A 72089-nucleotide genomic window follows, 5' to 3' on the forward strand; every position below is an offset into this window, starting at 1 on the left:
ACAGGGGGAGTGCAACTCTGTTGATCCCGCTTGATATATGTGGCATTTGATACAGTTGACAATGGTATTCTTTTGGATCATCTCTGTGTGTTGAGAATTGGAGTCACTGCACTATGGTGGTTCTCGTACTTGCGGGGATGGTTTCAGAAAGTAGCATTGGGGGGGACTGTACCTTGGCTCCCTGCTAATTATGCTATGGGGTGCTGCAGGGTGCCATATTGTCTCCCATGCTATTGAACATCTATATGAAGACACTGGGAGGCGGGGGCAGTCATTGGAGATTTGGGGCAACATCTGAATCTGGAGAGACCATGAATGTTCTGAACTAGTGCCTGGAAGCTTTCTTTGATTTAAGCTGTCATATTGATGTACCCAAACATCAGTTAGTGTGAGTCCTAGTCAATATTACACTGATTCTCATTATAGTTTTGATGTCCTGCACACCAAGCTGTTAATGACTTCATCACTCAGAAAACAGCTGAGCTAATACAGCTGCAAAAGCTGCAGCTCTCTTACAAGTTCCCTAGGCTGAACAACTGTGCTCCCCCATCACAGATCGCCTTTCCCTCAGTGGTCTGAAACGCCTTCAGCAAGCTGACTCAGACGTAGAAAAATCTTTCTGGACCATCCAGCACTGCTAACCATGTTCTGATGGGATTTGGTGACACCAGGACAGTCGCCTGGTGACACTCCACTCACTCCTCCCTATTCTTATACACTTGACCCACCAGATAGGGCCATGCATCCAAAGGGGGGATGGCAGCCATTTTATCTAAGCAATGGTTTGGACAAGGGATCTAAGCCTTATGTGAACACTTTGCAAACTCATGTCCCCAGTGTTTGGCACACAACCCACCAACCACCGTGGGGGTGTTTTGTAAAATTGCAGTTTGATTTTATTCAAATGCAGAAATGCTGTAATTTTCATTATGTACTTCTAATTGTTGATATGATTTCTAAATGGGTTGAAGCCGATCCTTGTGTTAAGGCCTTATACAATACTGTGGCTAAGAAATTGTTAAAGGAACTGATTCCCAGATTTGGGATTCCCCCACTAGATTAACACTGGTGGGGGAACCCACTTCTCTGGACAAAGCATGGCCCAGGTTGCAAAGGCCTTGGGAATCAAGCAGAATTTTCACTGCCCCTACCATCCTCAGTCAGCTGGGGCAGTGGAACGGCAAAATGGAATTTAAGGGAAAAACAACCCAAGATTTGAGTTGCAGGAGACCTGAAGTGGGGAAATGCATTCCCTATTGCCTTCATGAGCATGCACAGCACACCAAACTGAGAGACTGGCCTCAGCCCCCATGAAGTTTTCATAGGACACCCATGAATTCAGCCGGTTGAACTGCAGGCTGAACCAGCAGATTAACTGCTGTCTAACCATTGCAAGAGCCTAACGAAGCGTGTTCAAGCTTTTCATTCAAAGGTAGCCAAAGGACTGCCTCAACCCCCAGCGAAAGGCAGAAGCAGCCATTCCCTCCAGTCTGGAGATTGGATCAACGTCAAATAGTTTCAAAGGAAGAATGCCCTGCAACCAAGGTAGAAAGGTCCATATCAGGTGCTTCTTGAGAACAACAGTGCTGTTAAGTGTGAAGGCTACAACAGCTGGGTCCACGCCTCACACTACAAAGGAGTGGCTGCTGATGCCAGTCAAGAGATGACAATGAAAGACAGAGACGGTGATGCCCAATGAAGCAACCCAGGCTGCCCAGCCCAGAACAAGCTGACTGCAGGTGCAGACAGCTTTCCCAAGACTGCCAGATGGACTGCTGACCCTTTGGGAGACCTCAAAGTGAAGCTGAAGAGACTGAACTGACAGTGTCCATCCCCCAGCGAAAACTTTGTTTCAGAAACCAGTTACTCATCAGTTCGGCCACGCTGGCCCTATTTAGCGTGTTTGCTTTTCATAATCATTATTTTAGCTATAATAATACTGTTGATAGAATTCTCATCATGTGAGAAATCCCATGAGTTTCCGCTATTCAGGCAACACTTTTCTCTATCATGTAAAGAAGAGAGCCAAGACACAGAACAACACCCACTGCTGGGTCTGTTCTCAAGGGCCCAAAGATGTCAAAGGTGGCTTACCCATATTTTCAGTCGCGGTTAATCACGGGTGGGATAGAAGGAACATTTCCAAGATATGGGCCCTAAGCAACAAGACCCTGAAGAATCATGGCCGGACAATTAACTATTTTTACCCTCCAGCAACCACACCATGGGTAATGCATGCCACCTTGGTTGACAAATCCACCTTCTGTGAGAGCATGGAGATGCAACATCTCAGGAACAATAACATGGTTTGTAAATTTGCTGAAATGGGTAGATAAGCATGTAAGCAAACCCAGCAGCAGCATCTATGGGTTTGACCCTATCTATGGGTTTGACCCGCAAATATATCAGTCTGTTGTTACAAAAACTCTTCAGTGGCTGCCATAGGCGTGCGCAACACATTTCATTAGGGTGTGCACCCAGGGAATTTTATGTTTTTAAAGGTGAACATTTATTGAATACTCAATCATAAAGGATATTTATTTATGTATTGATTAAACACTGTAGGCACTGATGCCCAACTATGTGTTCGGCTTGCCTGACTGTGGGAGGGCTGTTGCAGGTGGGAGGATTGAAATGCTTATTGCTTGAGACATTAGGGTGTGCCTGGGCACACCCCTATGGTGGCTGCACTAATAGGACCCAGTGTACCTCACAAAATCTAAGCAGGGGATGAGATGTATACACATATAGATACTAACCCTGAATGCCTCCAATGAGGGAGGGCCCACCACTCCTCTAGATTGGTTCCACCATCCAACTGCTCTATCAAGGTGTTTCTCCTAATGTCAAACCAAAATCAACCATTCTGTAACTTAAGCCCATTAGATCTGTGGGTTGTTGTTTTTTGCAGAGATTTGCTGATGGGAGGAGGACGAAGGTAGAGCTGGTGTTGAAGGTGGGTTCCATCTCATTTGAACATGTGGAACACTCTTATTCTGTTGGTGTTGACGATGGGGTTGCATCTCATATGAGCATGTGGAACACTCTTATTCTGACTCAGCCCACTGATATATTCTCAGTATTTCCATTCTGTTGGGCAGCAGCTCTGCTAGGTCTTTCTCAGTCCTGCTACCTGTGTGGTACAAGCCCCCAGCAAGCTGGGCTGCTCCGCTCCTCACAGCTGATCACCTCATGCAGGAAGCAATTCTGGTTTCAAATGGAATGCAACTAATAGACGCTTTCTGGCAAGCTATGTGTCCCCTTCAGAAAGCAGTGCCTACAGCCCCTGACAAATAGATTCCCAAACTAATAAGTGTTACACAAAAGGGAGGAACCCTCACTGCGGAAACGGGAACAAACAGGAGGACCCCAGGTGAGTAATGAATAGAACTGTGTACAAGCTGGTTTTTTGGGTGATTCTTAATCTGTATTATCTGGGATGTATGTATCCCCAAAAACTCAACATATGCCAAAAATCTTACACGTTATACATATACAAAAAATTGTACACGTTGTACAATATGTTATACAAACATTGATATAAATGGTCAACGTGCCACTAGAAAAAATAAAAAATGGTCCACTAGAAAAAATGGTCCACTAGAAAAAAATAAAATAAATCCAAGTTCTATTATGTCCAACCAAATGTCATAAAGTTGTGAGCAAGCTTTTGAGTTGTCCAGAACTATTCATCAGTCTGTATATTGCACAGAATAGGGAAGGGGGGGCATAAAAAGTGGAGCATGTAGGATAGTAGTCTTTGTTAATAACTCTTATATATAAACACTAAATATATATATATATATATATATCCAATGCCCAACCTGTGCCAACTCCAGGTTTTGAGGGCTCTTGGACAAGACATGTGCAATGGGCCTCCTCCCTCAGTGAGTCTACCTTCTCACCACCATTGTCACCAGCGGGTCTTGTCCCTGATGGTCTTTCTCATCGTTGCTACCACTTCCTTGCTTGACAGGCAGAGATCCAGGGAGCAAGGAGGCATTGGCATCTACTGCTGCTCCTTCTTCTCACCACCACCATTGTCTAGGCAGAACAAGAGGCAGGTCAACAAGCAGGATGCAAAGGTGAAGAAAAGGAGGGACTCCAGGAAGCTCTTGTCACTGGGCCTTTGCTGGGATGTAGGATCTTGGCAGGGACCCAACTATGCGTACTTTTGAAGCTGGCAGTGTGCCCCACTCTGACATTACTTCCCCTGATTAGTGACCAACAATTATTCTTCACCGAACTTTTATTTTTATACTATAGCCTCTCTCCCCCCCCCCCCAAAAAAAAATTAGTAACAAATCGCAGCATAAAACGTTATGGGATTATTAAAACGTCTGACCTAGATGTCATCCCATAAGCACCCAGTCCTGAGATGTACATAGATCTTCCCTTATTTTCCACAATGTGGTAAACTTGATGGATGATTTGAAGTTAGCACAATGCATTTTTGATTCATAAATCTAGAGTTTTTTGTGTCTCTCTGGTGAGAGGGATGATATTCGTGATCCAAGGAAAACATCAGATATGAGCTTCTTGAAGGTCTCTGTTGTATAAGCTGGTTGTGCCATCTGCTGGTTCAAGCAATGTTTCTTCAGACTTTAGAAAAAGCTGTTGACAGGGACCCAGCCAAAATAACACAAAATGCTACTAAGAGCAATAGATAGTTTTTCAGTCCCTGCATGGACATAGAAAGGGGCGTGGGGTGGGGAAGAAGGGAAGTAGCATTATTTTCTAAAAGTAAACAGTCATTTGCAGAACAGCTAATTCACAGTTCAACTATCTATCCATAGGATCACTTTGAGCCGGTTTACAAGATCACGGGTGGGTTGCCACAGAGGGTAGAAATACACCCCCCCCCCAAAAAAAAGGGCACCAGTTGAATAAGAAACTAAAAATGTATGCTAAGGAGCACACAACTGTACAATGAATGTATGAGTGACAAACCATTACATAGGAAAACATACAAAGTAAGCAGAAATAAGTGAATTGAACAAGTCTACACAACAAAAATACGTGCTAGAAAATCAGTATAACATGGAAGTGTAAATTGAACACAAAGCAAGGTTTTACAAGATAGGCAAAGGTGTTTTTTTACAGACACCCAGTTCAGTCCTGTTTCTCCATGTTTGGCTTCTTCAGAAAAGCAACATCCGTAAGAACTGAAAAACATACATAATACAAAGTGCTCAATTTACACTTTCATATTATACTGATTTTTTAGCACATATGTTTGTTGTGTAAACTTGTTCGACTCACTTATTTCTGCTTACTTTGTATGTTTTTCGATGTAATGGTTCGTCACTCATTATATATTTTATGTACAGTTGTGTGCTCCTTAGCATTCATTTTTCGTCGCCACAGAGGGTTTCAGTGTGTGTCAGCCGCCACTGTGAATTTTCCAAGCCATGGTGAGTGGTCATCCTAGCTTATGCCACCCTGGGCAGGATGGCTTGTTGCTGTGGGTTACAAGCCATCCAGAACCCACGGGGTGTAGTACGTCCTGGAGTGGATTGTTAACTGCGGCAACAAGCCATCCTGCCTGTGTTCGTACACCTGCCCCTTGCTCCCTACTTAGGGCCAGGCTGCCTCAGGGGAATGGAGTGGACAGACCCTTCTCTCAGGGAGCTTTAGGGATGCACCATGGCAGGGGCCTTGCCTAGGGGTGCCAGGAGGCATGGCTTCACTCAGACAGGGTGGGCACAATGTGTTCAACTATGATAGCTGCGTATGTTTCTGTGAAGGGTTTGAATATCAAACTATGGGCTATTCCAACCTGAGCAAAGACAGTGTTCTACAGCTGTCTCTCTCTCCTGGTATAAGGGAACCCTCTGCTCAAGGGAATGGAGTGTACAGACTCTCCCTTAGTGGTAATAGGGGTCCACCATGGGAGGGCTATATCTACAAGTGCGAGCAGGTGTGCCTTCACTCAGATGGGCTGGGCACAACACTTCTACGTTTTACAGGTACTTAGTTTGATATTTATTACAGAGCTGCCTTCGCATGGGCAGATCTAGCCCTTCACTCAGATGGGTCTGTTTGCTAGTAAATAAATAAAAACTAAATACATGGCTGAGTAGTGTACCGTAAGTGTTAGGAAAGTGAACTAGTTATCTGGATTACAGTACAGAAAGGAAGGGCAGAATTATGCATTTACACATGAATATACTGTATGTAGTGTTGTAGGAAAAGCAGCTTTGGAAAGGAGGGCAAAAGAGGACAATGATTAACTCTTCCCACATCCACTACTTTGCAAGTACAATCCCCAAAGCCCAGCTACATCCCTTCCTCTGTCCTGAAACCACAGACTTTCAGATTTACTCTTGCACCTGACACATAGCAGTAGGGTACCTACCTCAGAGTACCTATGAGGTAGGGGTGGGTGTGTGTCTAAGGTAAAAGTGTCTGGTAGGAGGAGGGTTTCCTCGTCACTTCTTTACTCCAAATTTCCTCTCCCTAAAATTGCTTTCCCCTACATGAAACAGCCATTGGGAAATTTGTTATGCGTGAAAGTCACAGCTCAACCCAAGCCTTTGGAAATCCAAAATATGGCTGGGTGAGCTCATCTGCGCCCCACCTCAGGGGATGTCCGCCCCGTTGCTGCTGCTGTCTGCCCCCGCTCGTCGGTCATGCGAGCCTCTTTGGAATGCTCCGTTTGCGTCTTTACCCTTGAGTTAACAGGGTCTTTACAGCCATCATTGATGGGGGCAGTGTGTAATTTTGTTGCAAGGGTGGGCAGCTGCCGAGCACTTTAGTGGCCTCGTGAGTGCTCAAGCAAGGTCCATGCTCATGCCAAGAGTGCCCGACTGGTCTGGGCAGAGGGGACGCCAGGAGGCCTGCCAGACTTCCACACCCCGTGATATCCCTAATCCAAAATAAAGTTGGGGAAGAGAAAGTAGAAGTCACGTCTGCTTCCTCGGTTTCTATTTGTTCAGAACATTCAAATCAGACCTCGCACATCTCCCCAGGGCAGAAGATACACAGGTTCACATTTTAAAGACTCATGAAAACAGTTAAGGGTGTACCTCACTTGCCCATTCCTTTCCTCCACTTATTTAAACTGGCCTGAGCATCGTTCCTTAGATGCAGACACGATGATAATGAGAAATATTTTCTGGACGTTACCCTCACCTTTATTTCCTTAAACACAAAGACTCCCCACATTGCAGCTATCAAGCCAGGACCCTAGAGAAGAAGGGTAACATACAATGAATATTAAGACTCTCACGTGATCATGAGGATTTTGCTAGGGCCCAATGGTCTAATTTAATTTTAACCTTGCATTAGTTGTTGTTCATGATCATAAATTGCTCCTCACCCCCAGATAATTCTAAACTGACAATTCCTCTACCATTACAATTAATTGGAATTGGAATTAATTGCAGTGGCTGTGGCCAGGTATGGGCGAAATGCCCAAAAAAGAGTAGCCACTACTCTTTTTTCATGGACCCATTCACATCTACACCCATGCAATTAAGCTTGGGGAGGGGACTTCTATTGCAGGGGTCCCCAACCACTGGGCCACGGACCGGTCCTGGTCCGTGGCCTATTAGGAACTAGGCCGCGCAGGTTAGCTGCTTTCACCCACCCACCCCTACCCCAGCGTACCTAGGCGTGGGGCGCCATCTCGCCTGCCCAGCTGAAGCGAAGCCAGGACACTGGGGTGGGTGGGGCGGCTTCGGAACGGTGTGCCCGGCTGGAAGCCACTCTGGGAGAGTGACTTCCGGGCACGCCATTCTGAAGCTGCCTGCCCGCCCCAGCATCCTGTCTTCGCTTCGGCTGGCCCACCCCGCCGAAGCGAAGCCAGGATGCTGGAGTGGGGGGCAGGCGTGGCAAAAAAAAACCCTGGTCCATGGAAAAATTGTCTTCCACAAAACCGGTCCCTGGTTCCAGGTGGGAGATTTTGGGGGGGGGGAATGTGCAACATGTGGTGAGTATTGGGTTAGCATAGTTGTGACACACACACCCTGAAAATTGTCCTGGGCATGGCAATTAAGCTAAAGGGGGGAAATCATCCCCTGGCACTCAAGGCTTTTGGGGGGAAATCCAGGGCTCTGCTAAATGGATTTGGAGCTGAAACGCCCCTGTCCATCCACATGAGCATGGTCAGACTTGAATTAAATTCAGTGCTTCAAGGAGGAAATCACAATTATCCTAAAAGAAAAGGCAAGTGAGAAGAACAGAACCTAACTTGTACAGTATGGTACAGACAGAACTTCTTTAGGAATCTCCACATTAACAGCAGGAAGGGTGTGAATGCCTAGTTTGGTACAGAAAAGAACACACCACTGATGAACAGATCAATGGGTACTTACTGCAGTGATGATTGGAAAGCTGACCACAGCACTGAGGTAATGATTAGCCAAGAACCAGCAGCAAGTGGCTATCGCCCACAATATACCAGAAACAAATCCTGACAACAAAGAAATATATAAATATGCATATAAATGATGCACTATATTCAACACAAGTGGCATCTGTACTATCGCAGCATGCAGAGTTCTTGTTCCAGGTTCCAGCCAGCCAACAAGTCATGCCCTCTCCCAGGATATTCCATTCTATTGCAATTCTCCCAATTCCTAAATGTGTTTTGAATTTCTGTAGAACTTGTGGTTTCCTGAGCCTCCAGATGCCTCCCTCTCGTGCCTGAATGGTGCCCTTCTATCTACATGAAGTTCTATACCAGGGAAAAGGTAAATGTTTTGGGCTCAGGGCCACATTTGAGGAACTGGATCCTGGAAACCGCCACAAAATGGGGCATGCTGTAGATTAAAGCAATGGTCTGCTACCTCCTTATCCTAAGAATGTCTCCGAGTCCCATGTGTGGCCAGCCCAGAGGGATTCATGGGGGGGGGGGGGAATGGAGCAGCTAGAGACACTCACTTCGCTTTGAAGTGATCCTGCAGCTGCCAGTAAGAAATTTCATTATTTAAAAAGACTTTTTTAAAAAAAGTAGGAGGGGTTAAGGCCCCCTGATGGCCATCAAGAAAGGCATCCGAGGGTGTACATTGTGTAGATCAGGAGTAGGCAAAGTATGAACCTGGTATTACTATCTAGAGATGATATGATTGATATATGCCAGCCACTTTATGGATTTCTCTAAGAACAGCAAAATAAAGTTATATTTGAGAAGGACTTGAATTATAACAACAGTGAACATCTGCATTTCAGATTTGTACCTGGGATTATGGCTTCAGGATAAATTTTAGGACTATTTTTCATTATTCCACAGTAGATCACAAAGTAGATGGTGCTTGTAAGGAAGATTCCACTGAAGTGTGCAAAGACGTAATCTAAATCTGTAAAAAATATTGAGGCATATGTGGTATACAAAATATATATTTAAGGAATTCACAAATGTGATTCACAGTTGTGATTACGTCAGGTAAAGCTATGCTTTTACCCTAATTACAAATTTATTGATACAGGACAGCCCTCCCCAACCTGATGCCTCCAAATTCCCATCATCCCCACCCAGTGGGGGCAGGTTGGGGAAGGTGGCTATAAACCCTCCTATGCTTTCCCTAGTTTTTGCGGAATTAGGTATTTTGTTCAGTTTACATGTATGAAGTAGACATGGCTGTAAGTACCATGCTAAAGGTGCAATCCTATATACGGCTGCCCGGGGAATTCTGGGAATTGTAAAACTTTTTTTTTCTGTCTAAATATACATAGAATTGCACCCTAGAAATGTCTCATTGATTTAGACTGGAATGATTTCAGTCTCATTGATTTAGACTGGAATGATTTAGACTGGAATGATTTCATTCTCATTGATTTAGACTTGGAATGATTTAGACTGGAATGATTTAGACTAGAATGGTTTCAGTCTCAATGATTTAGCCTGGAATGATTTAGCCTGGAATGATTTCCATAGGCTTTGCTATGTCCCCAGCTGGGTTCTTTTTCTTTCAACTAATAAATGTTTCCATATACTTTTTAAAAATACGCATGTGGCTTGCTCAATCTGGGGGATATACTCCCTGGGCCACAAATGCTTGCAGTGGTAGTGCCCAATGAGTCAATGGGGCTGTTTGCATGACATAGCAGCTTGCCATGGGTTATTTAACCAATGGTGAGACTGCAGTGTGTGTAGCTGCTATTTAGAATATGTAGTCCCCTCTGGGGAGTTGTCATCTCTATGTATTATTATTTATTACATTTTTATATTGCCCAATAGCCGAGGCTCTCTGGACAGTTCATAATTAACCTGGTAAACACATGTTATGTGATGGTTAACCAACCCTTGCATAACTCATGGTCTGTTTTAGGGCTATTTGAGGGTTGTTTAACCCTAGCATAACCCGCTATCTGGGTTTGCACACATGACAATCCCCCATGAGTCCCCAGCACAGCTTGCAGAGGGATCTGCCAGATATCCCACAATCACAAATGTGTTCTGCTCAAAAGAGATTGTGGCAGCACCTGCTACAGTCTTTTCATAGAATCATAGAATAGCAGAGTTGGAAGGGGCCTACAAGGCCATCGAGTCCAATCCCCTGCTCAATGCAGGAATCCACCCTAAAGCATCCCTGACAGATGGTTGTCCAGCTGCCTCTCCTTCAGAGACTGAAACTAATGGGCAATGGCTGGGGGTCAGGGGCGCTGTATTCCCCCCTCACTTAAAATGCACCCAGGACCACACCCGTCCCCCACCACTAAACTTGTAATGGTGGCAGCAAAAAGGTCCTGTTGGTCATTCCCAAATGCATGGAACGTTGCCATGAAACACCTTGATGGCTGGCCTTCTCTGTAGCGACACTCTACAGAAAAGAGTAAACCCTTCTTTGGAAACCCCTCCCCCATGCACTTCAGGAAACAGAAAATGTAACATCTTTAAAGCACCTCCTGAAAACACACCGTTTCACACAGGCTTTCCCTGGGCTGTAACTGCTGCTGGGTTTTATTTGGTTTGACGCGGTACTTTTAAACTTGTAAAGTTTTATATTGTGTCTTGTCATGTCGTATTTTATGGTTTAATTGTGAACTGCCCAGAGGGCCTCGGCTATTGGACAGTCTAAAAATATAATAAATACATAAATCTGTTGGATCCTGGAATGGATCCTGGATATGTTTCCAGGGATTTACTAATTGCTGAGGAGCTGGAGGAATCAGAAGACTCAGCAGAAAACTTAAAGGTCAACGTTGCACCTGGACATTGATGTCATGATTGAATAATTGGTGACTTGATTGTTTCAATTAAGGGATTGCAAGCAGTTGCATCACTGTACAGTTAGCCTATAAAAAGGATTGTATTCCCATGTACATGTATCAGTAATTATCAGAAATGATCAGGTATCAGAGCTGTATTGACTGACCGTATGTAAGTATTTGTATTTGTGATTGCCATAACTAAATTATATTTTTATATGCCAGTAAAGGTTTCTTTAAACCTACTGAAAGTCTCAGTCTTAATCTGTGTCTGTGCTGACTTTGCTGGAAACCGCTGCAAAACTCTGTTATAAGGTTATTGGCCAGAAGCCCAGTCTGGCAATAACTAAAATAAGGTTGTAAATATTAGACCATCATATCCCAACAAAATCAACTCTCCGCCATAATTTTGTAAGCAAACAAAGCATGCGGGGAATGTGTGCCTTGCTTATAAACAGCCTTGTGCAACCGGAAGGCTTCTAGGAAGGAGAGTCTGCCCCTAAACAAGGCGTGCACTCTCCGCATGCCTTGTTTTCTTGCAAAACGGTGTGTGTGGCCATATGTGGCCCTTGGGTTGCCTACTCCTGTAGTGACAGCATGAAGTACAGCAGAAGCGAAGGGAGACACGAGAAGGCTTTTCCCTCCCCTTCCATCTACCATGAATGACCACAGTTCTTCACGGGAATACATTGATTTCAGAAGTATTCATATGTCATTACCATACTGACTCGCTCCTGTATATATGGTTCCATTCCTTCTACCATGGTCTTTGATGTAAAGTACAGGCACAAAACTAGAACCGTAAAATATTCCAGCTATCACAGCCAGGGAGCAGCCTCTTACAGAAAAAGAAAGATATGGCAAATTCATAGTCATATACTGAGTTACAGCATTCATTGCAGGCATGCAATGCTGTTGCAGAAAACTTGGCACCCTATAAAAGCATTGCCAATAGTTCCCAGAAATGTCAATATGTTCACCAGTTATTTAACGTATGGACTGATTTATTGGTATCATTTATGAGTCACCCTATAGCCCGGAGGTGTGGAACCTCCGGCCTGCAGAGGCTCCTTGGGTTTCTCTATCCCCACCCTCAGGAGGAATCCCTGCTGTTACCTCTGAGCTCAGATCAGAGATCATAGAATAGTAGAGTTGGAAGGGGCCTATAAGGCCATCGAGTCCAACCCCCTGCACCATGAAGGAATCCACTTTAAAGCATCCCTGACAAATGGTTGTCCAGCTGCATCTTGAATACCTCTAGTGTGGGAGAGCCCATGGCCTCCCTAGGTAACTGGTTCCATTGTCGTACTGCTCTAACAGTCAGAGAGCTTCAGCTATTGGGCGGTATAAAAATGTAATAAATAAATAATAAGTTTTTCCTGATGTCCAACCGGAATCTGGCTTCCTGTAACTTGAGCCCGTTATTCCGTGTCCTGCACTCTGGGATGAATGAGAAGAGATCCTGGCCCTCCTCTGTGTGATGACCTTTCAAGTATTTGAAGAGTGCTATCATGTCTCCCCTCAATCTTCTCTTCTCCAGGCTAAACATGCCCAGTTCTTTCAGTCTCCCCTCATAGGGCTTTGTTTCCAGACCCCTGATCATCCTCGTTGCCCTCCTCTGAACACAATAGCAACAGGGATCCAAGTAGCAGGGAGTCAGCCAGCTCTGGGAGGCGCGGCTGGCTGGACTTGATTTCCCAGAACCAGCTGACTGGCTTCACACAGCACCCACTACTCCTACAGGGGTGACACATGTCGCATGAAGCCAAGGGGTTGGCCAGTGCCAGCCAAGTACCTTTCTCCACGCTGAGAAAGGCATGGAACTCTGTGCCTCTCTCAGCACGGGGAAAAGGGAAACCGGATGGAGTGGAGGATGACATCAGTTCACCCCAACCCAGAGCGAAATACATAACAAACGCAAACAGAATGATACCAATAACATCCCCGAAAAGCAGAAAATGAAAACCATCAGTAATAACTACATTTTAAAGGAAAAAAATAACTATCAAGGCAGCAGAGGGGAGGGGAATTTCAAAGCACAGATGTAAAATACACCCTGAGGAATGAAATAGGTAGCAGGCTTATTTTATTCTGGTTAGAGACGGTTCAAGTCTGCCATCTCTGCTGCCTTAGGGAACTAATCAGAGAATGCATGTTCCAGGAAGCAGCGTGGGTAAAAATCAATGGTTGCTTTTTTAAAAAAATTAAATCGGATTTCTTTTTTATTTAAATTGGATTTTTTTAATAAAATGCTTTTTGAGGAAAAATCTATCTAAAGATAGTTTTCTATTTAAGATACATTATAGTCCAAAGGTTATGCATCATGAAATAAGGATTAGTTTTTAATTATGTAGCATGAGGCTGTTTAAATTTTTTGGTAAATGAATTCCATTAATCTATTCTGCTCTTCCAGAGGTTTCTGTAAGATTATTTTTCTCCTTCCAATAAAGTACAGCAGAAAAGTTGTCCAAATATGAATGATTAACCTATTAAATTGGATATAGTTCACCTCGCAATAATTTCATAATTATTTATGATGTGTTTCTAATAGTATAACCAAATCAGTATTTTTTGATATAACTGTAAAACTAATCTGAAAAGTTATTCTAAAAATGAAACCTTCATCTGGTTGTAAATATTAAGATTATACCAGCAAGAATGAGTCTTTGGTAACTCTGAGTTGCGTAAATTATAGTGAGGAAGAGTGCATTTTGGAGGGGGGGGGAGTCACATGATTAATTCGAGTCTTTCTGAGTAGTGATTTAAATCGCGATTTAAATCATGATTTAAATCAAATCCACCCTGCCAGGAAGTATAGCGAGGTAGAGGAAATTCACCAGAATAATGCAGAGAACTTACATCACTCTCTTTCCAAATGGAGAAAGATTGTCCACCCATGATACATCGTTTCTGTTTTCAGGTCTATGTTCCGAAGTGTTGACTGACTGTTGGAGAGTCCAAGTTTTGTAAGAACATTGAATCTAAGATTCCTTAAAACATCCAAACCTGGATTCATTATATATGCTAGATGTGAGAATTCTCTTGGGAACTGGGGAAGAACTCTTACAGGAGAGAGCTTGGCACCTAAAGAATCCCCAACAGGTTTCTATGCCATTTTCATTGATGTTGTCCATGAAAAGAGATTATCCCAACTTCCCTGAGCAAACAATCTCATTGTTCAACTCATAACATAGTTTAGGAACTTTATCCTGAAGTTCCATCTAAGGCTGCAATCCTATGCACCAAGGCTAGGCAACCTTTTCAGGCAATGGGCATATTTGGCGACTTGAGAAACTGTCCTCAGCGCCACCACAAAATAGCTGCCATCAGAGTCATTGCAAGGAATAAGGAACCTGCCCAAAGGCCCTGGCTGTGCGGCTCTGAGGATATCATCATTAGCAGTGGAATTACCATGATTTTGTATGATGGTGTGACTTTCCTCTGCCCTCCCGCTATGCACTTAGGATCTTAAAGTCACTGCAGAATGGAAGTTGTTGCCGGAACAGGAGGATGTGAGTCTAAAAGAGTGCTTTTGTGTGGCTGTGTGATTTCCACACCACGTACTTTGGAAGTTCATGTGCCACAGTTTTCCTTTTCTGTGATAATGATAACTGAAAATTCAAAGACTGATCACCTCTCCTGACCCCCTTGGCTCCACCCCTGCTAACCCATCTTCTGCCATACCAGTCAGATCGGCCACCAGACTCCACTGAAAAGATGTTCATCCAATCACGTTTGCAAGTCAAAATGCACTGGCAGCTCCGGGAATGCCGCCTTTGGAACAGGCTGTATCCCAAGAATGCAGAATTGGCCACCCTCAGCTCTTTCCACTTCTCCTATGATAAGATCATAACGTTTTGAAGGCCAGTGCAGTGTGGTGACTAGCAGGTTGGACTACAATTGAGGTATCATAGAATAGTAGAGTTGGAAGGGGCCTATAAGGCCATTGCTCAATGCAGGAATCCACCCTAAAGCATACCTGACAGATGGTTGTCCAGCTGCCTCTTGAATGCCTCTACTGTGGGAGAGCCCACAACCTCCCTAGGTAACTGGTTCCATTGTCGTACTGCTCTAACAGTCAGGAAGTTTTTCCTGATGTCCAGCCGGAATCTGGCTTCCTGTAACTTCAGCTCGTTATTCCGTGTCCTGCACTCTCAGATGATCGAGGAAATGCAGGTTCATTTTGTGGTGGACCCACAGCAGTTCCTGTGCCCATGGGTCCAAGAGAGTTGGGCACTCCTGTTCTAATGCACTTGCTCCCCTTCTGCTGCCCATTCCATTCAAGTAAGCAGTGAAGATGGTAAACAGAACCAGTCCCAGAACTGACATCTGCAGAAACCCACTTGAATCAGAAGGAAAGGAAAGTTGGGGACCTCACACAGGGCTACTACAATGCACCAGAAATCCCCCAACATGTCAATCACTGTTTAAAAAACAATAACATAAGAAAAACTTACATGATCTCTTAATAACGGAGTGCTTTCTGATGATGCCGAAGAACTCTCAACATCACTTTTTATGAAAAGAAACAGGATAGTGCTGCAAAAGGAACGAAAGCAAATGCTAAACTCATGATATTGTGTTATTTTTTTCATATACACATTTATGCCAAGTGTTTTTTCCTATTATATTATCTTGCTTTTTTAACATTTGTAAGACATTTCTTTAATATCTAAAAACAAAATGCACTTGATTCCCAAACTTAAGACAGTGGAAGCCTATGCCTGTTTATTTGGAAGTAAATCCTACTGGGCCAATGGGACTTACTTCGCAATAAGTGTGTTTAGGACTGCAACCATCTATAGAGCATCAATCCTTTGCATCCTTAGAACAGAAAAGGTCCTATAATAACCAGCATTCCCCAACCAGATTTTTTTCTCTCTAACCATGCATAGGATTGTATTCTCAGCCTCAAATTCAAAAGAATAAAATATTCACTTTGGTTCACTTGTTTTTAAATCCACTTAAAAATACGTTTATTTTTTAAATTGAAATATCACAGTTGTTAAGGAAAACAAATACCTTAACACTGAAAGTCCAGCTCCAATGTAGTTTAAGACTGGTTTTGCAACTTCTTCTGGGTCTATTCCAAACCAACCAAACCTGTGAAATGAAAGGTTAAGTTCTCAAAATGAAACAGGCCTCAAGAAGGGTAAAGGAAATGTATATAGTTCATCACCAAAAAATATCTGGGACACTTGCATAAACGTATTGCATATGGCACTCACAACAAGTCAATGGAAACACTGGCTAAGTTCAGACAACATGCTAATCAATGGTAGTTTCCCATTCTGTTCCTATTACCCCACCCCCCAGCTGATTAGCATGTCATCCGAACTCAGCCACTGGCTCAGTTCACACAACACTTTTCTCTACTCAGCAGGAAATCTCCACTCAACAGTGGAGTTTGTAGGGGTGTACTCACCACACAACATGTTTCAACTCCACCGTTGTGTGGGTGTGGCTTCCTGTGGAGTGAAGTAAAGTAAAAGTCAACGCAGTGTTTGATTGACAGTTCCTCCTCCCTCCTCCCAGTCCTCCCAATGGTATCCCATCAGCCATTGCTGGAAAAAAAAATCCCAGCAGCTCTCCTAGAGCAGCACTCCCTCCTTTCGTCACTCTTGTCAGGGCACTCTATGGCCACTGGGAAACTCCACTCCACTCAACAGGAAACTCCACGGAGCCCTTCAGACAACATGGAACACAATGGTTGTGCAGGAGCTCTCCACACAGCGAGGAGATTCAGGGTGGAGTGTTGTTGTTTTTTAAAAAAACTCCACCATGGGGTGGGGTTTTCCTTCCAGACAACACTTTTCTCAACAGTGGTGTAACCATGGAGTTGTTACACCACCGTTGAGAAAAGTGTTGTGTGAACTGAGCCATTAGCTAGGAAAAGAACACATTATTTCCCCAGTCACCCAGTATTGCAGTTTGACTTATTCTGGCACATGCTGAAAGGCTGCATATTAAATACCTTAATAAATGCATTCCTGCCAGTAAAGATGTCTGGATCCCCGTGTATTATTAAAATAACTGTTGCCCACAAATAACCATCCTGAAAACACTTCCTTATTTGTGTTGGAGGCCAGTCTTAAACATTATGAAAATTATAACAAACCTTGAAAACACAACCATTATAAAGTGTGCCGTAATGGTGGATAAAAAACTAGCTTTTAATTCAACATATTAAGCATTCCCATATACACATTACTTTGGGGGGTCTGGAAATAAAGGACCCATAACCTCTCAGAGTTAATATATGAATATATAAATGTAGAACAATTACATCAGAAGGGGAGTTCACAATGTTTCTCAGATGATCCTGTGAGCAAGATCATATATTCCTGTTATGCCACTTGTTACATCTAAGCATGTTATGTTTTGCCAAGACTATGACATATTTGTAGCAGTTCTTTAATTAAATGTCTCGAATGCATAAATGACTACCCAGTAAAGGTTAAAATATGCAGCACACTTACCTTGAGCTTGCCCAGCCTGTTAGCAAGTTAAAAGAAGCCCAGATTAAGAGACCAAGGCCTAACCCAACAGTTTTAACAATGGGGACTACTGTTATATTACCTGCACAGTATGGAAAGAACAAAAGCAAAACCCAGTGATTATATGGTTACAGCATCATCATTATTATTATTATTATTATTATTATTATTATTATAATATAACTACCATGTTGAGTTTCCTTGATTGCAATGCATATAATGAACTGGAGGATAACAATGAATCTTTCTATCTATACACACACACATGTATTTATGAGTAGGGGATATACACAACTCAACATGTAAAGTGATTGTGCTGTGATGACTAGCCATATTCCCCATTGTGCTTGTCAGCCATGTTCCCAGCTGGCTGGTGCGTTCACATGACTGTGCAACTGGTGTGGGTCGTGGCTATATAGCACAGTCCTCTGACCCCCTGGTGTGTGTACTTTCAACAGAAAGGGGGTCGAATGAACCCCACCTAATATTATTTCAGCTACTGTCCCCTGCTTGGTCGAAATAAATTTAAAATACTTCCCATTTTTTTAATAAATTAAGGTCACGTTTGTCACTATTTTTTCACACAGCTCCACTTACATCCCATGTGCCCTTTATCTGTTAAGACTCGAGACCTCATTGAAGAACAAAGTATCGCACACTCAATACCCATAAAATGGAACTTAGAAAAGAAACAAAGTGAAAATCATAATATTGATATTGAAAGGGTCAAGATATATTATTGCACCACAGTCCCACAGTAACTTGTAGTATTCCAGTCATAAAATACTTTATCAAACTGAATGACACAGCAGTGGGGAAGAGAACATTCTGACCCAGTTTGCATTTAATGACTACTGCTGCCTTAAATATGCAACCTTCAATCAGCTCAATTGTAGGTTACTTTGAGACTATGGGCTATTCATCAGTTTAACCATCTAAAGCTAACCTACAATTAGCTCTTGGGGGGTTTAACCCACAAATAAACCTTACAGTCTGGGATCGCATGTACGAAGCAACCTACAATTGGGCCCATCGGAGACTGCATATTCAAATACAAAGTGGTGCGCAATAGCACACTACCCGGCAAATCGTCATTTAATTAACCCAAGAAATGCCACCAATACGTGCGAATGTGCCCAATATCTCCACGTTACAACTGTCTCGAGCTTAACAATTACATTTTCTCATGTTTCCCTGCAATTTGTGCAAAGATCCGCATACATTACATTCTGAAGATGTAGAATTATTTTTGCATTACCTGTAGCCCATAAAAAGCCTCCAACCATAGCAAGTGGCCAAAATCTAGGGCTGTTCTGAATAAGGTTAACAATTAAAGAAACTATCCAGATGGCAGCACAGAGAATCCACTGAAAGAACATTCCTAGAACACAAATAATGAATAGTTAAACACAATAGATAATTCTGTTTACTAATGGCTGTAATTTTATAGTGTAAAGTACTGAGAGAGTTTGTGGTGGTGTAGCCACTTGCAGTGATTGGCTGAGAAGCTGTGATATCATAGAATGTTTGCAAAGTGCTGGGGAAGCTGCGCTGTCATCAACAGAAGAGGAAAGTAAGGTTGGCTGCTGTTAAGGCCTCAGCCAGGCCTTAAGAAAAGAGGGACTATATGGAAAAAATATGGCTGCTAAAAGACAGGGAAAACGTGTAACAAGAGGTCCCTAAAAATGGGAAAGGCTGAAAGATGAAGGTAGAACAGGCAGTAGACTTGTGTCAAGAGAAACACGAACCTGAGAAGGGTAAGTAGACAGGAACTAATGAGAGAATAAAGTAAGATGAAGAGACAACACACTGGGAAGTTGTCTGAGGGCAACACTACCTATTATGACAAACATGATTTTTAAAAAGTGTGCTTAAGCTAGCCATTTTATTTTGAAGAAAAACCAGACGTTGAGCGCCCAAGCCCATCTGGATTAAGGCCCCATGCTAGTTTCTTGTTGAAAATCACCTCCCAACCCACCTTGTGTGCTATTTTCCTCCGAAGTTGCTGTTTGTAGTAACAGCTGATGGGGAGGAGGGTTTTTTGGCATAAAAACTGGTGCAGGTCCCCAATACAGATCAGGAGCACATTTTGGATCAGGGCCCATGGTAGCTTTTTATTCCTCCCTCCCCCCTGCAAAAGGCGTGTTTTGTGTAATATGTAGTTTAGCCTTTAGTAACTGAAAAACAACATTCCAGGAACATGTTGGGGACCATTCAATTGCTTGTGTTTACATGGACCCTTCATTCCATGTGATGTGTCTAAGAAATGTTGTCTATTCCACTTGTAGAAAGGGTTAGTCAAATCCTTCATCCCATTTATAATAATGTTCTTTAGGGTGCAAAATCCTATGCATACTTAGACAGAAAGAAGTCCAACAGCCCCCAGCATCACATCAATCTATTAGATTTGTTTTATGTGACAGTCGTCTTTATGTATGTGGAAATTATGCAGCAATGGATAGCAACAGCAATTTGGTTTCAGCACAAACATTTACCATCCCCAGTGTCAAATTTCTTAACTGGTACAAAGTTTGTTCCAAATAAGGTAACAGCTACGGCCGAGGAGATAAAACCAATAGTGAGATCTGTTGCATTACTGCTAACAGAGCTGTTACTTCCTTCCCAGCCAGCCATCTCTGTCCTTAGAGGTCGATTTGACTTCTTTAAAGAGCTACTTGGATTTCTTCCTGGCAACTCTGAAAGTAGAGAAATGAATTGAATGAATAACATCTCTAGGCAAAACTACATCTAATAGCTCACCATGATAATAAATCATCCTATTATTCTTTTGTGATTATGACTTCTAATCTGTTATTATGTATATTGTGCCATAAAGTTAATCCTAATATTTTTATAGTCTATAGAAGAGGTGTGTCTGTCTGTCTCTGCATGCCAAGGCTGTGAAACCGAGATACCAGAAACATGGCATGTATACTAAAGGGGCCCTGGGGTGTGCACGTCATGGTTATTATGTTTTTTCAATGCATTAATTTAAATTAATTTAAATGTGTCAATTTAAATTAATTCTGCGGGAACATCTTCAGCCACTAGGGGCAGACTTCCCTAATCAGCATATAGCTTTTTGGACCACACAGGTTGACATTCATAACGTGAGGAACAATTATACCCCTGCTACGAGACAGGCTCCACTTAGGAGAATGGATTGGACATATTCCCTTCCTCAGGGGGACTATAGTGGCTACACTCAGATGGAGTAGGCACAATGTGTCCAACTCTGACAGCTGTGTAAGGTTGTATGAAAGCTTTGCTACATTAAATTAAGGGCTATTCCAACCCAATCAAAGCTGGGTCCATGTGCTCATTCATAATAAGGATAGGATATTTTGTATAATTATGATCATTAACAATATTATTTATTTATTTATTTTTACAAAGACTGTCTTTTCAGGGCTGTATTCAAGTTCTACTCCACAAACAGCCAACATATGGAGGGGGAAGCGGGATCATGATTGCCAACCCTTCAGCTCCACCTCTGATCTTCATATGTTGAGCATCGTATTTGAGAAGGGTGCCCACTGATGTACAGCTATATGCACATCATGATTTCCAAATGTGCAGCATTCCCAGTTGTGTGTAGAGCCTATGCACATATAGCTCTGTAATAATAATAATAATAATAATAATAATAATAATAATAATAATAATATATTTCTTACCCACCTCTCCGATTGGATCGAGGCGGGGAACAAAGCAAGCACGAAATATAAAATACTGATTAAAAACATAGTATACACATCCTAAAAGCATCCTAAAATTCCACTGGATAGGCCTGCTGGAAGAGATCAGTCTTGATAGCTTTCTTGAATGCTACAAGACTGTCAAGTTGACGAGTCTCCTTCGGCAGGCTATTCCACAGTCTGGGAGCAGCAGAAGAGAAGGTCTTCTGGGTAATGGTTGTCAGCCTAATTTTGGCAGACTGAAGTAAATTCTTCCCAGAGGACCTGAGTGTGTGTGGCAGATTGTATAGGAGAAGATGTCCTGCAGGTAGCCTGGACCCAAACCATGTAGGGCTTTAAAGGTGATAACCAACACTTTATAATTCATCCGGAAACTAATTGGCAGCCAGTGAAGAGATTTTAAGACTGGAGACATGAAGGCAGGAGCCACACCAAGCAGGATATAATGGTATGAAAGTGGTATATAGTATGTGCCAATAGGCCCCAACAGTTGTCAGTGCACTTCAACACTGCTATAAAGCAGTAGTGTGGCTTCTGCCGAAGTCTCCTTTTTCAGATGCTGAATCAAATGCAACATTGGACAGAGCTGGGGAAATTGCAGCAGATCCTTTTCCCCAACATGCTTTCTACAGATTTGGAGGGGAATTTGTGAACATCACATTTAGGCTTTTTGATTGCTTTCTACACACCTTATAACAAACATGTAACAACATCAGAAGAGCCATGCTGGCTCAGCTCAAGAGTCCATCTAGTCCAGCATGCTGTTTACACAATAGCCAAACAGCTGCCCACGGGAAACCCACAAGCAGGACATCAGTGCAACGGTGCCCTCCCACCCATGTTCCCAGCAACTGGTGAACATAGACATTCTGTCTCTGATAATGGAGGTAACATATAGCCATCAGAACTAGCAGCCATTGATGGCATTCTCCTCCAGGGATTTGTCTAACCCTCCTTTTAAAGCCATCCAAATTGGTGGCCATCACTACGGGGCTGTCTATATGCGCTCAAAGCCCCCACGGTGGCTGCAAATCTGCACTGCATCAGATATATGATTCAGCCACAGATTCACAGCCACTGCGGAGCTTTTCCATGAAGCTGTGCAGTAAAAAGGTTGGTGACTTACCCCTACTTTTTCAGTGGGAGTGAGATCACCCCGGCTCTTTCGCCGTGGCCGATCTGAGGGGCGGTCCTAGCAGATGGTGAATGGTGATTGGTCATCGGGAGCCAGGAAGAGGGAGGGGGCAGCTCCAGTACTCAAATGACTGTGAGAAACCCTGCACTCCCTCATTGGCGTTGAGATTACCCTATGCCACACTGGGTAAATAAAACTGCAGGGTTTAGGCAGAATTCAGTGCCAACTCACACCCTGAAGACAGCCCCTAGGTCTTCTGGGAGTGAATTCCTTAAGTACTTCCCTTTATCTCTTTAGAATCTCCCACCAAACAGCTTCAGGGATGACCCTGAGTTCTAGAATTATGAGAGAATGAGAAAAATGTCTCCCTGTCCACATTCTCCAACACCATGAATAATTGTGTACATCTCTATCATATTTTCCCTTAATTGCCTTTTCTCCAAGCTAAAACAACCTTCCGTCAGAGTGTTGCTGCTCCAGCCCCTTCATCCTTTAGATGCTTTTTTCTACACTTTTTCCAGTGCTATTATCTTTTTGGAACTGTACACTGCATTCCAAGTGAAGTCAAACTATAGATTTGTATAAGGGCAGTATGATATTGGCAGTTTTATTCTCAACTCCTTTGCTACTTATGCGTGACACAGAGTTTGCCTTTTTTATAGATGGAGTAAGCCACCCAGTTAAGTCCACGATGGCACAGTGACAGAGGGGAACAACTAAGGGACACCATGCCTCCTCAAAGCTGGAGTGGGTCCTGGGAAGGGAGAAATCTACCACAATGCCAACATAGACATGTGCAAGGGGTGTGCCAGGTGTGCCCAGGAACACCCTAATGACTTCAAGCAATAAGTGCTGAACTGAGGGAATCATTGAGTAGGGATCCAGATGCAGCAGGAACAGCCCTACTGTTGCTCTGCTGTCGCGTCAAAGAACCACTGCACCCAGCAGCAGGAATAAAAAGGCCAGTGTCACAACAGAGACCCACCAATGCTGGGGCTTGAGGAGCATCTCCTCATTCCCCCCCCCCCCCCCACTCACCTACAGTGGCCCTCTGCAGTCAGGCAAGCTGAACGCGGAGTAAGGCATCAGTGTCTACAGTGTTTAATAAATAAATGAATAAAAACAATGTCCTTTATGACTGAGTATTCAATAAATGTTTGTCTTTAAAAAAAAATATCCCTGGGTGTACACCCTAATGAAATGTGCTGCGCAAACCTGTGAATGCCAACACACATTCATTTTAACTCCTGTAACATCTGAGAAGGGCCGGAACTCTTTTCATTCTGTGAGCACAGGAAATAAAAAAACGCATGCGTGCTATTCAGAGTCAAAAGGCATCCCTAGCATATACATCACCTCAAATACTGCTGTGCTAAAACAGTTTAGGGCACCATTCTATGCATGTTTACAGAAAAAAGTCCTACAACTCCCAGCATGCTCCAGAATCCGCCCCCATCTAAGCATGCATAGGATGTCACTTATTCTTTTTGAACAGAGGATTTATTTGATTCTGAATTTCATATTGCATTTGAGGATTCGCTTTTCTTTCCCACCACACAACTTGCTGACATCGCTAGCAGTCACTGAGTTGTTCCTCAGAATTACAACTTGCCTTTCCCTAAACCTGGTGCCTTCCAGAACGGTTGGACTACACATCTCAGAATCCCTGGCCTGCAGGAGGATTCTGGGACTTGTAGTCCAACACATCTGGAGGGCGCTGGGATTGGGGAAAAGCTGCCTCGGAGTATATAATTCACCGTTGTACAACACCAATTTCTAGACTGGATTCATAAGACTGGGACAGGCTATCGTGACCCCTTTTGTCTAATCAAACGCTGCCTCTAGTCTTTGGTTTCCAAATCGGCTTTCGGAATCAGCATGATCCACTTTCTTTGCTCTTTGCCAGTAGCGCCCCTGCTTCGGTTTGTCCTCCCTCCTTTGCTCTTTCTTTTGCTGGGTTCTCTGCTCGCCCCCTGGAAATGGAAACCTGTTTCCGTGTGTATACTGAATGTACTTACAAAACTCCCCGGCCGATCTTGCTTCCAGCTCTGATTTTAAGGGGGAGGAGAGCAAGAAACCCCGCCCTGTTCTCATGTGACCCCCCCCTCCCCTCCTGCTACGTATGTTCGAAGCCACGTTTCAACCAGCCGATCGCTTTGTTGTGTACGTGGAGAACGAAAGCGGCTGGGTGGAAACCGTAGGATTGCGCTGAATTGCGCGCGGCCACTGCTTTTCCATATTCACTGCAGCCCAGAGCATGCGCTGTCCTCCGATGCGATCACGGGGTTGGGGCAAAGGGGAAAAAGAGGAGGGCCAGTGGCTTTCTTTTAAGGTTGCCCCGCAGCACCGAGAGCGTCGATAAGGAGTCACGTTGACTGTTCGCCTTTTGAGGCTAGCTTTGGTCCACCAGCAGCACGCAAAGCAAGAAAACTGGAGTTGTGTAGGCTTCTTTGCAAAACGTATTTTAGAGATAGCGTAGTGTTCAAGAGTCAGAGGGCGGTATACAATGGTGTATACAATCCTTACCTAAGCAGTATTTGTAGCCTCCGCTCAGTATTAGGCCTGCTCAGGGTAACATAGGTTGCATACAGACATAAAAATTGCAATCACGTTTTTACTCCTTCCCTCTATTTGCTCTCTTTAAAATAATACATGTAGCTATTTTTTCCTTTTTCTTTTTTCAGTGAATATAGATTTCCTCTCCAATTTGTTCCCTCCTCCCATCCTTCTGGTGAATTTTCTGCTTTTTTATGTTTTTTAAAATATTATTTGTCTGATTTATCAGGAGGGTCAACAAGCTTTCCTTTCATTCCCACTGCTAGAAGTGCACTCCATTCACATTGTCTTAAGAGTCATACTCCTTTGTGAGTGAGGGATGTGGACATTTTTCAACCCCTTGTAACTGATGAGCTTGGACTCAATGTGGCCTTTTGCTGAACGCTACCTTAACATTAGACCTTTCCTTTGAGTCTTGTATTATGTATGAGAGGCCTGATACGGTTACATCTTTAATTATTCTACACAAAAGGCAAAACCTGCCATTAAGAATTCTATGTATCATTTATATAATCATCTAGATCACATTCCTCCAAAGATTTTTGTGTTTTGGGAGAAGTAGGGGATGGACAGAGAGCAAAAGAAAGGCAAAGCTTTGCTGCTGGATTGCACAGAATCTTAAATTACAGTTTCACTCGATTGCGTCCCACTAGATGCAACAATTATGAAAATGAGATTTATTGCATGACCTTTTGACTGGGATCTCTTTTCAGTGCCACCTTGCATTAGTCTATCTAGAATATCAGGATCCCCAGAACTACAACAGGTAATTCACTTGACTCAAGGGTATGTGTAACAGTATCAGTTTCTATCTTGGGCTACTTCTGTACTTTTCTAGCATGTAAGCCTGGATCCAGTTAACTTGCAGGCCCCAATTTCCAAATTTTATCCAGGCAGATAACACAGGGCAGAGAAACATTACAATGTTTACAAAACAGATTCAGTGCATATTATAGTGTTCACAAGGATTTGCAAAATATGGTACTTCTACAGTCTCATTACATGGTTTGTTGTAAAAACAAGTGGATCATAACCATACTGAAGCTGAATTGTGCACATGCCACTACTATAATTGGGAGAGAGATGGAAGAAAAAATACGAAGAAAGAGGGGTGCGTGGGTAGGTGAAGGTGGAACAACAGAGAATAGCAGGAAGAGCAGGGCAAGTTCAGTTAGACAAAAATGTAAAAATGAGTCCCATGTTGCAAGCTGGGTTTAAAAGCTAATTAGGTCTAGAATAGGTGAAGAGCCATATGTTTAAAAGTCATTGCTATTTATTATGCTTGCTTCTACATTAGAAACCATAACTGCACTAACAAGTATCAAGAAGGGCTAATCTTATCCAAGAGGCATAATCAGTCCTGGCATCTTTCATATTATATTATTTCTTATTATTATTATTCATAATTATATTTGGACTGAGATGTCAAGAAGATGAAGAGTGGGATCTGGAATATGCTGGACAAAGTTTGAGCCGGGCATATATATGTCAGAATGCGTGGTCATGACTTTTAGGGCTCATCTGCACCAAGCAGATATTCCACTATGGAAGTGGTATGAAAGCAGTATATAAAATGCAGGAGCCACACTGCTGCTTTATAGTGGTATTGAAGTGCACTGACAACTGTTGGGGCCCATGACACATACTGCTTTCATACCACTTTCATAGTGATATATCCTGCTTGGTGTAGATGTGTCAATGGGCCCCAACAGTTGTCAGTGCACTTTATTACCACTATAAGGCGGTAGTGTAGATCCTGCAGTGCACTTCAATAAAGCAGTAGTGTGGATCCTGCCTTTTATATACTGCTTTCATATCGCTTTCCTAATGGAATATCCTGCTTGGTGTAGATGAGCTCCTAAATTCTCATGCCAGGCCTGGAAGTGGAGAGAACTCCAACCATTCCCCACATCTACACTTGCTTATTTCACTGCCAGTATCCACAAGCTTTATGGAAATGCTCAAGCAGATTATAGGTTGGATATAGCCAGAGCTCACGGTTGTGATTTGAAAGTCATAGTTTTCTACCAAATATCAATGGTGTATACAATCCTTACCTAAGCAGTATTTGTAGCCTCCGCTCAGTATTAGGCCTGCTCAGGGTAACATAGGTTGCATACAGACATAAAAATTGCAATCACGTTTTTACTCCTTCCCTCTATTTGCTCTCTTTAAAATAATACATGTAGCTTTTTTTTTCCTTTTTCTTTTTTCAGTGAATATAGATTTCCTCTCCAATTTGTTCCCTCCTCCCATCCTTCTGGTGAATTTTCTGCTTTTTTATGTTTTTTAAAATATTATTTGTCTGATTATACATTTAAACCAGGGCTGAATCTACATGGAAACACATTCAGAAGTTTTTTCAGATTTTATTTCGATTATCATGAAATGGGCTTTGGTCCGCCAGCAGCACACAAAGCAAGAAAATTGGAGTATACACCAACTAAAAAACCCTTTCACAAGTCACAGGGCACTTTAAATCACCCTACTTTGAGGTTGAGTAGCCAAAGTCCTGCTAGTTGAGGTGAATGTTACCAACTGCAGAAATGCTGTTCAGTGAATGAGAGAGACTTGTTCCCTGCTCTCCTCACGGTCCAGCTATTGGGCTGCACCTTCTCCTTCCCCTCTGTGTATCCTTTTGTTTTCAGTTTATCGCAGAAACACTACTACAAAATACTGCTGCTCGAGTCTCCTAGTGGCCACCCCTTCTCCTTCACCTCTGTGTCTTCTTTTTGTTTTCTATGCATGTTTACACAGAAAAAAGTTCTACAACTCCCACAATTCCCTAGCCAACCTATGCATATTTACACAGAAAAAGTCCTCAAGTCTTGTGTTCCACAGCCAACATGGTTAGCAAGGGAATTCTGGGAAATGTAGAACATTTTTCTGTCTAAACGTGTATAGGATTGCATCCTCAATTTATTGAACGCAAACACATTTCTGAAAAACAATCACTTTATACAGGGCATTGAAAACCCAATGAAAACACTTACAAATCTGAAAACAGAATACATGTAAAAATCATCTTAAAATTGCTAATCTATTATGTTGTCCATTCAAAATCCCAAGGCAAATACTAAATATCTTCAGATTTGTTTCATAATGTATGTTTTAATTGGTTTTAGATTGTAGATTTAAATGTAGGCACTTCTTAGTATTTAGATTTAAATGTAGGTACTTCTGAGAATTCATTTTTCCTAAGCCTTCCCATTAAGTACATTTATTCTTCTTTATTGATTTACCACCTCTGTGTACTTTTTTCTCCAAGGAATTTGAGTTTGATATATATGGGTTATTTACCCTGTTTTATTCTTACCCTATTCCTGAGAGAAAGTTATTTGCACAAAGCAATGAAATGAATTCAGTGGAGACTTCAGTGTGGGACACCCAGCCCAAGCCTAGCACTTCATACTTTACAATACTAGTTTTTCTTAAAAACGTTGGATTTCTGTAGCCTCTACCGCTCCTCCACCTCAGAATATTTTCATTGCAGTAGTCAAACAAAATACATGCACTTCAGTTCTATCCTCGTGTACTTGGAAATAAGAAAAATTGAGCTTATTTCCAAATCAAGTGTGCTGCTTCAGATTGCAGACTAATGCCTGCTGCTGAAATTAGGGAGGAATGGATTAGAATCAAGTTCTTGGGTTGGTAGTGGAAAACCACAACATCCCCTTTCATCACTACATTTAGAGTCCTGGTATAACATTATGAGAGCACTTGGAGAACGTGTACCCCAGTCTCAGCCCTGGTATAGATTTTTCCTTAAAGCGCTTTGCCAATGATCAAAACACTCATGAAAAAGACCATAATAAAAAAAATCCACATGAAGAATCTGTCCATCACTTTTGCTACCTTTTTCCACTCCACTCCTTTGGCGTGGTTGGCTTTGTGGCGTCTTACACAATTAGCAATATATTCAATATTCTTAATCAATATCCTGTAACAGTTACAGCAGCTAACAATATCCCTTGTATTTTCACCCTGGGCTCCAAAGCTATCACTTACATCTTCAGGCAGCTTCGTTTTGAGGTCACCATCATGTTTTCTGATCTTAGCAAGTGGTCTCCTTGCTCCTTCATATTTGTCTTGCTCTTTGGGACATGCAGTAATTTTTTTCAACGGTGTTTTTTGCTCTTTCACATGTTGCGCGCTGGTGCAGTTTTCTCCGACGTCATAAACAAAGAAGATCTTTGACATATAGTCCAAGATGACCACTCTTGCCCACTGTGGGACAGGTTTGGCTCCTGAGCCACAGTAGTGAATATTCATTATAATGATTGTCAACGCTGTGGATGCTGTGATCATGGTCATAGTAGCGATGTAATATTTACCTGTGATTTAAAACAAAACAGACTTTGCTCATTTATTTTAAAAGTCTATACCACCATTCGTTAATAACCCCAGAGCAGTGTACAACATAATGGCAAAAAATACAACCAACAATAACATGAAACCAATTAGCATAAAGCAATGGTAACAGAAGGAGGTAGATTTTACAAAAGACTTAATATACATGCAGTACAATCCTATGTATGCATGTTTATTTGGAAGTCCCACTGTTTTCAGTGGTGCTTCCTTCCAGATGAATGTACATAGGATTGCAGCCAATGTAAAGTTACTTGAGAGTAAGACCTATTGAATTTAATAAACGTGTAGGCCTACATTGCTAAACTATTTAAGTATTTTTTTATTTTTTTTATGTATTTGTTAAATAGATATAATTGTCTTTTTCTCCAAGGATCCCAAAGTAGCATACATGATTCTCCTCTTCATTTTATCCTTACAAATCCCTGTGAGGTTGGCTGAGAGTTACTGACTTGGCCCAAAGTCACCTAGTGACCTTCATGGCCGAATGGGGACTAGAACCCCCATCTCCCAAGCCCCAGTCCAACACTCTAACCACTATACCACACTAGCTCTATTTTAAGTACTGAGAAAATAATAGTATTTGCCTTGTGTCTGACACCTATCAGTATTTTCTAGGCAAGCTTCAGTGGGGAGAGTTTCACAGTCAGAGCACCACAGCAAAAAAAGCCATTTCACTGACTGCTGCCCACCTCACCTCTGATGGCAGGAATACTTAAGGAGAGCATGGGCTTGTTGATATGGGAGCAACATTCCTTTAGGTGCCTGACATTCCAGGCATGTAAATACTGATGATGCTCACAAACAGAACATAATGGAGATTGTCATTCTATTGGTATTTGTTTGTATGTTGTCTTTTTTGTTCCTCTGGTACACAAAAATCATCTGGCCTCCGGATAGGAATATTCTATTTGTAGCTGTCACTGACAGACCACAAACGTCTCTATTTCATTTTCTTTTAAAGTCATCAACCCTAGTGGCTATCTTGTAGCAGAAACTTGTGCTTACCCTTGTTTGACAAAACCCATAAACAAGCATGAATGAAATTGAAAAAAGAATCATCTATAGGGTAAAATTGATAATTTCATAGATTAATTTTCTTCAATCTGGTGCCATCAAGATGTTTTGGACTACAACTCCCAGCATTCCTAGCCATTGCCCATGTGTCCGGGGTTTAATGGAGTTGGAAGTCCAAAATATCAGAAGAGCACTAGGTTGGGGAAGCCTGACATATATAATGTTCCAAATTCATTCTCTATTGAGTCTAGATGGTAGGACCTGAAAGTGGGTTCAAATTTCAAGAAAGGGGAATTACAACTAAATATTAGGAAGAACTTCCTGATAGTATTAAGCATGTGCTATAATCATGAGTGAATTTCCCTATGAAATGTCCAGCCTTCCCCCACTTTTAAAATTATTGATTAATTGATGAACTTGATGAATTGTTATATATTTTTAAAATTAATAAACATATTTTGAAAAGCACAACTTCCTGATGGTACATGCTGTTTGACAATGGAACTTTTCTTCAGAAGGTGGTCAACTCTGCTTCATTAAATGTTTTTAAGCAGAGGTTGGATGCCTACCTATCAAGGATGCTGTGGAAGCAGATTCCCTGCATTGGCAGGGTGTTAGACTAATTGACACTTTGAGGTCACATCCAAGTCTATGATTGTAACTAGGCAGCAGTTACGAAGGCTATTTTCACCAAGCTGGCTTTGAGTTAAAGCAAAGGAACTGTGTTCAGTCATCACTTATTCCAGGGGGCTGGCTGGTTTCTTAGCATTATCCAGGGCCGGTGCCAGACTATTTTGGGCCCTAGGCAAGATGAGCTGCTACCCACCCCAAATTCCCAACTTCAATTCAGCTGTTCAAGAAGAGTTTCTGAAGTATTATATTTTCCTTTTATCATGTTTTTTCTTTAAAAAAGCTAATTTGTATAAAACTGTGACCCTTAAAGGTCAGTACTGCACCCCTCTGAGGTCTGTGCCCTAGGTGGCTGCCTAGTTGGCCTAATGGTAGCGCCGGCCCTGGCATTATCAAGCACCTTTCTAGCTCAATTACAGAATTGCTGTTTGTAAAACACAGTATAAACGTGCAAGTACCTACCGATCAAAGGTACATTTTCAGAAGGGGGCATGCTCTCTGCGACCATTAGTTGAAACACAGTTAGCGCAAGCAGAACGGTTACTCCTAGAGACACTTTTTCTCCAGAGTCTGCTGGGAGGTAGAATCCCAGTGGAGCCAGAAAAGATATCAATAGACAAGGAAGCAGCAGGTTAAATATATAAAAAGATGACTTCCTTTTCAAGATAAGGGTGAATGTAACGTCTGGATAAGGCTCTGAGCAGCAGCCATAGGTTATGACGTTCTTAACAGCTGGCATGCCATGAATCTCCCACTCCACATCTTCTATAAAGTCGGAGAGGTCGCCACTGTCTAAAGAATTGAATATATCTACCTGATTACCATTGTAGGTCCAAGAACCAAAGGTAAGGTTGCACTCCTGGTCATCGAAGGGAAAGTAAGATACATCCACAACACATGAGCTTTTTGTTATAGCTGGTGAATCCCAAGTAATCTTTCCATCATACCTCAATACAATGTTAGTGTTCACCGGCTCTGAAAAGTCATCATCAGCCCTAAAAAAACATGCACACACACACAAAGCAATGAACTGGTTGAGCATAATTGCTAAGGACATATTAATGGGTGGACAACTTGTGGCCCTCAAATATTCTAGTAGTTAATTTGGCCTACAACTCACATCAGCTTTAGCCAACATAGTTAATTGGAAGGATCATGGGAATTGTAGGCCAAAAACATTTAAGAGCCACAGTTCCCCATCCCTGCTTCTGACACATAAGCCTTAAGGCAGCTCTTGCTCCAATGGTGTGTATAAAGCAGAAATAAAACCTACTTTGAACCACAATGCTCATTCACATTACAAATGCCTCATCTCTATCTGCTTTCACCTTAACAAGGCACCAATATTAACATTTGAATGCTTTCACTAAGAGGTTTAAATTACCTTTGGGCTCTTCCTGTGGAAGAGAAAGCAGTGGCATTGATTTTTTAATGCCAATGAGCATTCCAGCCAATGTAGGTAAATGTTACATTTGCATACAAACACAATTGAATCAGCCTCATTTGTACTGTTAAATATCACAAAAGAAGTTGATTTAAACCAGAAGTTCCCAGTTCACACCCCACCTTTTTGAGCCTGTCTCCTATTGTTTGTGAGAATGTGTGAAAGACAGAACTGCCAGTTAAATGTGCTTATATTAGGTTTTTAAATTGATTGAGGGACATGCTTCCTGCTGGATTTACAACTGCATTTCAATCATTTTTACCAAGTCTCCTACATAAATACTATTGATTATTATGATTATTATAAACATAACCCCCATAGAAAAGGTAAAATAGAGAAGGAACGCCTCCTCTCATATCTACCTGCCCGGACCTTAAGATCATCTACAGGGGTCCTTCTCCGTGAGCCCCTGTCAAAGGAAGTGAGGCAGCTGGCTACTAGGAGGAGGGCTTTCTCTGCTGTTGCACCCCGGTTGTGGAATGAGCTCCCCAGAGAGGTCCGCCTGGCGCCTACACCGTACTCTTCATCGCCAACTGAAGACTGTGGCATTACACCCCACAAGTCAATCCCAAAGGTATGTCTGCGGTTTGTAAGTCTGTGGTTTTTAGAATGTTGGCCTGAGTGGGCGGAGTTAGAATGTCTTGGGAGGGGGGAGGAGTGATATATATAAGGGAATGACTGAGGGGACTGAGAGTTCTTGTTCTTTTCAGGAAAGCTTTTCAGGGAGACTTGTTAGGTACTCTTAGGGTCTGTAGTGCTCTCTGTATTTATGGTACTTAAGTTCTGGGAAATTTGAGAGTCAGTGTAGGGAGTGGTGTCTTTAGAGTGTGGTGTGCACGTAGTGGAAGTATATTAATCAATACTGATAATAAAGAAAGTTCGAGAGTGATTGTGTGAGAAAAAGGAAAGCGCGAATGTGAGAGTGACCTGATTGTATGAAAGGTTTCAAAAAGGTTTTTAAATGTTGTTATTTGAAACAAAGCTTATGAACTTTTAAAAATAAATTTTGTTTTGTTTTTAAACTACCACAAAAATCCCACGTGTCTGTTTGGCATTTATCATCTTAAGTTTACACATTTAACACCCACTCTGACAATCATTCACCTAAGCAGATATAACTCACAGTGCATTATTATATATATTAAAATCCATTCTCCATTTTAAACCCCTTTCTCCACTTAGTTTGGAGGAAGGTGGGTTTTATCCCTTGCCTCAGGCGTATCAAGTGGTGGTGCTTGGCTTGAGCAGGGAGTAGCCTCGGCCGGGTCTGGTGTTCAGAGCCTGTATCGCCCCATAAGAAGTGGTGGTAGTGGTAAGGTCTGGTGTTCAGAGCCTGTGTCGTGGCAAAAACCTTTTTATTCTCTCAGTATTTTAATAATTTAAACTTAAATTTAAATTTTACTGTTCTAACTCTGTATTTTAATCTTATATCAATTTTGCTGCGTGGTTTTATCCTGGTTGCGCTTTTTATACTGTATTTTGTATTTGTGCTTTTAACCTGTTGGTTGTTTTATTATGGTTTTAATTTTTGTGAACTGCCCAGAGAGCTTCGGCTATTGGGCAGTATAAAAATGTAATAAATAAATAAATAAATAAATAAATAAAATAAAATATACTTAACAGGTTTCAGTTAGTAACTATACATTTTGAATGGCTTCAAACTTTAAGAGTCAGTATTGTAACTAAGAGGCCATATTGTATAAATTGATATGTGATGGTTCCACATGGACAGATTGAAACGTATTTGGTTGTTTGCTATTTGAAAATATGAGCTGTCTAGTAACACTGACTTTTAGGGGATAGCTCAATGACCCCAACACTGTTTTGAGTCCTGAACACCTCTGCCACTGCACATGATGAACTTCCCTTAAGCTGGCAACTAGTGGAGTCAGGCAACAATTAGTGTCAGGGGGAATGGGAGGAGGCCTTAGTTGTTCAGAGACTGGGAAAATATAGAGAGCTAAGTTCCCATTTCAGACAGAGGAACTGCTCTTCTTATATCAGTGCTTTCTTAAAGGAGGATAGGTGTCAGACACGCCAGTGACTGGTTATTCAGGTAATTGCCCAACCTGGTTCCTGCCAACTCCCAACAGCCATAGCCAGCATAACCAATGATCAGAAAGGATAGGAGTTGTAATCTAAAATCTTTTGAGGGCACCAGTTTATGGAAGGGCGGGTTATTCCTTCCCTGCTGGAGCTGCAAATGGAGGAAAGCAACTACTAGACTTTATATTTTCAAAAACGGGGAAACCTCCATCATCTTTGGCTCGCAATCCAGAATGCCTTGTGCCGTGCCTTGCACCTAGCTAGGCTCTGCTTAAATCCCCTGCATTTCATCTGAACATGCCCAACTCTCTCTCTAATGCATTCTTACCATTCTGTGTTGTTTTCCCCATGGATCAATACAACTATCTACAAAATTTGCATTCCTTGCATAAAAAGAGAGATCTTTATGGAGATTCTCTAATGGCTTAATGACTCCTTTTTAATTGTTTTGGGGGGAATTCCGTGGAATTTAAGTTTGTTTCTCATGTTCAAGTACTCCAGTATGCTGCTAACTCCCTGGGTTAGCTTTCTTTCTTTTTTGTTTATTTGTTTGTTTATTTTTGGCATGGCACTGCAATTGCACTAGTGGTCTTTTGCTATTGACCCCTTCTGCGGAGATTCTTAGGGAAAGCTGGCTCCAATTAGTACAATATTTCAACTGCCTTTGATGCTAGTGATGGTTGGGTCATTAATTCAGGAGAGGCAGAGAATTGTTGCCAAATTCTTCCTCCCTGTGTATAAGAAACTGGGCAAGATCAAAGAGCAGCTTTGCCCAGCTTGAAGGGCACCAAGCTGAGGAAGGCTGTGATAAGAGTGTTGTGCTGTTAGTGCTGTTTCCTGGCAATCATGGAGCTGCCTTCCATCAAAAACTTACCAAATCACAAATGTGAACATCCTTGGGATAGACGTTTCAAGGACAATAAACAGATATTAATAAACCTTTCTATAGCATCGTGAGACTTCTCTCCCTTTTTCTGTACATCTTTGATGCTCACCTGCCTTGCACCCATATTTGCAAGGACCCTTTTCCTGCCAGACTTACTTGTTGTAAAGAACAATGTCTGGTCTCCATACAAGATTGCTGGGGATCCTGATAGAATCCAGCCCATCGTATTTGTCTTTGTCCCATTTCAGATAGGCATCGTACCAAGTTTGCCGAATCCACAGGTAGGCTGTCAAAATTTGGTTTCTCTCATCCTGTAATATGAGAGTAGATCTAAACGAAGGAACATAGGAAGCCATCTTGCACTGACTCAAACTATTGGTCCAACCAACTCAGTATTGTTCATAATAGGGTTAGGCAATCTAGTCCCTATCAGATATTTGGACTACAAACTTCCATAATCCCAGGCCATAGATTATGCTATCTGATACTAATGGGAGTTGTAATCCAAACATCAGGAGGGAGCCAGGTTGCCTCTCCCAGATTTACACAGACTGGCAGTGGCTTTCTAAGGTTCCATAAAAAGGCCTTACTTAGCTCAGTGACAGCTTTACATAAGAAAAAAGCCATGCTGGAGCAGACCAAAGGTCCATCTATCCAGCATTCTGTTCACAGGAGACAACCTGCTGTTGACCAGGGATCCACAAGCAGTACACAAGTGCAACAGCACCCTCCCACCCATGTTCTCCAGAAACTGGTGTACACAGGCATAATGCCTCAGGTAATGAAGGTAGCATATAGCCATATGACCTTAGGCTTGTTTACATATGTAGTCTAAAGTAATTGAAACTAACAAACTATTGATTTAAACAGGATTTAAACTTGTCAAGTCTTCACTCACTCATGCACATGCACACACTCATACTCATACACACTGAGGGAGGGAGGGAGAGAGAGAAGGGGCTCCAACTTTCTTTGGATTGCAATTTAGATTGCTTAGGATGGAAATGCTGAAACCTGATATAATCATTATCATATGAAAAAGCAATATCAGCTGTTCTCTATAAGGAATAGAGAATAAGGAATTATTCCTCTCTATAAGGAATAATTGTATAAATTGTCAAGATATGAATTGTTGCACGTCTCTGTGATTCAGTGTTGGCAAACAAGATTTGGGGCTTTCCCACTTTTACTGTAATGATGATGGTGATATTCTTTTTATACTTACCATATCTTTTATTTGGGAAAGTGTGATTTGAAGAGTGACATTCAGAACTGTGTCTGTATCTTCCACTGGTCTGAGAGCATTTGAATAGTCTTCAAAAAGTTCATTAAAGAGCATTTGGGCATATTTTCCTTGTGCTGCATCAATCCCTGTATAAAACATATTATGTACTTCAAAAAAAACCACAACCCTGCTAATTATGTAGTTACTTGGATTACTATTACAAGAATCTGCTTTCTAGAGTAGTGGCATGTTAGTCCATTGAAGCAAACAACAACTAAGTTCTGTGGCTCTGAAAGACTAACACATTTATTCTGGCATTATCTTTCATGTACTAGAGTCCACTTTATTATACACATACACATGGGTGTAGAGAAAAAGATTGTAAATAATGTAATCAAATGGCAATGAAATGCAGAACATGAAATAAGCACAGTGGCTATTCGTAAGAGCAGTAATTAGGGATAACACAATCATCCTAGCATTGTTAAGTTAATGGATGATGATTTTATTTTTTATTTATTGCATTTTTATACCGCCCAATAGCCAAAGCTCTCTGGGTGGTTCACAAAAACTAAGACCATTCAAAGTATAAAACAAACAGTATAAAAACATGGTATACCTATAGTGGGAAGAAAAACATTGCTGTTATTCAGAACTAAATGAATAGAATCAAACCTGGTTATTATTTCTAATTCAGCTATTTCATGCTGTAGGCTCCCTTTAAAATTCCTCTACAGAAAAATGTAGGAGAATAGCAAGTTTCAGGAATTTGTAACCCTTTACCGGTCAGCACATTGTATGGGTTTTCTATGGCAGTGTTCAGTGATTACTAGATGGCCACATGAACTGGCTAAAATATTTGCAATAATATATTGTAGCCTATTAAAAAGCAAAACGTGGATGCATTGCTCAAGATATTAAGTAAGTCTGAGGGGATAATTTATTACACTTAACAGAACAGCATGTCTCCATTACAAATTTAAACCCTTTCTAAACCCTTTTCGCTCTTCTGGATCCTAGCAACTGCAATGCTATAAAGTAGGGGAGGAAAGATTTCTATTTCTTTTTTTACCAACTGCAGCCTGGTGCAAAAGTCATATACTTAGAATCAAATAATTCTGAGCTCAGGAAAAAAATTGAATACTAGAATTGAATGGAACACGCAGCAAATCCTTCAACACAAAAATCCATTTGGGGTTACCCTAAGCTTTCTTTCATTTAAGCAATATATATTTGTGCATGGGGAGGGGGGTCATTTTGTTGCTCCTAGAGTTAAAGAATTGGGAGTCAGAAACCCTTGCTGATCTACCAACCGGAGAGCTACCTTCTGCCACCCCTGCTATGAAAGGACAGGTGGATTTCTAAGACAGAAATCTCAGTATTTCCCAAAATGACAATTCCCATGGTTCTTTAAAATATGCCCAGGTTGTTAAACTGCAGGCATTAAACTGCAATAAAACTACACAGCCACACACTGTCACCCTCCCTCAGGCATCTTGCTAAGGAGAAAACCTCTTACCATGAAATATCCCTGCTGCAAAAACCAAGGAGAGACAGCAGATGCTGAAGGACAAGCTGGTCTTCATTGTAGAGAACTTTGCTCTTCTGGGTGTAAAGGGGGGTGCTGCTCTATGGGAGAAAACATTTATTCTCCTCACCCCATGAGCAGTAGAAAGAATTAAAGTGCTGTAGTTGACAGCGCTTTCCCTAGGTTTATCCAGACTGATGTGTCCTCAGGAGCACCAACTGCTGTCAGCCACTCTCTGTTCCCTTGATCTGTTAGGGCCCCAGCAGATCTGGTAACCTGAGAATTACCTGCAGAGTGACAAGGTGAAGGGATATCAGGATGAAACTATTCTGCTAGACTTCATTTCAGCCCTCGGTGCTCACATTTCTTCTCTCCGCCAATAGAACAGCAATTCTGCTCCCCCCCCCCTCCCCATGCTTTCCTTCTGGCCCCATCCATCGGTCAAAGGAAAAAGAGCCACCATTTGCTATTTAAACAGGAATAACAACAAAGGATATCTGTTTGACCCTAATCATATATCAGTCAGGGGCATAGCTAGGCACTTAAAATGTTTGAGGGGAGGTTGTAGGATGCAAATCTGCATGAAATTAAGAGCATAAGTTCATAAAAGCCTTGCTGGATCAGATCAGGGGTCCATCTAGTTCAACACTTTGTTCACACAGTGGCCAACTAGCTCCCCCCCCCCCGGCAAAAAACCCACAGGCAGGACATGACTGCATCAGCACCCTCCTGCCCATTTTCCTCAACAAGCGGTGTATATAGGCATACTGCCTCTGATACTGGAGGTAGCATAAAGCCATCAAGACTAACAGCTATTGATAGTCTTCTCCTCCATGAATTTATCCAATTCCTTTTTAAAAACCATCCAAATTGGTTCTGGATGGGGTGTAACAAAGACCTCAGCAACAATCTCTTCTGGAGAAAGTGTCGCAAAGAAAGACAATAAGGACACAGCCAGGAATAAGAGGCGCTTGTAGAACCCTGGGATTCCAGAGAAACCATGAAACATCTGATCTGATTCCTTGGAATCAGCCAGGCTGGAGGCAACTGATGCAAGCCCACACTGTAAGCTTTCTAAAACCTGGGGTGCCCTGAACACTCCACTAGCTTCAGGGCTTCTAGAGGCCAAGGACCTAAGTGTTGGTGCCTGAAGACAAGGTGGACTTGGCTTCCAGGAAGAGGCTTTTCTGGGGAAAGAGAGAGAGAGAACATCAGAAGTGCCATGCTGGATCAGACCAAGGGTCCATCTAGTCCAGCACTCTGTTCACACAGTGGCCAACCAACCATCGACTAGGGATGAACAAGCAGGACATGGTGCAACAGCACCCTCCCACCCATGTTCCCCAGCAAATGGTGCGTACAGGCTAACTGAAGATAGCACACAACCATCAGAGCTAGTAGCCATCGATAGCCTTTGCCTCCAGGAATTTATCCAACCCCCTTTTAAAGCCATCCAAATTGGTGGCAATACTACATCTTGTGGTAGTGAGTTCCATAATTTAACTATGCGCTGTGAAAGACCATCAGCAATAGTTCATAGGTAGCAATAAGGTTGAGCATTTTATAGCATGTTTTATAGCAAGTAAGACTGTAGCAATTAAAAATCTCGTTATCTCTCACACTAGGGAAGGAATTCTAAGATGGTGCCTGCTGCACTGTGTGTACATCAGCCTTGTATGTAACAAATCATCTGATAGACCTAGGCAACAATGAATTCCATAGTGGGCTGCCAGAGTTGGGTCAGATCTCCCCATTCCTCCTCTGCCAGCCACTTTGGTAAAAGGATTTTACATTTTTACTAGTATGCTAACCCTCAAAAACCATTTAACTCCCAAGTGTGGAACCTTGTGCCAGCCCCGAACACCCTTTTGCAGCTTGATCCAAACTTAGAAATAAGCTTCACTTGTTTGAGGAGCTTTACTTACAAGCAAGCACGCTTCCATTTGCACTAAAACCCCCAAGCTATCAGAGGTTTTTGTTTTCCGAGCTCAAGGCCCGCGGGGCGAATCAGCCTTGGGGATATGGCTGGGAGAATAGCTTAAGCAGCCCGCCAGAGGCGCTCCTTGCCTTGGGTATGAACGTGTGTCTGAGTGAAGCCTGCAGGTACCCGATGCACTTTTGGTTTTTTCTTCCAGGAGCAGAGGGCCCAGGAAGAGGGTAGGTAAACTCTTCTTAAAGCGGCGTTCCGGCCCAACCCAATTCACCGGCAAGCAGCTGGGAAATTTAACAACGGCCAAAGCCCCAAACATCTGCGGGAGATCCACTCGCGGATCTCCGGGCTTGTCGGGTGTCCTGCTTTTGCGGAGTTGGGAGGGTTGTTGCCCTGTTTAAACAGCCGGTGGGGATCGGGGCGAGCTGGAGGGGATCACAGCCCCCGTGTTTGTTTTCTTTCCATGGCGAATGCTTAGCGAGCGGGCGGGGGGAGAAGGTGTCCAGTTCCGATCGGAAAAGGCGCAGGGTGGGGGGAGCCTCTTCCGTTTCCCGGGACTCTCTGTAAACACCTTGTAATGATTTCTACTAGCCAGCCTTCCTCAACCTGGGGCGCTCCAGATGTGTTGGACTGCATCTCCCAGAATTCCCCAGGCTGGGGCATTCTGGGAAATGCAGTCCAACACATCTGGAGCGCCCCAGGTTGAGGAAGGCTGTAACTAGCCGAAGCGCGATCAGCAGCTCCAGAGAAGATGCTCCTATCAGCGCCTCCGCCTGTGAGCGCATGCTCAGGAAAAGCCTCGGGGTGGAGGGGGGGGCTCTCCAAATCTCACGCTACGGGGTGGGGAGTGTAGACGACCCTGTATGCGCCACAAATTACCCCTCTTCCCCTAGCGGCCGGAACTCCGTTAACGGGTTGCTTTTTTCCGCGCATGCCCAGGTTTTGAAGGCTAGATAAGAGTGGGAAAAACCGAATACTCCCGGGCACGCGCTGGGTGCAATTCCACCCTCTGCGTATGCCCCACCCCAGCAGCTCTTACCATTCGAAGTACCACGGCTTTCGCTTCGGTATCCACTCGGTGCAGCGGCTGCTCCCAGACTGGTTTCTGGGTCCTCCTGGGGAAGAGGAGCCTGTGAGAGGCCGCTGGGTCTCGCCGCTCAAGGGAAGGAGGCAGTGCCGGTGCCAGACTATTTTGCGCCCTAGGCAAGGCGAGCTACTTGCACGCACACACCCGCACCCAAAATTGCCAACTTCGATTTTTAAGAACAGATGTTTTGTAGAAAAAATAAAAAGCACAAAACTTGAAACTGCTAAATTTATTTTAAATTGCAAGAATAAGTAATAATCTTTATCTTTCGCAAATACAATATATATATATATATATATATATATATGGGCACACAAATCGTTTTGAATTAAAAGGCACTCGGTATAATGCATACCTCCGCCATTGGCAACACAACATTTTAAAACCTTCTACTTAACACACCTTTAAGTACTGCGCCCCTCTGAGGTTGCCTAGTTGGCCTAATGGTAGCACCGGCCCTGGAAGGAGGCAGCCTGACCCTGGCTTGTGGAGGTGGGGGAGTGTTTTGTTCCAAGAAGGCCTCCTGCGGCTACCGAGTCCCCGGTGAGCAGCAGCGTCTCCCAGAAGTGGTGGTTAATGTTCTAGTGCTTCTGCGGCTGCGGAGGTTGGCCCTGGAGGTGTGAAGAGGCTCGAGGTGTGCTGAGTTTAGAACGCGGCGGTTGGCAGAGAGCGGTAAGATCGGCACCAGGAGGGAAGCAGGGAAGGGTCAGCTCCTTGAAGTGTGCGGCTGCAGGCCTGAGTCCGGCTCTATGGCTGAGCAGGACTTGGCTGCTAGACAATGAGAGTACTGGGGGAATTTTTTTCAGTGGGCTGGAATAAAAAATAAGGGGCGTTCTGGACTCATCATTTTTCATTTTCAACCGACTTTCTGATTGGTCAGGCAAATCAAATTCAGATTCTCTAGGTATGTAGAACTATTGATGAGGGCTTGGTCCTAAATATACTTAATTGTTTAGAGAAATAGTGGTCACCCTTGATATGTATATTTGTCTGATCATCCTCAAGCGACTTTCTGCCATTTGCCTGTTGATGGTGCTATTATGTTGTGTGTGTTTTCTGGCCAGATTGAATTGAATAAACCTGACTATTATGTGGTCAGGTTGCAGTATTTTGTTATCAGCGAGCTTTCTGATTGGAAGGGTTTGTAGTTCTGTTGATGGGAGCCATGTTATGAGGGCCCATGACATAGTCGGAAAAGGTGTGGTGTTAATAATGTATTTCACAGCCACACTGGGTGAAATAACCATCACTCCTGCAGTTATTAATAGGTATATTTAGCTAATGTAACAATATTTCTACTTACTTAATTGCTGATGGTTTGGTTCAATTCTTCTGCCCATAGTTGTTATGCTTGTTTTAATTAAAAACAAGCAAGCAAAGTATTACAGAATTTTTTCTCCCTTATAAAACTAGGGTCATTCAATTTATTTATTTATTTATTTATTTATTTATTACATTTCTATACCGCCCAATAGCTGGAGCTCTCACCATTCAATGAAGCTGAATGGTGGGAGATTCAGGTTGATAAAAGAAAATCGTTCTTCACACAGTATATCATTAAAATATGCAATTTTCTACCACAAGATGTAGTGATGAACACTAAATTTGGAAAGCTTTAAAAAGCAGATTAAACAAATTTCAGATAAACTGAATTCTAGTTCCTAGGGAACATGAGCAGGAAAGAAAAATAATGTTTTATTTCACATTAAAACTTCTATCCCAAACAATATTTCTGAAATAAATGGGGAAGTCGTTATTTTACGCCTACTCTACAGAAGGGGAAATTAATATTTTTTTAAAAAAATATTAATTCTCTCTTATATGTCAAATGTTTCTCCTTTTTCCTCAGTGGATTGCCACTGGTCTGTTGGCATCTTGAAGAGTATATTGGTAGCTGCAGAATGCGTAGCCTTTGTTAGCTCAAGAGCTTCACCCTAGCTATATGCACCTAAATGCACCTGTATAAGTGAAAAGTACCTTTCCTTCAAGTAATGACAGGAGTCCAGCAAGAGTGGGGGGTGAACGGGGAGGCAAGCTCCTTGTTTGGTGAGGTAGCCCCCCTGTCCCTCCTAGTACCACCCCCTCCTGCATATTTTGTACTTAAAGTTTAGGTGAAGTAATTGCAGGTGTGCAGGCAACTAGTTGGATCCTTGATCTAATCCAACTGAGTTTAAAAGATGTTATAATCTTGCAGGACTGGCCCTAGATGTTTTACTGCCTGAGGTGGAGCAGCAAATGGTGTCTGCCCCCCACAGTTAATCAAGGTGTATAATACCTAAAACCAGCCAAGTTATTTTGATACCTGAAGCTGTTAATCCCATAGGTAGATCTCCTTTCTGGCAATTAAAATACAATAATTTTTTTTTTTTAAATCTGCCCTTTCATGATACCCAAAACTCAGTTGCCCGAGACAGCTCTCTTGATTTGCTTAATATTAGGGCCAACCCAAAACTTCTGTTTATTACTACATTTTTAGCCCTAACGAGAGAACAGAAAATAAATCAGTGAGTTATGCAAAACTAACTTCTCTCTTCTCGAATTTATATGGAACATTTTGAGCATGTCACAGTCGCAAGATCAGCTCAATAAACCTCAATTAGATATTTTAGAGGGGAAAATAACTTGAGCTTTGTAACTCAATTTGCATCTTAAAATACAGATCAAGTATTTTTAGCAATGCTATATTTTCTAATGATGTTTAGTCTAGAAGTATTTTAGTATGTCTTACGCTCTACACACAGTGGTTGCGTTCGCACAATCACAGGGAGAAACAATGCAGGTGGGTTGTTTTCCCTGCACATGCTGCATGCATTACCTAATTACGTGCATTGCGATTGCTGTGTTGTCTGAACCTGGAGTGGTGGTAGGTGGCTTCGAACCCAGACTGCAGCCTTTACAACAAGCTATAGATTGTTAGGTGGGCTAGAAGGCACCCCTGCTGACCTATGTGCCAGATTCGGATGACACAACAACCCACAATAAGGGTAATTAGGTAAATGCCACTCATGGGGGAAGATCTGGTGCTTACTCTCGCTCATGCACGGAATATTTTTTATCCACTAATGCTCAGTCACATACATAGGTATCTATGTCCCATCCATTTGAACTGTGGGAGTGGGGTACTTGTGTACAACACACAACTGTCATTTCAAAGAATTCTCAGCATGGTGGTAATGGGAGCAGGAAGCTTATAGGATATTCACACGGGGGTAAAGTATGAACTGACCCTTTGTTTTTGCTTGTTGCTAACTGATTTTCAGTGACACCTGCATTTACCCTGTCTAGATTCTTTACAGAAAGTTAATAATTGGGTTCAACAACCCTCAAATGTTATGACTCAGATAGGGTTTTGTTTTTGTTGTTTGCACATGTTATTGTTAATTACCTTTACTTGAGCCAGATGTTTTTCTCTGTTGCATGCGAACACAGAAAGATAGTATCCAAGAATAGCTACATTACTCATATGCATCAAACATACACTCAAGTCCAGAGTTCTGCATTTGCATGATGTGTGTGCCATACACACACACAGCTCTTGGACATTTGAGAAATTCCTTTTTTTTTTCAATGGTGGCAGCAGATCTGCCACACTAAAGAATGTGTATGCAGAATTGCTGCCTTCTCTGAAATTAATGGAACAGTCCAGACAAGATCCATAAGTGTATTAGAACTCCCCCCCCAAAAAACCCAAAAAATTATGGATTGTGGCAGGAGAGTTAGAGGAAACAACATAGGCCCCAAATCCCTTAGAGCACAATTCTATGCATGTGTAGACAGGAAAAAAGTCCTACAACTCCCAGCATTCCCCAGCAAACATGACTAGCTAGGGAACGCTAGGAATTGTAGGATGTTTTCTTCTAAACATGCATAGGATTGCACCTTTAGTGAGCTTTATAGATGAACAGAGAGTTGAACTCTGGTATTCTTTGTTTAAGACCAGCACTCTTAGGTCGAGTGTGGGGAATCTGTGGTCGTCCATATGTTGGTGGGCTATAACTCACATCATCCATGAACATGGTGGCTGAGGCTGATGGAAGCTGGAGTCCAGTGCTTGAAGGGCCACAGGTTTCTAGCCGTGCTCTACTACATATTACTTTACGCTGTGTATAAGGCTCTAGGTTCAAATTGCAGAAATCTAGGAACCCACAAGGTGGGCCTGGAGGACTTTGGACAGCAGTTTGTGCAGTAAGTGCACATTTATTACCTGTTTGTTATGCACACATATTTGTTCACACACACTTCTTTTGAGTTTGTACTTCTGGATAGTTTTCTGGATAGTGCATACGCATTGCTATTGAGCCTCCTTGTAGAATGTGGGAGAATGTGCAAGCATCTGTTGGATATTCCTTATGATGTCAATGGTGTGTGAGAAACTGCCTCCCTCATAACCACACCATTTTGTGAGCTTTGTTTTAAAAGTTAATAAACTGTTATTATTAATTTTAATACATAAGTAACTTTGCACTCCCAACTATACAAATTCAGCACAGAACTGTTTATCCAGGATTTTTTTTCAAGTGGCCCCATAGCTATTCCCCAGTGTCCAACCAGTTTGTGAATCTTTATTTGATCTTAAATCTTTGTATATGCTCCCCCTCTTCTGATCTTAAACAAAAGAATCGGGTGGGAGGATCCCTACTAATAAAAAAGTCTTGGTGTTTTGATCTTGCAGGCTCTGTCTCCATTATACCACTGGGTAAAACAGTAAGTCAGCTATTGCTTACAGCAAGGCAATTTTCCTGTCCCACACCTCATGTGCAGATAGGATATAATGGTATGGTTCTGTGCTCTTCCAGAACACCTGAGAACTACCAACTCAATCACAGCTTTTAAGACACAGCTAAAGGCTTTTCTTTTCCCTATAGCTTTTAAACTTTGAGTTTGTTCTGACTCTATACTGTTAGCTTCACCCTTCCCGGTGCCTGTTTGCACTTCCCTGTGCCTGTTTGCATTCTCTTTCCCTTCTTATTGTTTACTACAACTTTATTAGATTGTAAGCCTATGCGGCAGGGTCTTGCTATTTGCTGTGTTATCTGTACAGCACCATGTACATCGATGGTGCTATATAAATAAATAATAATAATAATAATAATAATAAATATCCAAGTTTATGGAAATACTGCACAAACGATAAGATGTAGTTGGAATATACTTTGCCTGATCTTGCGGAAAAGCCTAGGAAAAGCCAAGCCTGCCATGAGCTTAATCCCTTCCGCACAATAATTGTAACTGTGCTCCCTGCCCATGGCCCAAGCAAATTTTAATAATTGTGTGGTAAAAATGTTGCCTTAGTGCATGTGCTCAGTGAGGGTAAAGCCCTTACCAACATAGTTGAAGACCCTGACATCCATAAGTAGGTCAGGTTTTGTGACTAAACATATTTCTGGCCTCCCACACTGTCTGGAGAATAAAGTGGACACCATAAATACAAATCCAGGCCAACTCTGTTCTGTGCAGTACTGTTTGGTAGGCAGAAATGGTCAGAAGGCAGATCAGGATCTATTATTAGTTCTCCAGATGATTTGTAGTAGATCAGCAAGGGCTTCTACAACTCCTAATGGATAAACAATGGTGACAACAACAAAAGGCCTTTTCTTCTCCAGAAGTAGGCTGTTGAAATCAAGCCAGTTTGGAGAAAATCAGGAGAAGATTTGTGTGTGAAAGGATTTGTGGGTGAGCTCCAGTTCTGGTATTGAAAACAAAGCCTTCCATTGAGCATATGCTCAGAAGGCATCTTGCTCCTCAACTGTATGCCTGCCTTCCTGAACCACTATTTTGCACTTGGCTGGTTGGTGGACCTCACAGTTGTAGTGAAAAACAAAGTAGATTCCACAAGCTTAAAACTTGTCCATTCCATTCTTAGATACGGTGACATTAAAACATAACAATGAATGAAAAATGGGTTTAAAATCTGAGAAGGCCTTACTGCCTCATAGTAAGACTGGAGATTGTCCTGAGCCAAGGCTTCTGGTGGTAGTGGTTAGCTCTCCGGCACATTCCATGTTGGAGAAAGTAATTGAGACTTACTGGTAAGTGGTGATAGGAAGAAAAGAAATTGCATCAGGCAAGCCATGGTGTCCCTTTCCCCCCTCCCAATGTCTTTGTGCAGGCTTCACTTGCTCAGGTTATCTTGATCATAGTGACACACCAAACCCCAACGAAACCCACACAGGCAGAGCCCAGAAGCCCTCAGGAAGCTGACTCGTTTGCTGCTCTCTCTCTTCCCATCATATCGACAGTTACTACTTCTGCTGTGACCGTCAAGGCAGCTGAAACTTGTCAAACTCTAGTTGTGTTTCTTTGAAGATCAAATGGAGTTATTTGGTTTTCTTTGCTTCTTAGGAACAAAGATGATAATCCACTGCAAAACTACAATTGGGAAGAGAATAGACAAGTTTCTTTTTCTTTATCACCTTCTTAAGAAAGTGTTGTGCTGACAAAGTTTACAAGCAACGTTGTTTATCATCCTGTATTTGGTAAGTCCTTTCTTCCTTCCTTCCTTTCTTTCTTTTTTTCTTTCAAAAGGTGGGGTCTATTTGACCAAGACTAAGATTTTTTTCTCATTTATTTTATTGGGAGAGTTAAGTGCCAGTTTAGATCCATTTAATTCAATGGGACTTGAAATTGACTCACTTTGGCTGAATTGTGCTCTTCATTTCAATAATATATACAGTTATTTATTTTACATAATGGTTTATGTGTCCCAAAGTGTCATACAACAAGTGCTTTTGTACATAGAAGCTCAAAAGGCAGGTGTACAGTTATCTTAATTTAGTACACAGCTGAGATCAAAAGTGGGTGGCCTAACTGAATTGCACTTGCTCACACACACACACACACACTGCACACACATCCTTGTGCAGTAAATCATCAATTCATATATTGGAGGGACTCTTGAAAGCCATCTAGTCCAACTCCTTGTTTGATGTAGGAAAACTGCTCTCCTTATGCCCTGTTTTTTCCCCGCTGGTAGTGGGATAATATTTTGGAGTGTACATATAGAAAGCACATCAGCAGATTGGACTATTGTCTGGTAGGCAATGAGATCCTTCATTGGTTTGCTTGCGGACAGTTCTTCCTGCACATAAAAGCCTCAGCTTTGCAGAGAAAGGAGTTGTTTGATCAGGGTTGAAGTTTGAAACATTTTCCTGACCATTAGAATAGTTTCTGGTGTTTATTTTATAGATTATTTATATAGCACCACTATGTGCATGGTGCTTAACAGAGAGCAACAAAAATACGGGTTCTGCTGTTGAGGGGGTTAGGGTATAGTTAGAGGGAGGTAAAGAAGCTGGAGGTGAGACTCAAGTGTGTGTGTGTGTGTGTGAGAGAGAGAGAGAGAGAGAGAGAGGTGGGGGTGAGGGGTATGAAATCCACAAATTCACACATACTTAGGTTGCTTTAGTAGGCTAAGTATGAGGGCAAAGGGGTTGAGCAACAGGTTTCATGGGGAAAAGTAGGTTTTGAGAAGTGATTTGAGGAAAGAAAGGTGACACCATGCAGATGTTCCGGGAGACGGTTCCAAGTCTAAGGCTATCAAGGGAAAAGGAATAGAACCAGCTGAAGAAGAGGGAGACTTTGAGATGATTTTGGATGGTGGAGCTGGAAGAACAAATATCACAAGCATGTGTTGTCATGTAACAAAACCTGATTCAAAATTATAATCAATTTAAAATAAAACTTGGACCAGCAATGCATGAGGTGTGATGTAAATGATGGCCTTTCCTATAATTTCTAAGATTATTTGACAAATCAATAATAATAATAATAATAATAATAATAATAATAATAATAATTTTATTTATTTGTTACCTGCCTCTCCCTCTGGAGAGTAATTAAAACATTGGCCTGTGATGAATTGCGTCCATTTATGAAATTGAATGTGCCAGTAGCTTCGGGCACAGTCCAGCCAAAATGTTGTTATCCCAATTATTTTAATCGGAGATATTTAAACATATGCTTAATTTTCCTTTTGAAATGAATAGACTTCTCAACTACTTAACTTCAATTGGATAATATACAAGCCAACTCATAAAAGGTTGGATCCAGACTTAATCATGCTTCAGCTAGGCCCATCAAACTCAATGGGACATACATTAGGCATGACTAACTTCAGTTCCATTCATTTCAGTGGTTCTGCTCTAACTTTGGCTAAGTCGGGATTCAACCCCAAGGAAAAAATATCATGAACAATAATTGATATTGCAGTTCAGATTACTGCACTTCATTATATATGGCACAACCTTTGAAAATTGTCTAGAAACTTCAGTTAGCCCAAAATAGGGTGGCTAGATTGTTAACTGGGACTGGCTAATGGGACCATATTATGCCACTGCTTCACCATCTACACTGGCTGACAGTCATTTCTGGTCCCAATTCAAACTTTTAAAGACATAAATAGTTTGGGGCCAGGTTACTGATGGAGCGTCTCCTCCCATATTTACCTACCCAGACCCTATGGTCATCATCTGAGGCCCTCCTCTGGGTGTCTGTACCAAATGAGGCAAGGTGGGCAGCTGCTAGAGAGGTCCCTTTGTGGTGGCGTCCCACCTGTGGAATGCCCTCCTGAGAAAAGTTGTTGCCTGATACCCATGTTTTTGTCTTTAGTGCCAAGTGAAAACCTTTTTTACCCTGTGCTATTTTATATTTACTGCTTTATTTTTATCTTGTATTTTATGATTTGAAATGTATTTGTCATCACCCAGAGCACTAAGGCTATTGGATAGTTTAAGAATATAATGAATAAATATTCCTAAACACTGAGGCAGAATTGTAGCCTTGTTCTGTATATAGTAAGAATCAGGGCATTTTTGGGACAAGGACTCTTTATATATACTTGCCAACATAAGTTCATACACTTTTATTTTTTTGGTAAACAAGAAACAGTCTTAATCAGATTTTTTTTCAATTATTTTTCCTTGTACTCCTTTCGGCGCCTCCTGAAAACATCTTTATTCCAAGAAGCCTTTCCTTAATATGCAGCCTTGAATCTGTTTTTGCTTCTTTTAAATTTTGTTTTAACTGTTTTATTCTGTTTTTATTTTCATTTTATCTCGTACACCGCTCCGAAATTTTTCAATGGGGAGCGGTATATAAATATTCTAAATAAATAATAAATAATAAATAAAACCAAATGAAGCCCAAACCATGAGTGTCTCAGTGTTCCACCCTCAGCTTCAGCCTTTCTAATTTCTGTAATCAAATACCACTGACTTTAAATGGGGAAGAGTTCAAAATGTACTTAAATCTTCCATTAAAAACAGTGGGGTTCAAAGGTGCTTGATGATTAGATCCTGTCCTAATTTCCTAATAAGTTGATTCCTAAAAATTGTCAAGGGTCATTGTCCATAATTTGAGGATAAGGAGTTGCTACTTTGGACAGTGAAAGAGACAGGACTAAATTGTTGGCATCAACTGCAACCCAGCATATCTGAAGGGACTGCCTGCTTTCATATTAAGTTGCTCAAGCCTTGTGATACAGGTTCTTCAGCTCATAGGTCCTTCAGCTAGAGCTATTAGGCTGGTGAGTCCACAATTCTCTTCTTAGGAAGATATGTATGGCTCCATCTCTACTGGCTTCAGGAAAAATCTAAAGACTTACTTTATTCTGATCAGCTTTTGAATGATTATAAGGTTTATTTTTGTTTGTTTTTATATGGTTGTATATTTTATATACTTTTTTTTTCAGTGTTTATTATAAGCTGCCCAGTGAGGGTAGACACTCTTAAAGGGCAGGGAGTTGTTTTGTTCTCCTTTCTAGTGTTGCTACACTTCACCTCCTATCTTTTATAAAGCATAAATATGTATCTGGAAATGATGTTGATTCAGGACTGCTTAACATATTTTTTTAGATATTCCCATAAACATTCCTGATTTTTGATCCGGGAGCTATATGCACATGGAACAGACTTCTGTCTACATGTCCTTAACAGGATGGAAAATTCACACATGCAGTTCCGAAGCCCAATATAGCAGTTAGACCTATGTGGCTGTCTGTTGCCCTTCTAAAAAATCTGGAATGCCACTAATCAGCTGTTCAGAAGGAGAAGATTCAGTCCCCCGGGCAGTTCCCTATTCCCCACTAAACAGACGATTGGCAGGATATTAGCTAATTTACTGAAGTATGCATCCATTTTAGCTCGAGATGCTCCACACACTCTTTTGGATCAAGCACTTACATACTGGGCAACTGGGATACACCATTGCCCCCTGTTGATTTTTGACAGTGTCAAATACGTGTTTGCTACCTCATAATATAGCAAATCAGGCCCTCCAGAGTTCCCAAGATGGGCATGCCCCCTTCTACTGGCTTCACTCCCTTTCTCCCAGTCACTTGGTGATTTCCCAGCTTTTGTGCAGGTTTTTCCCCAGTCTAAAAGGTTAAAATGCTTCTCCTAAGGTTTAGTTACTGGCAGTAAGAGCTTGAATCTAGAATATGCCTATATTTTTTTGGGGGTGTGTGTGTTGGGTCTCACCTCTTTTGCCTTCAGCCCCGCACACTGCCGAAACGTGGCTCATGAGAGCTTCTCCAAAATTGAATTTAGCCCTCTGTTTACAAGAGGTTCAACAACTCTGCCCTAGATAGATGATAGATTTCCAATAGATCAGTGCCATTTTGGATATCATTCAATGGTTATCTAGCCTGTGGACTTTGTAATGTGCTGCAGACCCATCCTACATCCTCTGCAACACAATTCAAAGTTATCTGGGGTGATGACACTGTGGCATAGCTGTAACCTACATGATTCCTATGGAGAAACCATTTATCCTGCTGTTGTTCCTCTACCTAGGCTGGAGTGCATTCTTCCGTAGAGAAGCTAAAATCCTGCAAGATTGCTCAGCCCCTGAATGTAATGGATATGCAGATCAGAGGTTAGGTTCTCTGTAAATTACATATGCATTTAACATGCACAGTGGGCTGGATCCAGATTATGTTAGGCACACTTTAGTCTCATTGAAATCCTTTGGGACTAAAACATGACTAACTTAGTCTGGAAGGATCCAACCCAATACATATGTTTGTTAAATGTGTAGTGTATCTGCACTTACTGTTTTTATATATGTCCCTGAAATATGATAAATGGTATCAACTCAACCTAAATCTTGTCACTCCACCAGACTTTCCCAACCTGATGCCCCCAGAGATATGACTAATGTGGAAATATTCAGATGTCTTGTGCATCTGCGGCCTGCATATGGTTAAGTTCTTAGGGCCTTCTCTGTTGTTCAGATGGCATGGGCTTACCTCTGATTAATTTACACTTTGTTTCATTTCTGATCAATTTCCTATACATCTTTTCAAAACAAGAAATAAGGTTGCCCTGTGTCTTTAAAAAGCAGTCCAAGAAGCAGAAATTTAGCATGTGAAGCTTTTCCTGATGCCAGGAAAAACACCAATTCAGTGTGTCTGGCTGGACTTTAATGGTATGGAATGGTGCCAGAAAAAGAAAGAAGAGACCATGATGGTTGTGATTCAGGATGGTCTTAATGTGCATCCTTCCATGAAATTTCTGTTTTCATAATATTGTTTAATAAAACAGAATATAACTGTAATATTTAGCCTATCTTTTTCTTTCTTTTTAGTGTGTGCAGAAGTATGTTACAGAAGCAATTTTGATCAGAAACTGTTAGTCAGGAAGATATTTGTAGAGGAGAAAGTTAAGAAGAACCTCAATTAAAGACATAAATACGCAGTATGCATCTGATGAAGTAAGTTTGTGTTTATCGAAGCTCATTACACAATAACTTGGTTAGTCTTTAAGATGCAAGCTACATGATCAGATCATGATGTTTAGTTAAAATTAACTGTCAGAATGGGGATTGGAGCAGCAGCTCTGTTGAAGAGCTTTCCCCATGCCATTTCTTTGACCCTTTCCCCATGCCATTTCTTTGATCTAAACCCCTGCCTGCTCCTCACCCCAAAGCCCCTATTGCAGTTGTGTGGTCTGGAGATGTGTGGCTGATGATGCTACTGCTCAGCCCATTCTGACTGATGAAGATGGCCAGGTTGGGATTCTTTGCTGGACAGCCAATGCTATAAAGACCTCATTGAGATCCATGTTCCAGCCACACTATGGGAAGCAGTAGTGCATCCTTTCGAGAGATACATTTCTGGACCCCTCTAATTTAAATAATTACTATCCAGATTTCTAACATGTCATTCTTAGACAAGATGCTTGAGTATGTCGTGGCAATCCAGCTCCAGGTTTTTCTGAATAAGATTGATAATCTGGATTCCTTTCAGTCTAGTTTTCAGCCCAGTTGTGGGACAGAAAGTGGCTTGGTCACGCTAGTAGACAACTTGCACCAGGAGATGGACAGGGAAAGTGTGACCCTGTTGATTCTTCTGAACCTCTCAGCAGCATATAGTACCTTAAAAGTCCTTCTGGACTATCTTTCAGGGATGGGGCAGGAGGGGGCACCGTACTTAGGTAGCTCCTGTCATTCTTGGGGACAGGTCTTAGCAGGTGGTGCTAGAAGACACTCAGATCACTTCAGCTGTTGGCCTGTGGAGTGCTGTGGGTACCGTCTTGTCCCCCATCATTTTAAACATGAAACTACTGGGTGAAGTTGCCTGGAGTGTTGTCTCATTCTAAACTAGATATTTTGGGGGACAGTAAAAATATGTAGTGGTAGTAAGGGACTGGATCTGAGATAACAAACTGGAACTTAACTCAGATGAGAATTAAGATCCCTTCTGAACAAGCCTAACCTGGACCTGGATGGTGTTATCAACTTTAGGCCAGCAATCAACATCCCTTTCCTGGGCAAAATGCTTGAGCAGATGGTTGCTGGTCATCTCTTTTGAATGAAATTGATTATCTCTAGACCCATTTAAATTGGACTTAAGGCCTAATTTTGGAACGGAAATTCCCTTGGTTACCCGGTGGGATGACTTTTGCCAAGAGAGAGACAGGAGGAGTGTGATTGTTGATTCTCTTGGACCTCTCGGTGGCTTTCAATACCATCAACCATGCTATCATTTGTTCCACTCCTACTTAGATGGCCGATTCCAGAAGGTAGTGCTGGGAGATTATTGCTCAGTGCCTTGACAGCTATGCTGTGGGGTCCCACAGGGCTCTATTTTATCCCACATGCTGTTCAACAATTACATGGAACCACGGGGTGGGGTGGGGAGGTTATCCAGAAGTATGGGCTGAGGTGTCATCAATTTGTGGAAGAAACCTTTTCATCAAATTCATGTGAGGCAGTGGCTGTTCTGAATCAGTGCCTGGGCACAGTAATGGAGTTGAGGGACAATAAACTGAGACTTTATCCAGACAAGATGGAAGGTACTGTTAGTGATGGCTTGTCTTCCTGACTAAGTGTTATTCAACCTGTTCTAGAGGGAGTTGCACTCCAGTTTGTAGTTTGGGGGTGCTTTTGGATCCAGCATTGTCACTAGAGGCACAGGTAAACTAGCTAGAGTTATTCATTCTCTGGTGACATCTCGTCTGGATTACTGCAATGCATTATATGTGAGGAATGTCTGGAAAATTCAGCTGGTCCAAAATTGGGCAGCTTTTAAGAGGGATTGCCAAGCATGATCATATTATGCCAGTCCGTTTCCATCTGCACTGGCTGCCAGTCTTTTTCCAGGCCTGATTCAAAATGCTGGTGTTAACATTCAAAGCCCTAAATGGCTTGGGGCCAGGTTACCTGAAGGATTGTCTCGTCCCTGCCCGGACCCTAAGATTGACCAGCAGTCCTTATCTGCAAGTCACCGCCAAAGCAGGGCTTTTACTGTTGATGCACCCTGGTTGTGGAATGAGCTTTCCAGAAAGGCTTGCCTTGCACCTACGTTGTTGTTTTGAACTGTTTATGCTTTTTATTGTATATGATCCTGTTGTATTTTATTTTAATTGTTGTGAACTGCTCAGAGAGCTTTTGGACGGTATATAAACATAATAAATTAAACAAATGAAAAATGAAATGAAATAATTACTGTTGGGGGAGTAGTTGAGAAGAAATTTAGTTTGTGGAAATTAAGGATTTTTTTTCCTGCAGTGGGATAAACAGCAGCTTTGGGTGAAATGATTAAGATTAGATTAACACGTACACCCTTCCACAGATCCACTGTTTCAGTGAGAAGCTGAGCCCTATGATTGCATTTAACTGACGATAAAAACTGAGAGATCCGATAATGGATAGCCCATCTCTTGTGCAATTTGGTCTTTGGTTGATTTTGCAGCAGCTACTCTTCTGGTTTAAATATATATATATTTGAAAAATCGTTCCCATTTAATAAAAGGAGAAGACTAGACTCAACAAGAAATGTTTTTGGGATGTGAAGACTAAAAGGTTGGGTGGGTTTTTAAAAAAAGGATTGTCAGAGAGAGAGATCTGTTGAATTAACTTTAGCAGACACAACTCATCCCTCACCACATCCATAATGGCCCTAATATTAAAGTGAATGTGGAAGCTTGAATAGATGCTTCTTGAGTGTGTCAGAGCTCCCATCAAGCTCTGGATCAGAATCAAACAGTTTAATTACCATGGTCAATGTCAGGGGATGCTTGTGACATAAACGGCTAGTTTTTTGTTAAATTGTATGTTAAGCTACAAATTAAATGACATATAACACATTTATATGTCCTATGAATATTTACTTGGAAGTACCACTCTGTTCATTGGGGTTTATTTACACTTATTTGGAAACAAGCCCCATTGAAAACAGTGGGGATTACTTCTTAGCAAACATTGCGTAGGCTTGTGCTGTAAGTTGAACGGGCTACTATTTTCATGTCTGCTACCACTTTATGCTCTGCCCAAGGTGATTGTGGAGATAAAAAAAAACCCTGTACTACCTCTTCTGGAATTCAGTGGGGTAGGGTGTTGTCAAATCAAGGTGTTGCTAAAATGTCTGCAAACCACCATGAAGGTCATGGCTTATTCTAGGTTTCAGGGTGGTTTACAAACCAGCCATCCTTGCTAGGTTTGGACATCAGAACAGAACAGTCTGTACCTGGTGAGAGTAATTATGCTAATTAGGAAGTTTGTGACCTTCACATGTGGCTTATTTTCCCTTCATGTTTGTGCGAATCTGGTCAGTAGCCCTCTCCAAGACACCGCTGAGTGACTGGCACCCAAGTGATTGTGCAGTTCTCCTCTTTGATTCCATTCAAGGCCCATCCAACCACTGTGTCAATGTAAACCCTTGGAGATGGCTTAACAATAGATATGCATGCATTTTTACAGTGGATATTTAGGGAGGAAGAGGGAGCAAAATACATTTATTTAGTGCCCTGTTTAAAGCAGGGGTCAAATTTTAAGTAAGCAAAATTGAAATGCAATCCTTTTCCAAGGGCTGTAATTCTCTCAAGGAATACTACATGATACCCTGTATTTGCATGAAAGCCTTTTGACGAGCTTGAAGAGTAATCAAACCAGTTCTGTGAATATGAAGGATCAACATTCATGATTCAGTTCCCACCTGTATAATTATTGAAAAAATGGGTATTTTATCTTTTTTATTTTTTCCGATCTTCGACTGCATGGTGGATTGGTGTGAAACTGCTGACATGAATGCATTAGTGCCTTTAGCTGAGTTTGGACAATTGCAGCCATTGTGGGGTGGATATGAAGCCACCCCTGCCATGCTGCGTCCTAAGTTCAGAAGACACAGCAACTTGTACTGCAGTGTAGGAAGTAATGCAAATGGAGTCATGTGCGCAGGGGGAGAAACTACAATGGCTTCTTCTCCTGGTGCGATTGTCTGAACCCAGTCTTTGGGGCCACCATAGTATTCTCGGACAAGACTTTTATAGTTTGTTGAAGTCAGGCTGACATTGGGGTTCATTGAACATGGGATCCCCTTCGAAAACTCAACTTCTTGATTTTTCATTCATGAAGAATAAGGCTATCAATGGCTATTAGTCATGATGGTTGCATATAAGTTTCAGTACCAGTATGCCTTTGAACATCAGTTGCTGGGGGATATGCACATCATTGTGCTCATGTCCTGCTTGGCTTCCCATGGGCATCTGGTTGGTTACAGTTTGATCAAAATGCTGGACTAGATAGGCCTTTGATCTGATCCAGCATGGCCCTTCTCATGTTCTTATTATGAACATTTAAGACGTAGTCATGAGCTTATTTGTTGTGGACAGGAACACTCAGATGTATAGTTTGGCACATAGAAGCAAGAAAAAAATGAGGGAAGTAAGGGTGTGCCCCATTTGTGCATGTCTTACACAAAGCTGAAGCTCCTCACGGACTTACTAATTTCAAGGTCAAGTTTGAGAAGGTCATAAGCAAGAGGTCATAATAAGCGAAAGTTCAAAACGAACAATAGAAGACAATAGTGAATGACCAGCCCTGATTTACCACCGTAGTGAATGCCCCAAAATAAGACCCCTTAAATGACCTTATTTGTTATAAGCTACTTTTTAGTACCCTGCTGTCCTAAAGTTATGTAAGTTACAAGAATATTTAGGTGAAAGACCACAATATGTAGACAATACCAGAAGAACAGCTGAAATACAGACCGTTGTTCTTTAGCAAATGAACTTTGGAGCCATTTGCAGATTAATTAGGAGCAGCTTACAAAGAAAGTTTTGAAGGCTTGTTCAAATGATTTTGTAGTGGAGAAGGGGAACTGTGCATTGGGTGGATGTTAAAAGCATTGCCCTTTCCAATATGAACGTTCCATAGTTTTAAGTTCTTCCTTGAAGGTTCTTCTTTGGGGCTTCCTCACTGTTTGAGTTATGGCAAGCATGGGCGTAACTCAACTTGTGACCCTCCAGGTGTTTTGGTCTACAACTCTCACCACCCCTTGCCAGTATAATCAGTGGTGAAGGATCCATGGGGGTTGTAGGTCAAAATATCTGGAAGGCCACAAGTTGCTTACAAGAGTTTGTTTGTAGCAGTAGCGTCATGACTTTGGAATTCCCTTCCCTAGAAATTCGCTCTATCCTTGCCTTGCTGGCTTTTGGCCATTAAAGCTTCGATCCTATATACATCTTATACACTGAAAACAACGGGACTTATTTCTGAGTAGACATGTACAGGATTGTGCTGAAAGGCAGCTTTATTTCAGACAGCCTTAGGGACTCTTTGAGGGTGAAAGTGTTTCTTTCTGGCTATTGCGCTGAGCTGTGCTAGGTGAAGTATTCTGCTGATCGGCTTGGTAGTGGTTGGTTTTCTGCTATTCGTTTGTTTGCTGTTGCCTTAAGTAGCTTGGTTGTTTATTCTGTGTACTCTTTCTAACATTAGTTTTGCCAGCAGTCTTGCGGGGCCAGTCCCTGAAAGACTGGAGGAGGAGGAGGAGGAGGAGGAGGATGAACAACAGTTGTATATTGCTCCACATGTATACAGATTCTGGAACAGTGAACAATAGCTAGTGTTGGGTTAAGGCCAGGCAGACTCTGCTTTAAATCCCTACTCAGGCATAAACCTTGGTGATGTTGGGCTAGTCATGCGGTCTACTGACACAGATTCCCTGAAAGCAGCCTTTTCCAACCTGGTGCCCCCCAGAGGTAATTTGAGACCCTGGATTTAATCATCTTTCAGGGGTGGCTCTTTAGACAGCCATGTGGATTACATTTCTTCCTCTTCCTGCTCCATTGTCATTCCAGGTTTTAGAGCCGCTTTGATATTCCTGATATGTTAGAGTGGAAGTGAGGGGAGAAAATTGTTTGCTGACCTCAATTTAAGAAAAAAGAAGGAAAAAGAGAAATTGTCTGACCATATGCATTTTTAAACAAACACAAATCATAGCACCACCACAACTACAGGAATAAAATAGAGTCTGCTTCTGTTGCCTTGAACGCACTTACTTGTGAATAAGCACAGCATAACATATTTAAAGTACAGATGAACATCTGTAATCATCCATGTGCTGGGCTGGTTCACCCATGCTTTTAAAAATAAGAAGAAAGCCTTCGTCGGTGAGCGGCATCAGCCCTGATAAGTCCAGGCATACCCGTGCCAGCCCAAGTACTGACACCTGTCCTGTTTGCCACTGCCCCATCAACTGGGTGGTCATTTGAGTCCCCCTGGCCTTAGATGTCAGTCCTGAGGTCCAGCTCTAATTGCACCTCTGTGACACACACTGTGTCTGTGTATATCATTATGGCCTGCTCCATGCCTCCTCAGCTAGCTAGCTAGCTAGCCTGCTTCCCTCAGCTATTTCGACACCAGTATTAAAGTAAGATCCAATTGTCATTCTGAATAACATCTGTATTTGGAAAGGGGGACCTTGTCCTTTGCCTCAAGCAGGAAAATGAACTATCCCTGTATGGCTGTGCCCAAGTTTCTAAGAAATTAATAGTTAGGACAGAGGCTACTATCCTGATAACGTTTTTCTGCATGTGGAAATGGCCTTCGCTGCACATGGAGAACCTATTTTATATCTTTGTATTTTTAGTATTTTCATACCTTTCTGTATAAGCTACCAAGGCAGTCTATAACAGATCAAAACACTAAAATCAACACCATAAACACATTAAAACCAACAATAAACATAATTAAAAACAACATTAGTAAAAGCAATTGAAAAGCCCAAGTTTTTTTTAAAAAAGTCCCCATAATAATGATAACCATGCTGTAGCTTTCCATTTAGGCTGTCAAATTGCCATCTTCATGGGGGGGAAACAATTCCGCTCTGCTCTGCTGTTCAAGCAGGAAGCTCCTGTTGCTTTTATTCTGGATGTTATTGTTAGCAACCCCGAGTGCCATTTTTTGGCAGAAAGGAAGGGTATAAATTAAATAAACAAGCATCCAGGTTCACTGCAACCAGGAGGCTGGGTCTGGGAACTGCCCCCTATTTTAATTACCCACAATGACACCAAATTTGCATCTCTCTGGAAAACTTTGGGGAATTAAAATGGTGTGCAGCTCATAGTCACCCAGAACAGATCATAGAAGTGTTGCTCCTACTACCAGCAATAAGCTCAAAGAGAGATTGGGGTGAAACCTAGAGACATTCCTGTATCATTCCAGTTCAGCAGCATATGGCTGAATTAACCTCAAAGGTTGACACATCCTCAACTCTCCCACAAACATCAGAGATCCTGTTAAGAAATAAGTCCCACTTGCTCCTAAGAGGAAAGTATTTATAGGAATGCATCCTCAGATCTTGGCTGTTATGCCTTAGGCTTTATTTTTGTTCAGGTAACAAAACGGCTAGGAAGGTAAACTGATGCTTTAAGGCAAGGATGGGCAACCTTAGTGTAGATTCAAAAGCGATCAGTTCAGACCTCTGGCAAGAGCAACCTGTCCCTCCCCCAAAGTTTTGTACCCATGCTTAAAGGGCTTTCCTTTATTAGGGGTTTTTAAGAGGATACTTGATAAGCAAAATCAACTTGGTTTACATTGACTGAATTTTTAATTTATAATGGTGACTCTCAAATCTCCTTTTGTTCATCTCTGATGTATAATCATACATTTCCTGCCACTCACATGTCAAACTCAACATGAACAGAGATGCTAATCTTTCCACCAAACTTAGTCCTTTGATAGTAACAGCAAGGGGGCCAAGGTTACATAGAAAGATGCAAGTTCTGTTATGTCCTATTTCCACAGCAAAAACACTTGATGGTGTATCTAGGAGTGGACAAATCTGTCAGTTGCATTTTCTCTCACATTTGAATTTTTCTAAATCTCAGGTTTTCCCCATCCCATTTATGGAAAAATGTGTGTGTTTTGGTGTGTTGTTATCAAACAATGGACCAAACAAAATTCTCATCCATCTGCACCAACCAAATTCAATAGGTCCAGCTGTTCTCAGTATCAAAAGGGTCGTGTTGCACCTGCCTGCCATGTGAGCTATTAAAGATGAGAAGCCTGTCAGAAAAAAAGGTGGCAACCCTCATTCAGTACCACAAATATGGCTGAATACACCACAGTTCAAACCCAGACTTTTAAGAGCTAAGCTCTCTGCTTGAATGTATGAACCTGTCAGTTTTGCTTTCTCTTACATTCAGTTTATTTTTTAAAAAAAACCTCTTTCGCAAGTTCTTATAAAGAAAAATAAACCAAACAATCCTCACACAACTCTAGCCAGGTCTAAACTTGATAACTTTCATGTCCTCTTTGCTCCTGCCTCCTGTTTACCTCCTTTATACAAATGAGCTATGTATATATAAATAATTAAAAATTGCACTGGGCTGCATAGTTCCTGACATAAACATCTTTCCACTCCATCTGTGTGACATAGTAAGAGGCATTCACAGAAAGAATTACTTGGGAAATCCCTTCACGAGTGCTTCATGAACTAGAAAGAGTCAGCCTTTTCCAGAATACTTGGAACCATCCATGTTGCATGCATTGCTTGTGTACCAGAAAATGCCTTCTTTGGCACTGACTACCTTATAAAGACTGCCAAGCAGAGGTCAGGGTGAGAGTCTGTCCCCAGAGTGGATTGGAAGCTGTCTGTGAGTTTTTAAAAATAGTTTCCGCAGGTTCGTTTCCACAGGTCTAGTTGTGTTAGTTTCTAGCAGCAAAAAAACCCAGAAATTGCTGGTGTCATCTTATTAAGGTAGGAACTCTTTATGGAATATCCTACTTCAGCAGATCTATGGAGCAAACAAAATGAATTTTGTTGGTATGGTATAATCTCTGTGGTTTTAATTTTTGTTGTAAGTTTGTTTTTATCTAATAAAAACCATATTTTGAAAAAGAAAACAAAATTGAATCTACTTACTTAAAAGCAATGACGTATGTGAAAGACAGTATGGTTTGGTAGTTAGTGTTGGCTAAGACCATGCAAACTCAGTTTCAAATCCCTACTCAGGCATAAAGCTTACTTGGTGATGTAGGTTCAGTTAGAGCAACCTTTCCCAACCTGGTTCCTTCCAGAGGTGCTGGACTGCAATGCCCATCATTCCCAGCCAGCTGGGAATGATGGGTTTGTAGTCCAATGCCTCTGGGGGGCTCTAGGTTGGGAAAGGCTGACCTAGATCCATCTCTGCCACTTGGCTTCTCTTAAGCTTTTGGTGGTGGCGGATACTGTCGCAGGATTTCCATTGCTGTCTTAGTGCCAGTTTATTGCTTAACTGCTTTGGGGGCTTTATGTTTTAATCTTTTCCTGTTCAACTTTAAATCCGTTTTAAATTGATGGAGCCTGTTCTTTTAATATGTATTGCCCTGGAGAGGATGTTGTAAGGATTAAAAAGGTGCCGGAGGGGTGGGCGGAGACATAACAATAAACAAGTAATTATGTGTGACTTGTAACAAAAATGGCATCATTGTTCTCTTACTGTTGTAGGAAACCTGTTTGACTCACTGAAGTGTGGAAGAGTTGAAGGCTCACCGGAGTTTGTGGGAGAGCAAGAGATTTTGATCCCTTCAGTGAAACTCCCAAGACACATCATAGAAAGCTGGATGGATTCCTACTGAATGGCGCCCACATGAGCAGACTCCCAGGAATTGTGCCTCTAGACTCCGTTCTAGAAAGAGTAGACTTTGAGGCAATGTTGGATTCCGTCAAATGCGTTCTTGTAGGAGATGCTGCTGTTGGGAAGACGGCGCTGCTATTACGCTTTACCTCTGAGACCTTTCCAGACGCTTACAGGCCAACCGTGTATGAAAACACAGGAGTCGATGTTTTCCTGGACGGTGTCCAGATTAGTTTAGGGCTTTGGGACACAGCTGGGAGTGATTCTTTCAAAGGCATCCGCCCGCTTTCCTATCAACAGGCTGATGTGGTATTAATGTGCTTCTCAGTGGCCAATCGCAGTTCATTCCTCAGCTTGAGGAACAAATGGGTCACGGAGATCAGGACCCACTTGCCCCGAATCCCAATTTTAGTGGTGGCTACCCAGACAGACCAGAGGGAAGTGGGACCTCACAGCGCCACCTGTGTCAGCTCAGTGCATGGCAAGCAACTGGCCAAGGACATCCGAGCAAAGGGTTATGTGGAGTGCTCCTCTCTCAGCAACAGGGGAGTGCAGCAGGTGTTTGAGTGCGCTGTCCGGACAGCAGTGAATCAAGCAAGAAAGCGAGCCCGAAGGAGCCTTTTTTCTATTAATGAGTGCAAAGTCTTTTAATTTCCATTCAGCGTCCTTATCTGCGAAAACAACCCTGATTCTTCCATTTGGCAGAATGTTTTTGATATAACAGATGAAAAATGTGATTATACTGTTCGTTAGTGTTGATGGTGGGACTCTCAAATGGCAACAGGAACTTTCTGCCTGCAGAGCAGAGTGGAACTGTTTTCTCCCATAAAGACGGCAATTTGACACCCTAAACAGAAGGAAAGGTGCCTTATAGACTGCAGCATGGTCGCCATTATTGTGGGGACTTTTAAAGTGTAACTATGTAACTCTGGAAGTTTTATTGCTTTCATTGAAACACCAGAGCTGGCTTTCTACATCTGAGATGTTGGATGGAGTACCTTGTCACTTATATTAGTTTTCTACCAGTGTTACTGCCCTGATTTCCCCCAAAGTATAATGAAGACTGTAGTTTGGGGAGGGTGCTGAGAATTCTCTTACATACATACATACATACATACACAGAGAGAGGGAGAGGGAGAGATCACAGTTCCCCGGATTCCCTGGGGTGATGAAATTACTGTGAAACCAGTATAAATTTGTTCTGTAGATACATCTTCGTTTTTATGTGGTTTAATTTATAACTTTTAATTTCTTCAGCCCTGCATTTGCTATCAACCTGATGGTCCCACTTCCAGAAACAAGCACTAGTTTGAAGCATTAAGCAGAAATATCACCGGTGTACAGGATGGAGGGGAGTTCTGATTGGTTCTAGTACAGCTACTAAGATAAGGGGGAGAGGCTCCCATTCCATGTTTTTAATAACTAGGCAGCAGAAAGAAGTCCCACAGGCATAGACCTACCATCTTAGTAGCATTGTGATGAGAGACTCTACTTAATGCTTTCTACCACCCGGCAGTGAAAACAATTCTTCCATTAAAAAACAGGCAATTCTTTTGGCTGCCATGGGACAAAATATAAACCAGGGGAAATAGAAAAAGTGTCTCCTTTTATTCTGAGAGGGCTTCTATTTGTGCCACAGGTTCATATTAGGCAGTAATTCAACAGAATTGAAGCATTCTTGACCATTGCAAGTCCATGCCTTACAAAACTACATCTGTTAGATTTCTGTCTCACTCAGTTCTTAAAAGCTTAGGAGACTTTCAGAAAAAAAGTGGCTAATATGTGGTTTTGTTGGAAGTAACTGGGTCCAAAAAACCCTGCACACATATAAAAGATGTGAATATGTGAATTTAAACTAATGTGTAATTAATATATATATATATATATATATATATATATATATATATATATATATATCTGTTAAAATTCCCCAATGAAGCTGGATTCTCTTTAATTAAAACTCTTAATTTAGGTACAAATGGGAGGATCAGTAGCTTCCTTGTAAAAAGTCAGATAAATCTATCCAATATGTTTATATATTGTTTAATTGTTGTGAAATGCCCATGGAGCTTTGGCTACTGGGCAGTATAGAAATGTAATAAGTAAATGGTTAATAGCTAGAATCTTTGCCAGTTCAGATCTTCCGACTTACCTGCTTATACCCCTTTAGTAAAGTAACACTTTTGAATGGGATTTGATTTACCTCCAACTCTTAAGCTGTTCCTCCCACAATCCACACATACTGGGCCCTAAGAACATAAGAATTGCTTGCTGAGTCAGACCAGAGTCCATCTAATTAGTCCAGTATCCTATTTCCAACAATGGTCAGCATCATACCTCTAGAAGCTTATAAGCAGGTCATGAAGGCAACAACAGCCCTCTCGTTTTTGTCTCCACCACCATTTATTCATAGTTATACTGCCTCTGCACATGGCAACTTCCTTGTTGTAACTCCCACTGAATTCAGTGAGGCTTGCTTCTGGGTAGGTATGCCAAAGATTGCACTGTTGGACTCCCTAAATGAATGGCCATCACTACATTTTGTGTTGGTGAGTTCCACAAGAAAATTATATATTTTGTAAAGAACTACTTCCTTTCTTATAACCTGTAAGTATTGCAAAAATTAACTGAATTCACTGCCTAGAATTCCCTGTCTGATCTTACCTGAATTTCCATGTGGGATTGCCAACTTTTACCAGTCCCCTGCACCTGTGCCTTCAAAAACAGCTTAATCTGCAGAGATTAGCAGGTAGTACTGCTCATCTTCATGCCATAAAAAGCTTCATCTGCTGAGACTTGCAGGTCAGGAGCAGAACAGGACATCCCTCCCCCCCTTCAATTGACAACCCTAGTTCTATCGTCATTTGCATAGGAGCTACACGGTGAAAGTGCGACATATATTTGGATCTTTGTTGGCCTTCTGCATGCCTGACTTAGTATCATGGACTGTGAATGCAGGAAGTTGCTATCTAGACATGTAACCAGAAGACCCGTTCAGTGCTTTACCATGAACTGTATTTTTGCGGTTTCAGTTCAACTACCGGTGATTACACTGGCAAGATTATTCATCTTTAGTTTTGAAGTGCTTCTTTGCTGGCTGCAACAGCAAAGGGGCAGAGGTCTGAGTGGGCAGAATGGAAACTGCTTCCCACTTTGAGGTGTTCTGTCAGACCTGTGCTTAAATTAGACATCCTAATGAAAGATATTAATAAAGACGCTCAAGTGTCATTTCCTGAACAAACTGAAAGCTTTAAAGCCATGTAGAATAGTTCTGATGATTTCTGTGGGATTGTTCTGTGTAGGTTGGTTATGAATTGCAGCCTTCTGTTCTAACGTTAATGATTGTTTTCAAAGAGCACTAAACTGCATACTCCATTTTAACATGTATGTTTCTGAACCCTAGTTTTGTTTTTGTTTTTAAAAAATCAATCCTCTTTTACAATAAAATTTATTTGTGGCAAATAGCATCTATTCATTTCTTAAGAATGGATTGCTTAGCGTTGTTACCTGACAAGGGGCCGGGGAAGGAAAAACGTCTGTTCTGCTCCTATGCCTTTTAACAGCTAGCTCGGTCTAAAGCAGTGGTTCCCAAACTTTTTCAGGTAACCGCCCCCTTGGTTCCACAAACTCATGTCCAGCGCCCCCTACACTATAAAAATCATTATTCAGAATAGCGGTTTTCAATGAGCCACTAAGGAAGATAATAACAATAAAATTCAAAACAGTAACAATTAATGGAATATTTACTCCAAAGCACCTGCCCCAGGCTTGCCGAGGGAGGGAAAAGAGAGCGAACGCCTCTGTTTTGCAGCCGGTGTGGCGGGGCACACCAAGCAGGGTATGTCTCTTCATTAGTGTTTTGGTGCTTTTGAAATATTTAAATTCACTGTTAAAAGGACTCTTCTTAAATAGTATTAATACATGTGTGGATTCTTCCCCTATATGGCTTAGGACCAAACTGCCTTCTCCCATAAAAGTATCCCTGGGTTTTAAGACCTTCTAGAGAGGCGCTTCTCAGAAAAGACCACCTTGAGCGCCCCCCTGCTGCTTCCTTGCCTCTTAACGCCCCCCTATGCAATCCCACCACCTCCAAGGGGGCAATACCACCCACTTTGGGAACCACTGGTCTAAAGAAATCAGCAAGAGAACTTATGTATGGCATGAAAATTAGCATTACTGCCTGCTAATGTCTGCACATCAAGCTGCTATTAAAGGCATTGGTGTTCAACTGATCCTTATCAAGCTCACTAATCATTGCAGTATGCTTTTACGGGAAGCATAACAATGTTTCTTTTCTTGCCAACAATTTGAGGGATTATTCACGATTTGAGGGATTATTCACTCAGTCGCTTCTTTAAAAGGATGCTTCTTCTCAAGAGGTAGCATTGATATGGGTAGATGTTTCTAATGTGGGAAACAGGAAGGAAATGGCAGTGGCACCATGAGAAACGGGTTTGCAGTTGGTGTGCAATGTTTCTAGGAAATCAAACCCAGTCACAACATGGCGAAAGATAGGGGTGGAGTTTGGCATTATCAGCGAACCATTACTGATACTATTTTCGATTTATATTTTCACTCTTCCCTCCTATTAAGTGCAAGATATTGGGGCTTGAGGTATCATGACTCATCTTCCCCAGTTTAGGCAGAATTTGCTGATTTGGAGGCTCTAAGTGGAGTTTGTTTTTTTAATACTCTACCCCACCCCACATCCCTCTCACACTACTTTTGCTCATCTGTCATTTCTTCTTCCCCCCCTTAACCTGTACCCTATACCACCTCAAACTGCCAATTTCTTTTGTCCTTTCCTCCTGCTGTTTTTACTTTCACATCCTTTCCATTCAAGCAGGATGAGTTGTGGGAGAGAAGGGCCATTCTTCCAGCCCCGTTATAATAATTTCCCCTCTTACCTCCCCATTCCTTTTCTCTTGTATAGATTGTAAACCTGCGGAGAGAACGCGTCTTGTTTAATTCAATATATGTACGCTGCTCTAAGAGGCTTTTGTATGAATACTTCAAATAAATAACAGCATCCTTTCCATATCCTCTTCTTTTGTTCCCAGTTATTAACCTTTTATCTCACTTTCCAATTTCCTTCAAAGCCTCAATAAGGGGAGACCTTCCCTCCACTTCTACCTATCTCCTGGCTACCTTAACTCAAGTACACCTTCTCCTTCCCCACACAGGCTCTCCAGCTCCTGGAGCCATTGGCCAATGCTGGGATGATTATCCCCATGACCAGAAGGTATAGCAGCCACTTCAGCTGTCTTTTTCATCTCCTTCCTTCCCATTTTTTCTCTTCCTCCTCTCCTCACACAAGGCTGTCTGTTGTCCATTTCTTTTCTCCTTTGCTTTCCTGCCCTTCAGTTTTGCTTGCTAGCCTGCTCCTACGCACAAAGTGCTGCTTGCATGAATGCAAACAAAACCCTATGGGTAGGGTGACCATATGAAGAGGAGGACAGGGCTCCTGTATCTTTAACAGTTGCATAGAAAAAAGAGGGCAGGTCACCTGCAGCTTTAACTGTTGTGATGAAGAGGGAATTTCACCAGGTTCCCCATATATATAAATGACACCTGCTGAAATTCCCTTTTCTATGCAACTGTTAAAGATACAGGAGCCCTGTCCTCGTTTTCATATGGTCACCCTACCTATGGGGCAGGCAAGCAAGGAAGTCCTGGGCAGGCTGCAGGGCTGAGGCCTACCTGAAAGTAGACTACTATTTGAGAAACACAGGTATAACTCATTAAATTCTATGCAACTGAATGTTGTACAAATAAGGAGCGTGGTTTTTTTACATTGTTGTCTGGTTGTTGCGCTAAGAGGGAGCAAAAAGCTGTAATAAATACATGAAAGAACCCCCAACAGTTGTAGAAAAGACTAACATGTTTCAAGATATGTTTTATCAAGGGAGAGAGTCTTTAGTTAGGAAAGCACCTGGATCTACTGACCCTCTCAGTACTGATGGCCATTCCTTCCTCCCCTGTAATTATGCCTAAAATCAAGGCAGTAAATTACTCAAGCTCATTTCAAAAAGAAAACCCAAAGTAACTATACTGGAGATAGAACTTTTTTTTATCATTATTAACAGGAAGAGTGACATCAACTGCCATCCCTTCAGGCTTCCCTGTTCCCCGAGTTTAGCTGCAATCTTGACAAAAGCTGGGGAAAATTGAATTTCCTAGTGACAATATAGGGTTATGTGTTTGGGGTTGGTCTAAGTTACCCCCAGGGGTCCTGACAAATCAGTCCCTCTGCGTTCAAAGAGGCTGAGAATTTTCTGACTCTTGAACTGGTAATTTATACTTTCATGGACGACATTTTACTTCATCAGATTAATAAAGTAGTTTCTAAGCATCTCATGAATCATTCTAGTTCCTCTAAGGAAGTGAACTGTAGTCCACAAAGGCTTGTGACCATAATGAATCTGCTAAGTCCTTAAGGTGCCACCAGATGTTTTGATCTGGCTGAAAAGGGATTCAATGTTAATTTCTTCTTCGTGTACATTTTGAACATGTTTACTCAAAAGGCCTTGCCCTCATTTAGTAGATGTTATTCCCAGATAGGTGTGCAAAGGATTGCAGCCTAATTGAGTGGGTGTTAACACCCATTACCTAACAGATATAAATGTGGCTGACTAGTTTTACTTGTTGTGTGGGAGGATTTTGATCAAAGCCACACAAGGAGAAGAAAAGTGAATTTAATTGAAATCAACAATGCTTTTTCTCAGGTTATATCCTTGGAATTAGGCACTGGCATTTTGAGAAGGAGGGGGCTTCTGGCACATACAAATGGAAATTTAATCATTACAAACTATACTGTTAGTAATTTATTTCTTCAGACATTACATTATCACAAACTTTAGCAAAAAGGTGAAACTTCTATCTCATGAAGTTGATTACCCAGCATGAGTCACAATTTTTTCCTTCATTCTATTGTCTCATGTTTACAGTGTGTACACACACCATGTTTCCCCTGATTTTTATAAATACTTCCCATAACCGTAAGCTAATTTATCTGGAATCGGGGTCAGGGAGAGAACCCAGACCCGTTGCTTACAATGAAATGAAATTATGAGAAATCAAATTTGAGCACATGGTGAAATGTAATAGATAAAACAAATAAATCAGCTATTTTAAAATATTATTTTATTTGCTATGTCAGATATTGTCAACTTTTCCTATAATGGGATTATATCTAATGATGACCAACCACCAGCAGAAAGTAACCACTGGTGGAATAGATTTCTCCTGCTCCCTACATTCCCCACCCCCCAGATCTTCTCCAGATGGCTGGAGGACTCTTGGGAGCAGATACGGATGGCTTGCAGAGGGAGGAGAACAAGGCAATGTCCCATTGCATGAGCAGAAATCCAATTGGACTGTGTTGGATTTAACCAATGGATTAAGTAACTGGAAAAGTTTTTTCCTGCCAAATTTATGTCTGTTAAACAGTTGTGAAAAGTACCAGAGCCATACTAGAGAAAGTTGGCAATCCTAGTTATTGTCAAGGTCACACTTTGATAACTGTTAATAGGTTTCCAATGTTTTTCCTAATGGGGTTGAAGGCCATTCATCAAGTGAAGGATTTTCCTTCAGTGGATCTCACTACTATATAGTTTCATCTGCTGAATTATTAAGGCAGCTATTAAGACAGCGAGTTATGCCATTAAAAAATATTAACAAAATCGTTGTTTCCAGAATCTGTTTTCAATGCCAGTCCTAGCGTTTGTTAACTACTAATAAATATTGCTCTTTGCCATTGAAAAACCATAGCCCTTCCCATCAGATGTAGAATTATATGACCCAGATCACATGTAATGGCAGGAAATTGTGGTTTAATTAACCCACAATTTGCTGGTTTTTTGAACCACCACAATTCTGAATGGAGATTACTCCATGATGTGCAAACCCAGACATGATGGGTTAATCCTGGGTTAAAGAATTAGTTTTTTAGGTTAACTTTGGGGTTTTAACCCACGATTAACCCAAAGTTCACACATCACAGAGCAATCTCCAAATAGGCCAATCAGAGCTTACATATTCAAACTGGTGGTGGCACATGCTGAAGCAAATCATGGGTTAATTAACTCACAATTTCCCACTGCTGTGTGCAAACAGAGTCATAGTGCTAGAAGGAAGCTTAGAGGTCATCTAGGCCTGAGATTAAACACAGGGTTTCCAGATAAGGTTTCTAAATACTGGACTAGTACCTGTGCATGTAACAGCAGATTATTGTGTATCAGGCGATGGTAATGTGAAAAGTTTTAGCTGATTTTTGCAGATCAAGCTATTATTAAATTACGCAATCAAGCAGGTCAGTCTGTTTTGGCTTTCACAGTTTTAGAAATTAGCTAGTGCATTAGCAGTAGAAATTTATGACAGTCTAACTCAGAAGAATATAATTTTTTAAAAAAACATTTGCACACTATAAATTTATTCCACAATCAATAAGTACTTGGTTGCCACTTTTTCTTTTCTTTTTTATGGATCTGTCTTTAATTATGCAGAAAATTGAACCTTTTCCTTACTAGTTATTTCTATGCCACAAAGCTTCTGCTCATTACTCTTTGAAAACTGTTAAATAAGCACTGATGTAAAACGTGGCAACCCACTTGGACTAATATATGATAAAATATAATGCGCTTTAACACAATAATGCTGTTATTGTTCGGAAGTAATGAAACTCCCAAAAGATCAGGAATTATATTTAGGGTAACGACAGTGTGATATGTTGCATATTCCAAGCACTGGATTTGTCATATAGGTCCTAAAATTGTGGTTCAGTCTAGTGCAAAAGCAGCAGGTTGGTGAACGTGATGGTGCATACACTAACGGAAACGGTCTAACCACAGAGATGTTTTTCTTTCTATACCGGAAACACCTGCCCAGAAAGAAAAGAAAAAATGGTTTACTCAAACTCTGTAGAAAAGAAACAGAAGAACCCTCCTTCTGCAAATTCATTTTAAATTAGACTGAATCTGCATGGTTGATTTCCATGAAATTTCCCCAGTTGAAACATTGCATGCCTGGGGGGAAAAATAAGCAGCCTTTTCTAAGGCAAGTATGTAGTTTGTTGCTTTACATGCAGCCCAATTCAAGACATATTTACTCAGAAGTCAGTCCGACTGAATTCGGGGGGGGGGGGAGTTGTTTCCAAATAAGTGCATAAGTAGGGTGACCATATGAAAAGGAGGACAGGGCTCCTGTATCTTTAACAGTTGTATTGAAAGGGAATTTTCAGCAGGTGTCATTTGTATATATGGGGAACCTGGTGAAATTTCCTCTTCATCACCACAGTTAAAGCTGCAGGTGCCCTGCCCTCTTTTAAATCTGGTCACTCTAGTATAGCTCCTGCAGCTTTAACTGTTGCGATGAAGAGGGAATTTCACCAGGTTTTCCATATATACAAATAACTCCTGCTGAAATTCCCTTTTCTATGCAACTGTTAAAGATACAGGAGCCCTGTCCTCCTTTTCATATGGTCACCCTATGCATAAGACAATTGCAATCCTGCAAGTTCATTAACTTAATGGGAACCTACTTCTGAGTAAAT

At 41.8% G+C, this 72089-nt stretch overlaps 3 protein-coding genes across 3 annotated transcripts; 1 reads left to right on the forward strand and 2 right to left on the reverse strand.

Moving 5' to 3' along the window:
• Nucleotides 1-2794: 2794 nt before the first annotated feature.
• On the reverse strand, nt 2795-24530 carry TMEM144 (transmembrane protein 144). The gene is made up of 12 exons (XM_063135264.1): nt 24503-24530; nt 20147-20347; nt 18910-19032; nt 17634-17733; nt 16177-16257; nt 15612-15693; nt 14014-14099; nt 11874-11992; nt 9183-9302; nt 8319-8416; nt 7135-7188; nt 2795-4681 (listed from the first exon to the last, which is right to left on the reverse strand). Exons 2-12 carry the CDS (start codon nt 20283-20285, stop codon nt 4598-4600), a joined length of 1086 nt encoding a protein of 361 aa, XP_062991334.1. The 5' UTR covers nt 20286-20347; nt 24503-24530; the 3' UTR covers nt 2795-4597.
• Nucleotides 24531-28805: 4275 nt separating this feature from the next.
• On the reverse strand, nt 28806-38242 carry CHRNA9 (cholinergic receptor nicotinic alpha 9 subunit). The gene is made up of 5 exons (XM_063135581.1): nt 38176-38242; nt 36657-36802; nt 35588-35742; nt 31518-32050; nt 28806-29374 (listed from the first exon to the last, which is right to left on the reverse strand). The coding sequence occupies exons 1-5, from the start codon at nt 38240-38242 to the stop codon at nt 28806-28808; spliced, it is 1470 nt and encodes a 489-aa protein (XP_062991651.1).
• Nucleotides 38243-52846: 14604 nt separating this feature from the next.
• On the forward strand, nt 52847-63436 carry RHOH (ras homolog family member H). The gene is made up of 2 exons (XM_063135311.1): nt 52847-52910; nt 62410-63436. Exon 2 carries the CDS (start codon nt 62552-62554, stop codon nt 63188-63190), a length of 639 nt encoding a protein of 212 aa, XP_062991381.1. The 5' UTR covers nt 52847-52910; nt 62410-62551; the 3' UTR covers nt 63191-63436.
• The last annotated feature ends 8653 nt before the right edge of the window (nt 63437-72089 follow it).

Source organism: Elgaria multicarinata, chromosome 10 (assembly GCF_023053635.1).
Source record: "Elgaria multicarinata webbii isolate HBS135686 ecotype San Diego chromosome 10, rElgMul1.1.pri, whole genome shotgun sequence".
NCBI lineage: Eukaryota > Metazoa > Chordata > Lepidosauria > Squamata > Anguidae > Elgaria > Elgaria multicarinata.

Coding starts and splice junctions, on each gene's coding strand:
- TMEM144 (XM_063135264.1), bottom strand. CDS start 20,285: ATGGCTGGCTGGGAAGGAAGTAACAGCTCTGTTAGCAGTAATGCAACA. Junction 15,694..16,176: donor GCTGGACTTTCAGTGTTAAG/GTATTTGTTTTC, acceptor TTCCTTTTGCAG/CACTATCCTGTTTCTTTTCA. Junction 9,303..11,873: donor TACAGGAGCGAGTCAGTATG/GTAATGACATAT, acceptor TATTTTTTACAG/ATTTAGATTACGTCTTTGCA.
- RHOH (XM_063135311.1), top strand. CDS start 62,552: ATGAGCAGACTCCCAGGAATTGTGCCTCTAGACTCCGTTCTAGAAAGA.
- CHRNA9 (XM_063135581.1), bottom strand. CDS start 38,242: ATGAAGACCAGCTTGTCCTTCAGCATCTGCTGTCTCTCCTTGGTTTTT. Junction 35,743..36,656: donor TTTCCCAAATAAAAGATATG/GTAAGTATAAAA, acceptor CTCATATTACAG/GATGAGAGAAACCAAATTTT. Junction 32,051..35,587: donor GACATTGTTCTTTACAACAA/GTAAGTCTGGCA, acceptor ATGTTTTTTTAG/GGCTGATGATGACTTTTCAG.